At 40.0% G+C, this 72,089-nt stretch overlaps 3 protein-coding genes and 1 long non-coding RNA gene across 4 annotated transcripts; 3 read left to right on the top strand and 1 right to left on the bottom strand.

Moving 5' to 3' along the window:
- Positions 1-11,190: 11,190 nt before the first annotated feature.
- slc6a3 (solute carrier family 6 member 3) lies at positions 11,191-23,386 on the top strand. The gene is made up of 15 exons (XM_061081444.1): positions 11,191-11,271; positions 11,750-11,960; positions 13,003-13,134; positions 15,195-15,411; positions 16,535-16,673; positions 16,930-17,064; positions 17,807-17,910; positions 19,433-19,557; positions 20,075-20,187; positions 20,452-20,580; positions 20,787-20,886; positions 22,162-22,262; positions 22,811-22,978; positions 23,145-23,216; positions 23,363-23,386. The coding sequence occupies exons 1-15, from the start codon at positions 11,215-11,217 to the stop codon at positions 23,384-23,386; spliced, it is 1,827 nt and encodes a 608-aa protein (XP_060937427.1). The 5' UTR covers positions 11,191-11,214.
- Positions 23,387-30,106: 6,720 nt separating this feature from the next.
- On the top strand, positions 30,107-56,374 carry LOC133014571 (doublecortin domain-containing protein 2-like). The gene is made up of 10 exons (XM_061081835.1): positions 30,107-30,393; positions 31,383-31,437; positions 34,471-34,547; positions 35,218-35,352; positions 35,803-35,952; positions 37,361-37,415; positions 37,790-37,973; positions 51,198-51,268; positions 52,085-52,955; positions 56,340-56,374. Exons 1-10 carry the CDS (start codon positions 30,107-30,109, stop codon positions 56,372-56,374), a joined length of 1,920 nt encoding a protein of 639 aa, XP_060937818.1.
- Positions 56,375-59,160: 2,786 nt separating this feature from the next.
- On the bottom strand, positions 59,161-60,659 carry nrsn1 (neurensin 1). Its single transcript, XM_061082071.1, has 5 exons — positions 60,561-60,659; positions 60,212-60,304; positions 59,961-60,079; positions 59,416-59,603; positions 59,161-59,264 (listed from the first exon to the last, which is right to left on the bottom strand). Exons 1-5 carry the CDS (start codon positions 60,657-60,659, stop codon positions 59,161-59,163), a joined length of 603 nt encoding a protein of 200 aa, XP_060938054.1.
- Positions 60,660-67,813: 7,154 nt separating this feature from the next.
- Positions 67,814-69,035, top strand: LOC133014681 (uncharacterized). The gene is made up of 3 exons (XR_009681471.1): positions 67,814-68,046; positions 68,167-68,256; positions 68,781-69,035. It is a non-coding gene; the product is annotated as an uncharacterized LOC133014681 (long non-coding RNA).
- Positions 69,036-72,089: the final 3,054 nt, after the last annotated feature.

The raw sequence follows: 72,089 nt of genomic DNA, 5'->3' as shown, positions 1-72,089 counted from the left end.
ATGTTTATAAGGGGCAAAGGGTTGTTGGTTACATGTTATTAACTTGTTTGAACAGTAAGGGACTACATTTCAGTAACTATGACGACACAAATGAAGAAGGTTACCTTCCCCTTTTTTATTAATATTGTATCCATGAAGTTTTTCTGAGGTTATTTTCTTTGCCTGGCAACAGTTTATTTGTTACAAATTCCTTTTTTTTCATAGCAAGAATTGTCAAAATGCCAAACACTTGTTGTTTCAGATCAAATGATTGAATACTTGAAGGGCAATCACTTCCTGGGACAAATGTACATTTTTTTCTTCTCCCTCCAACATAGTACTGACTGTGCATGTTTTTAACAAGAGGGAGGCAAGAAAAAAAAATCGAGCCCCAGAGACTGAAGTGAACTGACTTTTCAGTGTTCGATTCTCATTTTATTTGTAACTTTTGATGGTTTCTTTTCTGTAATGGTAGCTGCCTTTTGGGGGGTGCAGAATGCATGGGCTCATGTTCTTTTGAGCAGTAATGAGGATTATTTATCTTACGGTGGGAGGCCCGAGGGTACCAGTGACCATTGTTTGACCACTACAAGCGTTCAGCTTTAGTTGTCACATTTGAGGTGAACTCAGGTCTCTAAGAGTTGATGGTCATAATTGCTATGAGCCTGATCTATATATGTATAAACATATATATACATATAATTATATATTTGATTTTAGCTCAGGGTTCAGTGACAAAAATGAAAATTTAAACTTGTATGATGTCATCATTTTTGATGCTCACTGAGTTACGTGCATGTTTTTTGTTCTCATGACATCAGTACTCTTCTGCCCAGTCATTCCTCATCCACATAAACATCCCTGATGTTTTCTGTCAGGGCGGCAGATTCAAGTGTCTTTTTATTTTTTTAAATAACACAATGTGGACCAAAAATGTATTGGGTGATTTGATGTCACCTGGAAATGTCCTTTTCTTTCAGTCAGTGGTGTCATGGCTTTAAAGGAAAAGATTCACAACGTGTGACCATTGAAAGCACATTCTGTTGGGCGGTTAGGTTTGGTTTTCCAAAGGCAAGGTCATAGCTTTTCCCTTTTCTGCATTACACTGCTATAACTTCAAGTAAGTCCTCCAATCTTCACAGCATATGATTCCTCAGTCTGTCTGAAATCTCCAATGTTCCAGCATAATGTCACTTAACATTGGCCCCTTTGTCACGTGTAAATTTACGATACTTCAGATGTGCATGTTCCTCACTAACTGACGCTTGTTTTGAAAGTGAAACAAGCACCTTCGCTGTTTAATCACATTGTAGGGACCAGTCTGGAAATATCCATCTGTGCTAATATTTATGCCTCATTCTTCAGATTTTTTTTTTTAAATGATGGTGTTATTGGCATGAAAACATTTGTCACAAATATAATTTAATGACTTTAATAACTTCTCACTAAACTGACATGCATACTCTGGCTGTAAAATGTATTTATAATTATATAACTGGTGGTCCTATAATTTCTGGTTGAAATAACATGAAGGAATATTTAAGATAACCAATTTATTTTTGAATTAGGCAAAAAGTAGAACTGTTCATTAGTAGCTAATAGTCTTTAAATTATTGATTTTAAATTAAAGTAACTGGGAACTCATACTGGGAAGAAGCAATTCTCCTGAGACATTTTTACATTGTCCAGTACTCGTCGTTTTTTTTTGTCTGCTTTTAATACAAGAAGCCTAATCTGAAATTACAATCAAGTGACAAAGTGTTTTACAGTAATGCTTATTCCAATCATCCAAGAGGTTAATAATCGTCTGTTTTTTTGGCTTATTGTCTCTGGAAACACAAAATAACCTAAAACTATAGGAAAACACACACAATGAAATGTAGATGACGCTGCAATTTATTTAGAAATGTACGTATCGTGCTTTATATCATGTTTTACAGGAAAATGGTTTGTTAAAGGGAATACTTCTCCTGAGCAAGTTAAAATAGGTTTGCAGCCAGTTTTAGTTGTGATCTATAAAATTTTGCTCACTGACAATGAATGAATTTTAGTTTTCCTTTTTTAAATCAATGACGTTGTCAGTGAGCATCACGTTCCCCTCACGTACACGTTCATGTGCTATGTTCACGTTTCCCTGTTATGGCTTTTAGTAAAGCAATATTTTACATCTCTTAAGCCTCCTCCAGACGTTTGATTTGAAGAGTTCTGATATGTATTTTGAATATTCCAAATGCAGGTCATTTTGTGAATTTTTGATATACGTATATGAATGATTTTTATTTTCACTGCCATGACAGAGATCTGTGATCTTCTCTCCTCTGCAGATTGTATTGATGGTGAAAATTGAGCCACATGTTATTTTTTTTCCCTTTGTATAATACTGCAATTGTTTTGTGCTGTATTCCTCCTACACAGTGTAAAGTGGTATCGTTGTTATATTATTACTATTATTGCTGAGTTGACTGCTTAAAAGCAAAATGCAGATTTCATATGGAAACCGATAGCCTTGAATCTATAGAATTTTTATGCTAAAAAAACAGAATGTATAGACAATCCTGTCACAATCAGAAGCTACTCGAAGCGCTGATCTCCAGTGGACATTTTCCTAACACGGTTTTCAATTGTACATTTTTTTTTTTATCCTGTCTCATTTCCCTTTGTTTGTTACTTTTAAGGCGTGCAGGTTGAACTAAACAAAGTGTGAGTGTGTTCAGCGTGTCAGGCCTTGAGGTAATGTCTGCCGCCACATGACGGGCCGCACAGCACAAACACTCCAGACTGTACGCACTCGAGAACTAACATTTGATATGTTCAATCACAATCCTTTAGTTCCACTTTGTCCTTTTAAACTCTCTGTATTTGTGCTTGCACTTTAGATATTTTTTTTGTTGTTTTTTTTAAAAGAAAACTCACATTGCTTAAAAGCATAGGTTAAAGCATCTAAGCTCACCCCTCTTATAGTTTTGGATTATTTTATTTGCAATGGGAGCATAGAGAAAATTAGGATTCCAAAAAAAACAGAAGCTGGCCTATATTCCACATTTTATTTTACTGTAAATAAGGGTTGAGTTACTTTAAAACACCGTCTGGACCGACTGCTTTGTTTCAGGATTGTGGAAAGTCTGCAGCTTGAAAACAACCTCTTATACGTACAGAACTCAATATCGTACAGATTTAAAGGACTACAAATAATTTGCACCGTGGAATGGATTAAGTATTTAATGTACTCCAGAGTGATGTGATTTTTACAACCGGATGTTAAATGTACAGTTCACCATGTATGGGGAAATCCCGCCGTATTTTGTACATAGGTAGGGGAATTCTGATTGTGAATTATGACACATGACACAATGATATGAATCGATATTTGAATCCTGAAACGTACTGAGCCACAGTAAACCCCCCTCATGCAGTTTTGTAATTTATTTTTATTTAAACAGAAAATTCCATTTAAAGGTTGATGTCACATTTCATGGGCAAGTCAAATATACATTAATATATTAAATATTTTCAAATAATTCTGCACTAGGGTGTATGGAAATACTGGGTCCATTTCATTTCACACTTGTTTTACTTCCCTTTATTTCAAATACCTCAATAGAGGAGAATCTCAGTTTTCTACTTGCTGAGGAAAATGTAAACCTGCGAGAGATAAACTTGTATTTATGCTACTGCTGCCTGCTCACCACAGTTTGTCCTGCAGTGAGCCTAAGACGAAAGACTTGTGTACTCTGACCGAGCGATGGTGTCTTTCTGATGGCTCTCTGTGTGCGGACCGAGAAACTGAACTCATCTTTTCTCTGTGGCTTTACTTCCTGTCTTTTTCTATACTCTACAGGTTTTATTTTATTAATGCATTTTGATGATGAAGAGTCATTACTGCAAGCTACTTTGAATGTGTCTGTTCAGGACTGCTATGATATAACTTGTAAATGTGACTCTTGGATTGAATTAAAAAAAGAAAAATTAACGCACAAGTTGTGTCACTGTCCTAATGGTGGTTTATAATGTGTGTGTAGTTGCATGATGTAGAGCTAGAGTGTGTAGATGAGCAAGTTTTGTATGAGGAGTCTCACCACAACAGTACAAGAAAATGAAGCACTAAAATAAACCTCACACTAAGTAGTAACTAAATTTCTTTCCTCATGTGCCAGCTTATTGCATAAATGGCGCCCTCGTGAGGGAGAAAGGTGCATGATCATTCAGTCCCTGAGGTAACTTATGATTTATACAAGACACTTTTCAGACAGCTGTAATGCAAATTCAAGAAAATTGTATTACCAAGAAATTCATGTCATCCATATAAGTGGAATTAACTATTAGGCAAAAGAAATGTATCTTTGACTTTTAATTGGTAAATTGACTAATTGCTATAATCAAAGTTTTCTTTAACTCGAGGTTTAGTTTTATTTCTTTCTGAAAGGGTGCTGTGATTTGGTTGCTTTTCTGATGAATGACTAGAAATACTCCCCCTGTCTCTTCTCTTGGCCTCGACAGTCCAGAGCCGAATATCTCAAAAACTGCTTGTTGTGATATTTGTATACAAACATTCCTGGGAGCCAGAGGACGGATCCTTACAAAGTCAGTGGTCCTTTGACTTGTCCTCAAGGGCCGTCAGCTGGTCACTGATCCAATTCCTCAGCAGGCGCTGGATGATTTTCACATTACTTAGCAGGAACATTCATGAATCCCAGACTTTGAGTCATCGCCTGATGTCTAGTGTAAGTATGCATGTTCATGATTGTGGTTTGTAGGATCGATGCAACTGTTTCAAGGCAGCCGTTTGGACCTGAAATCGGGTGTAAATGCAGTTCCATAGGACTGAAAGTAACTTTTCACTATGACACCTGATGGAGATTTTATAGATATTTTCTTTCTTGCATTGATTTGTTTTCTACTACGTCAAAGTCAAGAGAGAAATTTGAAAAGTTGATTTTGTACTTAATGACATTTGATCAGAATGACACTACAGGAAATCATTTCATTTTTAGTATTTATTAAAAAAGGTCCACACAGTGGACAGAAGGTATGAAAGTAACACATCTTAAGGTCTTCAGAGATTCAATCACGTCTATCACCAGCTCATTAGCTGATTCTCTGGTCGACCGTAGCAGCATCCGAGCCGTACTCCTCCCTCAGGAGCTTCAGCACATTGTCCGAGTACTCGTCTCATCTCATCATAGGACACCCTTCCTCCTTATCCTCTTCCTCTTTATGCCCTGTACACAAAGACAAACATGTTAGACACGTGTGATATCACCTGCAGTGACCGTATTGCATCATGAGTGTAAAATGATAACTTGTATGTGAGCATAGTGCACAGTACATACGTAATTGTCCCTGGCTGACCACTCGGGGAAGAGCTGAGAGTGGAGCTGCCTCTCCTTATCTGCATAGCCATAGTACTTAGCCTGCTCCTCTTTTGGCAGTGACTTCCACTGTGGACACACAACAACACAAGCATAAGTACACACAGATACACATGAACAGGTGTAGGCTCTGCAATGGAACCACCCACCGTTTGTTTGTGACATAAAATTATGGAAATGCTCTTTTCAAATTTAGATTTGCTCACTAGTCATGTGACCGTATATACAAAACTGTTCAGCATTTTAGACGTGTTGTCTTGGACAGTGCTCAATGGCAAAAAGCTTTTAAATCTTTTATCAAACTCTGGTGAGGTTTGTGTGACACCAAGAGTTTCAAACATACACAGCAAAGACACTTACCCTCTGTCCGATAACTTTATTTATAGCGGCACAATCCTTGATTTTCAGCTCCTCCACAACTGCTGGCCTCTGTTGCGTCCGAAAAATCATAAACGCATTTGGAGGCTTCTTGATGTAAGGCTTTCCTGGCTCACTTTCAACCTGGAGACACAAACACAAAGTTTTGGTTACTGCTTGAATGAGCTGCCGTGGTCTAAAAACACAGACTGTACATACTAACTTTACTTATACTTAACCCAGATTAATAATCCCTGTCCTGATGCTAATACTCTCATCCCAACAATGACAGCACAAAGACTGATAATCTGTTGGTTGCTCTGTGATATATCCCAGATCTCAGTCAGGATCACTGCTGTTAGGCCCAATCCCATTTCCCCCCCACCCCTAAAGTAACATTGTTGAAGTCTTCAGTCAACCAATTAAATTGCTTTCAATCACTAAAGTGAAAAACATATATTATCCTTATAACATATATGCCACTGCAGGTGAATCTATGACGTTTGAACTTGAAAAGCTTGGATGCTCCGCATTTTTTCAAATTTAAATTCAAAAAAAGCGCACAGTTTCAGGTTGCTAGGCAACCCTGTCAGAATGCATTGTTGTTTGAAAGGCTCAGCCGACTCGCTGCTAAACGCGGGTTAAAAGTCTATGGTTAAAACAAGTGCATCGTGGGTCGTCAAGGGGGGGGGGGGTCGACATGAAATTCAGTGAAAATACGGGATTATCAATGCAGAAAAAAGATCGCTAGGGTGCTAACTCCAGCGTGCTAACGCTAGCATGCTAGCGACTTTATTTTAAGGTTGTTATGAAATAAAAGTTACCATAATACATTGAAACAATATCAAACTAAGAGATTACAATTAGTTTCGTAATGTTTGAATCCTTTTTAATGAAGAAAACACCACATGTGTGGCTCTCTACTAGCTTGCCGGTGAACAACTAATCCCAGGGGAACAATTTAGCGGTGACACGGGATTGAGTTAAATATCCAGGGACTGATCGGGAATAAGTGAATATGAATAATCTTTTCCCGTAAGTGTTGACAAAGTTGTTATGAACCGATCTGTAACCAGTGAAGACCTTACCTGTCTGCGGCGGCACGGAGCTGCCGGCTGCATGTAGCTCGGCTCCAGGGCAGTTGCTGGCTGGTACCCGGGAGGATCCGGTCCGGGTGCTGGCAGGTCTGGCTGATGCAGGCCGAACGGCGCTGCTCCGTAAGGAATGGCACAGTCTGTGTGAGGCCGCTGGTGGTGGAACCCTTCGTCAGCCGCGACATAAAAGGCAGGAAGAGGAGGAAAGTCGATCGGAGCAACATTAAATCCAGGTGCAGACAGGACTAGCTCCTGCAGGCCGAACGGCGCTGCTCCGTGGGGCATGTCACCCTCTGTCGGTGGCTGCAGGGGGTCACATCCATAGATATGGTCAAACCCCTCAGCAGAATTCTCATTGGGTGGAAGAGAAGATTTGAAAAGGTATGCCTCCAAAATGTCCATCATACAGTCACAGTCCAAAGTGCTGTAGGTCATGTCCTCCGTCCTCTCTTGAATCTGGTAATCCACTGGTCTCAGCTCCTTCATCCTTGCAGATAATAGTTAAAATACTAGCGAAATGAAGTTCAAATGCTGAGTTCCTCTCTGCGCGTCTCTCTCTGAAGTGATCTGCCACGGCAATGAGAGAAAATCGCATTTGTGTGCTTATATACGTTTTTCAAATAACAAAAAAAAAACAAGATCAAAGGAGTGTGAGGTCACCGGACCGGAAGTCAGCCATGACACTCTATATTACATGCGTTTGAATATAGTCACGTGATTCATAAGATGCATCTGTATTCATACAGACAGAGAAAACATGTCAGCATGTTTGAGGGATTCAAACTCATAACTGTGTGGTTGACTGACTAGAAAAACACCAATACAAGGACTTTTAGCACCAATCAAATAATTTGAACATAAACAATATAGGGTCCTGCTCTGTCAGTGCTCGAGCCCTAATTAAAGGGCCAGTACGTCATTTATATAGCTATAGCTACTGATTCAGTTTGTAAAGTGTAAAGATTAAAAACATTTCCTAGTGTGTAACATGTGTAAATAACTTACTGTAAACTTTTTATTTAAGTGTTTGCTTTTAACCATGAACTGTCTCTTGCAGGTTTTATTATACATGACATTTTTTTAACTTGTTGATGACAGATTTCATGAAGATTCCCCACTGTGTTGCTCAGCAGGTAAGATGGTGCTTTCTGTTTTGGGGGCAAATTCTCAATTGTCTGGACTCATTGGTCATGGGCATTACTTAATATGCAAAGAATTTGTCCTCATTCCTCTATTGTGTCATTTTTCCCGTCCCTCCCCACGGAAGTAAAAGAACACTGCGCACGTGACGAAGCAAGACAAGTTTAAGTCAAGTGTGTGGTTCCACATTTATTCTCATATTCCACATTTATTTACATTTTATTGGTTATTTTTGGCCGTCGTTTCTTGCATTTCTCCCTTCAACCCCTTTCCCCTTCTGCACCCATCTCCCCTCCCTCCTCCTCCTCTTCCTCTCTCTGGGTCTCAGCTGTTGCGTTTATGACAACAAGACACTCGATAATGTTCACCTCATTGTTGCCCGTGCATCCAGCACGGCTTGCATTGACCCAACGATTTCTGTTGGGAGGCCTGAGGCTTGATGGATGATTGCACTTCATAGGTGTGTGCACTGCAGCAGCGGCAGTGTTAGTGTAGGGGATTAGTGGCCCGATTGATCACAATGATTGGCTTGCAAACCATAAGCCGTCGTTCTGGACGCGACAGTCATAAATCTGTCCGTGGGGAGCGGGCTGATTGGGTTATTTGATGCCCTGGCCCTGTTTTGGTTGAGCTTGAAATGGGAGAGGTCTGGGTGTCAGGGCTGATTGTGTTTAGGCCTGTTGGACATTTACAGCTAATGATATTTCTGACAATTGACAGGGTGGGTAGGTGGGTCATCGGGGTCTATTGAGGAGGAGGAGGAGGAGGAAGAGAGGAACAGAGAAAGGAAAACTGTTTTTAAATAATAATATCAGATGAAAATAGATTTTATATCCACACAAAGGTTGCTTAAAACTCTTTTTCACAACTTGTGTCTGTTTTTGAGGTCTTACTAAATTGATTTCCATGAGTTTATACTGATTCCCTCCCCCTTGTGCTTTTCCTAATAGTTTCAGGTGTTTTAGTTGGAAAACCGTAAACCAATCAGGATTCAGCATAATTTGAACCAGAATTTGATAGTCGCGTTCATTGTGTTGTCAGATCACATGCGACTGAGAATATCACACAATCCTGATGATACTTGTTTCTTTACTCTTACACAATAATACCTTATGTATTTTTTTAATGTCAATAACTTAACAAAGGTGCTGCTTATTTATTATTACATTTAAAATGTTATCCTACAATCTTTAACATGTCAAACCAAGTATCCAAGATCTTACAATGACTGTTCTTTTCTTGCACCATTTGCGGCTGAAGACATTATGTAACCTTCCTTTGTTTTTCAGACAAATCTTTATTGATCAATGTTGAAAGCCCTCATTGATTTGGGGATTATAATTTTAAGAGGGTGAGAAAAATGATTTGTGAAGGGCAACAAATTAGAATAATGTCTAAGAGACGAAGAGACACCAAGTATTTCTCCATAGTGACCATTTTTTAACTCTTCTATTTCCAAACATTTTAAATCTTGAGACACTTAATCTACAGGTATTATATAAAAGCATCATCCGGTGCATTTGCACATCATAAGTTGTCAGCAGCCTCCACTGAATTGAATTTTATGAATATGAATCCACAACCCAGTAATGATGATAGAGCTATAACATGTCAACTAACTTTAAGCAACCGTAGTCATATCCTCAGACCAAGAAAGAACCACTGTATGCTTAACATGTTATTCAGTTCATCTTATAATAACACATCTGGATCAGGTGGATGATGGAGAAGATGAAGGTGACCCTATAGGAAGAAAACAACTATTACAGGGGCATAAAGACCTCTGTGGAAATCAATGTATGTTTGATTTATTTTTTAAATTTCATTTATTTATTTTGTGTTTATTTTAATCACACAGAAAGACGAGTCATCCAGTAAAAATGCAACGATATAGGAGAGAGAGAGAGAGGAGCAGGAGCACAAGAAGCTCGGGTAAGGAGGGGAAAAGGGAGGGAGGAGAGTGATGGTGATGTGAGAGGGGGGGGGGTGTTGTTGATTGTTTCTCATATTTGAAGAGTGGTCCCGCAGACAGATCTCCACACCAGACCACAGGGTACTCCGGGCTCTGTGTGTCTGTCACTGGAGCCAAAGAGGGTGGGAGGGCTTTTCTACAACTCATCGTAGAATTACCAGTCCCTCTCTATCTTTTTTTTTCTGTCTTCTTCTCCTCATACTGCGATTCTGTCTCTCACTGCATTTGTCTTATCATTTGTTTTTCTTTAACCAACGTCTTTGCCTTAAATCTGAGTCTAACTTCTCCAAGGACGCTCTCCGTAAATATGGTCAGCATCGGTTTGCAGCACACGGACGAACGCCAGCACAACTGGAATTAAATCACTTCAAACACAGAGGAGTGTCTGTCATTTTTGAAAGGTGAGTGTTACATTTCTGGAAATACATTTATTTATATTTTTTTATTGTATATATGACTTATAATACTATGTCCAATAAAACAGAATTACGATGCAGACTGCAATGTTATTTGTTAAAATTTCAAAAATGTACAGAATTTGTAATTGAATTTTAAAACATTTAGTTAAAAAAGGTTTAAAACAAAATGTGATTGCATGAGAAATTAAGTTGTTGCCATGTTTAACGCTGAAATGTTCACATGTTCCCTAAAGCATTGAATTAGTTTTCAACATAAAAATTCACTGTGTGAATATATGAAAAACCATGACAACTATTGCAAATAATGCACAATATCTATTCCATTAATTATGATCTGCCAAAAATCACTTTCTTGTATTGGATGCATAAACCTGGATTGTTTAAATGTCCTTTTAAAGAATAACATTTTTAACTGAAAGCATGTTGTGGTTGGGTTTGCGGATTGCAGACACTGGGACAAATCTGTGAGCAAAATGGCGATCAACAAGTGTGAAATGAAATGAGCACGCTGTGGTGGCCTTGTAGAGACCCCCCACCCCCACCCCCCAGTTTACCCTTATCCCAGTTCCCATCACCCTGTCTTCTTTTTCCTCTTACAACTGAAAGCTGGAAACTTCAATGTACGAATTTGATTTTTCATATAATTCCATGATTAAAAGAGTGTTCTTATTTCAAAACATTATTGTTGAATTCTTGCTGCACTGTTGAGTTTTCCCATTTTTTTAACAGTCTCATTGACCAAAAAGGGAATGATAAAGTTCCCCTTTCTGTGTTTTCTCTTTCATTCCTCACATTCAGCTGCTTCCTCTCCCACAACCACCGGCATCGCTCTGCTGAAGGCTGTGCATCCCTCACTGCTGACGGAGAGAGTCGCTGTCGGCCTCATGGCCTCGGTTGTAGCCCCAGAAATAGCCCCCTCCAACACCATGGGCCCCAAAGAGGTCAGTGCAGATACGACACATTAATGTGGATTAATGGCATGCAAATCAGCCTGATTGTGAAAACCTCATTGAATCACTGCAGGAGGCAATTCTCCTAATTTAGTGCATTTTTCAGTTTGAGCTTGATTTAAAAAGTGTCGGGTGCGGAGAAGAATCATAAAGGTATTTAAATCCAAATTTTCTGAAAGTTAAAATTGATCTTTCCAGCTGATTTTCTGACATCAAAATGTACGTATAGCGTGGAGGACATCATTATAAAATCTTGTCACCTGCAAGAGGTGACGAGGGAAATAATGAAATGAGAGTGAGATTGAAATATCCTCCATGTATGTGCTTCTACATGTGAATGTTACCTGTCTGTAGTGCTGTCATTCCAGGCTTGTTCCAAAATGATGTACGATAAACATTAGTACAAGATTAGAATGACAGTATACAATACAAATCTCTGATCAATTCTACGTTGTGTCCGACCCTGCAGGTGGAGCTGATCCTTGTAAAGGAGCAGAACGGGGTCCAGGTCACCTCGACCACCTTAGTGGCGCCCACTCCGTCTCAGACCAACCCCAGTGGGGAGGAGGAGAGGGAGACCTGGGGGAAGAAAATCGATTTCCTCCTGTCGGTCATTGGATTTGCTGTGGACCTCGCCAACGTCTGGAGATTCCCCTACCTCTGCTACAAGAACGGAGGAGGTGAGATGAAGGAAAGGAGTTGAGGGGAGGAAGCTAGCCGAAGGGTCTAAATAGTCGATTAGTCTGTGACACAGAGAGAGTCCAGGAGAAAGGAAGCAGAGGAGGTGGTGGAGTTATGTGCAGGGTTATTTTGAAAATAAAAAAGACAGAGGAAATAAGATGGATTAATCGAGGATGACACACGTTTGCACTTGCATGTACAGGTGTGTAGGTTTGCATGAGGGCTTCAGGCCCTTGTGTTTGATATTCGCCATTTGTGATATGTCTAAACCCTTTACAGGGATCAAAATAGAGGAAAAACCACCACAGCTGCTCTGAATAGATTAGCTCTAACAGTCAGGGCCGCTAATTATGGCTGTTTAACATAGAGCTCTCATTGTGTTTAAGAGCTGGAAATGATACTGTGGCTGTGACCGATGGTGACAGCCTTCCACGGGGACACTGAGCGACCCCGAATCCAACATGATGTCTGTATACGGACAATATTCCTGGGTTTCATTTGAAACAATCGTCTCAATCTATAGTCACATTTTGCATAATTAGGACCAAAAACTAAATCAAAAGTCTGGCTGGAAATTTCAAATCATATTAAATCTTGATCGAATTTTTTATTACTTGGTGTAATTTAGCTATTTTGTTGCAAAACCATATTATTTTTCCATCTGATTATCTTTATGTTTTAATTAAAGTATGTTTGCATCATGGGTGGATAGAGGGGCGGGCCCAGAGGGGCACCGGCCCCATCTGATTGGCCCCTGAAGTGCCCCTGTCCTGTCATTGGTCTTCTTTATGATGATCCAGCTTTTTTGAACAATTTTCAAAATATACTCAATGATGTGTGTCTTTGCCCGACGTTAGAGATAACAGCCAATAAGGAACAACCTAAATGTTAACCTCTCTGAATCAGGAATTGTGCATGAATGTTGGACATATATTTGGCCCCTCTGTGTAAATTGTGGACCCTCTATGGGCCCTTGTAAAGAAAAATTTGCCACTGTAGTATTTGAATTTTATGTGTTTGTTTGTGTGTGTGTTTTTGTAGGTGCATTCCTGGTGCCGTACATGTTCTTCATGGTGATAGCAGGCATGCCCCTCTTCTACATGGAGCTGGCTCTGGGACAGTACAACAGAGAAGGGGCAGCAGGGGTGTGGAAGATCTGTCCTATATTTAAAGGTAGGAAGTGACAAGTCACATGAGACATAATCATACATACAAACAGTGCCCACACACTAAAGGATGAACACCTGCAACATTTTCTTAGAGGAGTCCCCTTACATGTATTTTGAATCCGTCCACCGCAGCACCACTTGCATTCTCTCCATCCGTCCATCAGCCTGCCTGCTCCTCTGTCCGTATGATAATATACTTCCTTTAATATCCATGTGTCGGGTCTGTCTGCTTGTCTGCCCACATGCCTGCCCGTCCACATGCCATTCTCTTTTGTCCGCTCGTCTCCGTGTTGAGTGGCGACAGGCATTGTTTATCCTCCCCGGAAAACATCAGGTTCTGTTGGCACTCAGATGGAAAGCAAATGAAAATTGGGCTTTTAGACTCGAGTCCTGTTCGTCCAAAGCCGTCTGTCAAAGACACTCTCTGCGGGTACTTTTCAACACATCGATAAGCAAAGCGGAGAATGTCATCCAGGCGCACGCAGGAGAATCGCACATAAAGACCAATCCACTCTTCTCAGCAAAGTCACTGGATGAAAATATAATGAAAAAAGTTTTCTTGGTGTTGCAAGATGTGACTTGTGTGCATTCACTTAAATCCATATTTAACACATTTCCATGAATTTAGAGATGCATCATAAAACCCTGTTATTAGGAGCAAACCATCTGTTGCTTCACAGTATGAATCCGTACAAATGCTTTTTGTTGATTATGTCCTTTCTGGTCTGAAGGTGGCCCACAGTGTGTACATGTGTGTCTCTGTGTGTGTGTGTGTGTGTCTCTCATCCTCCTGTGTGTGAACATGTGCCGTCTCTCAGGGACCACACTGAGTACGTTGACGTTCTAATCACACGCTTCACACTCTCCCTGTCTCTCAGCGGGGGGATAACAGTAATTATTCAAACACACACGTACACATGCCCATATCGACAGTAATTATTCTGATCAACAAGCTGGTTTCCTCTCAGGATCAATGCATCTGGAGAAAAGGGCTGAGGAGGGTTGACGGAGAGAGACGGAGAGATAGCCGGGCCACATGTGGTGCTAATAAGAGGCATCGTTGCCTGGACAAATACCACATCCAAATTACAAAGGAACCAATAAGACACAGTCGCGGTCAAGCCTCTTAGCAAAGGCTAACGATTAAATTCAGCCTTACAAGATTGGACATAGTTTCAGGTTTATAGAAAGGGTAGATGTGCTGATAATTAAAGCATGAAAAGGCAAACTTGCTGGTGTGTCATAGACTACTGTACTGTGTGTGCTCTGTCCAGGGATCTGTCAGCATGTAGTCACTGCTCAGCCCAGCCGTGATTAAGTTTGAACTGTACAAGACCACATGACGAATACAGAAGAATATCTAAGATTATGACTAATACTATCAAGGGTTTGGATACAATTTGGTTAACTTTATCTTGCATGATATGCTTAAAGGTGTTTGTTGCAGGAAAGTGTGGAAAGGGGACTGTGTAGTCAACGTTTGGACAATGAATGATTTCCTGGTCATTTGTAAAAATGTAGTGGGGTAGAAAAATACCAGAAAATGAATCTACTAAATTTAAGTACAGATACATGAAAAGTGTATATACGTATAATCAGTAACTAAGTACATGTACCTTTTACATCCCACCTCTGCAAAGGTATTCCTTCTACCCTTCTCTGCTGTAACATGTTATTATAGCAGATGAATAAATGCAGTGGTAGGAATGCTGTGATGAAGTATAAAGTCTCAAAGCAATTGACTTACTTAGGAGTATTCCCTCAAGTACAGTACTTGAGTAAATGCACTTTACTTAACAACACTTGAATTTGAGCAGCCATGGAAATCAACCATGGAAAGACAAATCAAATCAAATAGTATTTATATTACTCCTATTCACAAATAACAGTTTGCCTCAAAGGGTTTAAAGATCTGTACAAGGTGTGGTGTCCTTAACCTTCTCCTATAGGGTGACGAAAACCTCAAAAAGGATAAAGGCAGAAAACTATTTGTTTCACGATTTGTTGAGATTCCTTTGAAATGCCCCTGTCTAATATCTGATTCATTTGTGTGGCCCCTGACAGGCGTCGGCTTCACAGTGATCCTCATTTCCCTCTACGTTGGCTTCTACTATAACGTCATCATCTCCTGGGCGCTGTTTTACCTCTTCTCCTCGTTCACTGGCGACCTACCCTGGGTCCACTGCAACAACAGCTGGAACAGTCCCAACTGCTCGGACTGGGCCGACAACAGTTCAATCAACGACATTTACAAGGCCACTCCTGCTCAGGAGTACTTCGAGTGAGTTGGTCCAAAACTTCAGAAGCTTGAAACTGTAACTTCCCAGTCTACTTCTTTTAGTCTACATGCAAATATGGAAACTGCAATAAGAAGCACTTTTTACGATGACTTAGCTGAACCCTGTCTTAACTGTACTGTAAAGTCCACAGGGAAAAGTACAATCTCTAAATCTACACAATAGCTGAGGTTACTGTAATTACTGTCCTCAAACATCATATTAAATGTACAATAAAATATTTGTAAATTATGTACTTTGCTCAAAATGGAACTGGCGTTTGGCTGGATTTAGCTTCTCGCCGCTTTCCTCCCTGTGACCAGGTGTCTCTTTTTCCAACAAGTGAGGGGCTGGTCTGTTGTGACAGTTTAGGCATCTCATCCCTGCTCGTTGAAACGGCAGTGTGCTATTTGCACAGAACCACCTGCAGACGTCTCTATCATCGGCTGATCTTATCCAGATCACCTCTGAAATTATCTGAGTCAAGGCGTCAAAAATGTTCACTGACTTTACAGTCTTTCAGGTGACAAATTGGATACATTTATAGATGTGCACTTTCAAATCTGTTGCCTTTTATTGCTCGGGCAATTTTCCTTGTCACTGAAGAACTCTCAAGATATTGATTTTGATTCCAGTTTTATGCCTGATCCAGATGACTTAAATATATCATCTGCTGGGTTCACTATAAAGACATTGGCTTTTGCTGGAACCTAGACATATGAATTCTTTATTTATCTAGAATCCCTTAATTCAATGCAAGTTCTAATGCCTCTGAGGCGGGACTCAAAGTGCACCTGGGTTAGACAGCACTTTAGTTCCAGTGTTGAGGGTGGCTACCGTTTAAATTTATGTAAATCTCAAGCTGTGGCCAGAACACATGAATCTTGTTCCAAGACGATTCCTTTGCAATTAGATTAGTGACTGTTGCTCTGACACTTTCCTACTGGAGGCGCTTGTCTTACAGCAGGTAACTTCAGGTTGTGAGGCTAGATGTTGGCATGGGGTACAGTGTGTAGTTCTTCTCAGTCGTATTTATTCTTTATTTATGCTAAACATAAGACCTCCAGACTGTGTGTCCAAATGTTGGACTATGTAGTAGTTATTAACCAGAATATTCCTTTTTCATAGTCGAGGCGTGCTCCACATCCAGGACAGTAGAGGCATCGATGACCTGGGTCGTCCACGCTGGCAGTTGACTTGCTGTCTTGCTGTTGTGATTGTTCTGCTCTATTTCAGTCTTTGGAAGGGAGTCAAGACATCTGGCAAGGTAGGATGTGACATAGTAGCCCATAGAAGAACTATAAAATCATTAAGTGACTTTAAGCTATGGACTTACTTTGAGGTAATATGTGATAAGGAAATGCTGTCACTAACACCACTGTATAGTATATGTGTATACAGAATAAAAGCATTCTTAAAGAAGAACTTGCTTCTGAATATGTGTGTGCGTGTGAACGGCCTTATTTCCTTTTGTGCTGGAGTCATATGTATGTGTGTGTGTGTAACGTGTGCAACCCTCTCAGGTTGTGTGGATCACAGCTACCATGCCCTATGTGGTCCTGACTGTGCTGCTGCTCCGCGGAGTCACCCTGCCTGGAGCCATCGATGGCATTAAGGCCTACCTCTCCGTGGACTTCCTGAAGCTCTGCGACGCCAAGGTGAGAGGGGGGGCGGGGGAACAGGTGAGGTGAGAGTGGTGGTGGGGCAGAGGAAGAAGAAGAAGAAGAAGTGCTATGAGGGGAGGCGGAAACTGAGGCTGAGAGGCACATTTTTATATATATATATATTCATTATCTAATATTATCACTTGTATCATGATCTGTGCCCACGCACTAGTAACAACAGCTATTTTATTAAGAAAATTGGTAGTAGTGACAAATCCTAATTTGCAATAGTGGAAATCAGTTCAATCAACTGTGGGTTTAATTCATGACATCTGAGTGATGATACTGAAATGAATATAAACACTGGTTTACAATGACAAGTACCATTTAGAGAGGGATTCCCTCAAGAGGACAAACCAACGTGAGGAAACTGTTGCCATAACTGGTTTCTAATATTTTCCTTATCTGTGACACCCACTATAACATCACAATATCTTATTTACCTTAATAGCAGGCATTAAGGAGCTCAACAAGTAAGCATGCAGGACTCCGTTATGGACAAAGAGAGACAAGAAAGAAGGAGATGGATGGAGAGATGCACCGCAGCAATTGGAGAATTAGATTAGATAGATGCATGGAGCAGTAATTTGCAAAATTACCCCCTGTATTCACAAGCGTCTTTCATCTACTGCCGTTGAATGAGTTTCCTGCAATTATCCCTAATAATGGCTTTTTTCCTCTCCTGTGCCTTTTGTTTGCCGCTTCACACAAGTGTGCTTGTTCTGTCGCTCCCCAGGTCTGGATCGAGGCAGCGACACAGATCTGTTTCTCGCTGGGAGTGGGGTTTGGTGTGCTAATTGCCTTTTCCAGCTACAACAAATTCAGCAACAACTGTTACAGGTAAAGACGCATGGGGGGGTGGTGCAGTGGCAGGGTGGAGGACGGGCACTGGCCTCTACACACACACACACGCACACACACACGGCATAAGCAGGTGAATTACAATAACCTTTGAAGCTCCTTGAAGCCACGCTATGTCTTTGACAGCATGCTGCCGTAACACCGTTCAAAACTGTCGCACCCTTTGAAAATCATCCGCATCCCACAGGAGGCTTTTATCTCCTTTTTTGCCTTTTTAAAAAATGTTTCTGATATGTGACACATGACAGCTTCCACCTCGAGGATTTCTCCTTAAGCTCATTTTATCATGGGACACTTTTTTGTACATTTTTCAATTTTCTATATTTACTTGAGCTGCATTCAGACATTCACTGGACTCCAAAGTTCCTCCGTATTTCCTCCAGAGGAGGTGCAGGTAGGAATGCAAATGTCAGAGTGAGACGCTTCGCAGTTTCCACAGACTTTATCTGCCTGACCACCTCCTTGTATAATGTCAGTAGAAATCCAGGAGAAGTCGATGTGTGAACACAGCAGGGGATCTTCCTCTGGATTCACCTCAAGCCAGTGGAGGGGTTGATGGCAGCTTTTAACGTTAACTTGAACTCTCCGTGCACTTTAACGATCATACTGTACATATATCATATTGTAAATATCTATCATTCATATTTAACATTTCTTTTTTTCTATTCTCCATAAAGTTTCCTATATTTATATTTTTATATTTTTGCTTGCACAAACACGCCTCAGCAAATTTCTTGTATGTGTAAACCTACCTGGTAATAAACACAGATCCTGGTCAATTCTACAATTGCAGGAGACTAGACAGGGGTGTTGCAGTATAGGGGAGGAAAAGCAGACAATTGTTTGCGGCATAGAGATGAGAAGAAGCCCCCAAGAACAGCTGGTTACATCTGTCTAAAGCAACCGCAGTTGTATAGGAAACCCCTTCAACTCCAAGTTTGACCATGTACAGGAAACTGCAACGACACCATGGTCGTAAACATCCTAATGAGACTCCATGCCACTAACTTTCTGCCTAACGCTTTGGTTTGTGAACATCTAAATGTTCGCCTGTGATGTGTCTGCGATGATGGTGGGTGTTCCGAGCTTAAACTTTACGACCTTACTGTTATTAATGTGTGTGAAGAGCATGGACTTTGGTTTGGTTCAATGAAGGGACCCCCCAGGACCCTTTTATCTAGGGACCCAAAGTGAAACATTCATGAAGCAACACTCTATTTTAAAAGGCAGGATGACAGGTTGCTGGTATTACACAGGATAAGACACTGACTTACTGACTGTCATAATAATCCATAAAATCCTTCCAGGTTCTCCAGATTGTTCTGCCACCCAGACTGATTAAACCTATCAGCGTAAATCTCATGTGGAAGCCAAGAGATCGGCCTTGACCCACCCCCGAGATTCTCTTGTGTATGTGTTGGTATTGACTGTGTGCTGACTAATGACTGACCAATGAATGTTTTCTTTTTTTCCCCCATTTTATTTGATGTTATTGATCCAGAGACGCCATCATCACCACCTCCATCAACTCTTTAACCAGCTTCTTCTCCGGCTTTGTGGTCTTCTCCTTCCTCGGCTACATGTCCTTTAAACACAACGTGGCCCTGGACAAAGTTGCCAGAGATGGTGTGGTGTTATACGTCTGTGTCTCTATTGTGGTGCTTGTATTTGTGTTGTAGAAAATGTAAATACATGCTGAGAAAAAGATCTTTTGAAAAGATGAAACCATGCCAGCTTGCTTATATTTATTTGGGGATGTACGGGGCCAAGTCAAGTGATGAGAGCTTCAATTCATTTATCATGGCTCGCTCATTTTGTAGCTTTTGGACACATATCAGTTTTATGCTGTGGGAAAGAAGAGAGTAGAAGTTAGACAAGCATCTCACAGAGGAATAGTCGATATCAGTAGAATACATTTTACGTGTACAGTATTATGTGCATTTGTTAATTATGAGTGTCAGCAATATTTACCATGGGCTGCTTTTAGATTCCAGCTCTGTAATCAATGAAGGAAACCCACACGGAACTTAATTACTGGATTTGAATGCCACCAAAAATATTCCTTATTTCACTGAATTGTGTTTATGTTCTCTATTACTATAACTCTTAACTTTCTTTTCATGTTGAATTTCTTGTTCTTTAGGTGCTGGGTTGGTGTTTGTCATTTACCCAGAAGCCATTGCTACATTACCTGGGTCATCAGTGTGGGCGGTTATCTTCTTCATCATGTTGCTGACGCTGGGTATTGACAGTGCTGTGAGTGTTTGCCCTGCCCACAGACACACACACACACACACACACACACACACACACACACACACACACACACACACACACACACACACACACACACACACACACACACACACACACACACACACACACACACACACACACACACATAACAAGTTGATGTTTCTTGTAGCTCCAACTACGCAATAAATAGGGATATCTAATGTGACTAAGCAGCTTATTTCTCCCTGACTTTGTGTTTTCCTCTGACTGTGTGTCTTGTTGTAGATGGGTGGGATGGAGTCGGTGATCACTGGGCTGATTGATGAATTCAAATGCCTCCATAAGCACAGAGAGCTTTTCACCCTCTTCATCGTCTCCTCCACCTTCCTCATATCCCTCTTCTGTGTAACAAATGTAAGTATCCAACCCAGGAGTCTGCTATCGTCTTGTTTGTTCAGTCGTTGTTCATTATTTGTTCACTTCATGCATTTTATTATTTCTACCGACTCTGGTTGTAACACCGTCCCAATAATTAAAAGTGGCCGGGTGTGTTTAAATGCTGTGACCTGAATAATGAGTATTTGTTTTACTGTAATCTTCCCTCTGTGTCCCTCTTGCAGGGTGGGATGTATGTGTTCACTCTGCTGGACCACTTTGCAGCCGGAACATCAATTCTCTTTGGAGTGCTTATTGAAGCCATCGGCATCGCGTGGTTCTACGGTGAGAGAGATGGACATGTGAAAAGAGGAGGGAAACAGATGGTTCATGTTTTCATGGCCGGAAAAGCTGATGCTGTATTAGGAGCTTGATGAGAAATCAGTTGGTCTATAGATGTTCTGTGCCTCTGTGCCTCAGTGCCACATACTTCTATTAGACAAAAGGATACCTCAGCTACAAGGCCTGATTCCCACTAATGACTTTGGCCTCTTCAGTCTCCGGCCAGGTTTCTGTGCATGTCTTGTTTGGGTACACGTCATGCACTGTGGCCGTGATGGTGGTAAGAGGTCAGTAACGTTAAGTGGCCCAAGCTGCAAGGGGCCACACAAAGAAGCTGCAGCCAAGGGAATGGCCTTTTCCCAGTTATCATGGACAGGAGTTGACTGTCTATTACTTGGATTTTAGACTGTTGTGGGTGGCAACTGGGGGGGCGACTCCAAATTAAATTTCTCTGCAGATGTTCAGATTCTGCTGATGCTGAATTTAACATCCATTTGTCATTACGTCAACCATGCTTTCCTATAGTCTCCTAGGTTTTGAAAGCTAATGACTGAAGACTCACATCTTTTCTAATAAGTATTTATCTCTGCATGTATTTCCCTGTTTTTCACCTCCAGCAGAGAAACTGATGAAAACATTTGAAAATGTGCATAAAGTACAATAAAAATAATCTTAAAGGTTGGGGAAAACATTCAACCTGAACTTCTGTATCAGATTCCTTGTCTCATGCCTCCTGAACCTGCCTGTGGTCAGATCCATAAAGGGCTAAAAACTAACCAGGCTCCAGGCAGTGGAGGTCAGCGTACCGGACCGCTGTGGTGGGTCGCGACCTTGGCAAGCCAAATAAATCACGCCTGAGGCTTCACAGGGCCATTTTCCCCACTTCCCCTTAACTGCTGACAGGGAACCTAACCCCTGGCCACTGTGGTATTTCCCTCCTACTTAAGCTGTCCACTACATGAGAAGGTTTAGCTGCGCTGAGTACCTGGTCGTCAGTCTGGATCTGTTCCCCTGCAGTGAGAGATGCCTTGTGGGCAGGAAGAGGAAATGTAGTGCTAGTTTCCTGAGAGAAGGAAAATGGTGATGTTGTAAAACAATATATATGTGCAGAAGCTTAATACAGTTGGCTCTGCAGAGTGACTTTAATTTCTCCAAATGTTAGTTTATGAATTGTTAGTTTATGAATTGTATTTTAATAAGTATCTGTGTCCACTGTGGCATACAATGGCCACGTGTAATATAATATATATATATTAACCTGCTGTGAATGTGTTTCAGGAGTGGATCGTTTCAGCGACGACATCGAGGAGATGATTGGCCAGCGACCAGGCCTGTACTGGAGGCTGTGCTGGAAGTTTGTCAGTCCCTGCTTCCTCCTGGTGAGTCAAACATTGTGAAACCTTACAAGGGGGAAATGAAATAGAAAGAAACAATGGGTTGAATCAATACGTATCCTCACAAATCTGCTCATACGCTACGTTTTCCATGCAGATTTTATCACTTTTACACTGTGTCTGACAGTCCAGCTTCTCATTCAGGTCAAGTACACCTGCTTTAGGTTTTTCCCTCAAAACCTCCTCCTTTTCCTTAGCACTGCTCAAATGCTTCCACCCCTCTGGAGAGATTCTCCACCAGCAGGTTGTGCCTGGTACATTAACTTCCATGGCCTATACCTATACTTCTCTCACCTGTAGCTCCCAAGATACATAAAGAACAACACTCCTCATCCACAATAAACAGTCCTAAATTCGGCAAAAAGGTGGTTTGAATGAATACAGGGCTCAGTATCCGGCCCATGCTCCACCGCACCCTGCACGTATCAATTTAACCGCTTGACCACAGGAATATTAACACATCTTTCATCCTCGTGTGACATCTGATAGATGGATTTTCAAGTCTTTTACATTGATACCATCTTCTCCCATAGTTTATGGTGGTGGTGAGCTTCGCCACGTTCAACCCTCCAAACTACGGCAGCTACGAATTCCCTCAGTGGGCCAACACGGTGGGCTGGTGTCTGGCCATGTCGTCAATGACCATGGTGCCGCTCTACGCCATCTACAAACTCTGCACGCTGCCTGGAAAGTTTTGCAATGTAAGTCTGAGTCTTGCCCCAAAAATGAGTTGAGATAAGTCATATAAATGTTTATCTTTCATCTTCAGTTTGCTTTGTTATGATGGAGCCCTCTCAGTAAAGATAAATTGCAGTGTTCTGCTACGGCAGATGCTCTAAATGTCCTTCTCTCCCGCTGTTGGAACAGAGACTGGCTTATGCCATCACCCCAGAGACGGAGCACCATTTGGTCGCCAACGGGGAGGTTCGGCAGTTCACTGTAAGTGTTGACTTTACTGTGATCATGCACATAAATGTCACATCAATGCATGCATTCATAAATGTGCATATTAATATTCCTTATCAATCAAATTCAACCATACCGACTTGTTTTAACTAATAGACATATCTCAATTTCTCCCACAGCTGAAACACTGGTTGGTGGTCTAAGTGCTACAGAGAGAGAGAGAGAGAGAGATAGCGATGGAGAAAGTGAAAGAGTGAGAGAGACAGAAAATGAGGGTATGGACATTGGGTGGATGAATGCCTGCACAGCAAAGGCCTGGGGAGCAAAGAATAAGAGAGAAATAGCCATTTAAATCTACCATGATTGTGGCTATAGGGGTGGGAGATGTTTAAAAGTGCCGAAAAAAAACAAACCCATAGAAAATAGTGTTCTTTATCCATAAATACAAAAAATCCTATAGTCAAAAAATCATACTGTGTAACTTTTCTTCACTTTGCACGTAGATAACAATATAATGAACGTAACAGGGATAAGGAGTTTGAGATGCTAGACACAACAATATGATGATTAGTTTTTTCTAAATGCATAGAAATTCATGGAAATAATAATTTTTTTAAATATATGTTAATTATTATTATTATTATTTATTTATTTTAGTTGCTAATGACATTAGCAGTACACAGTTTTTTTTATTATTAGTGTAATACAAGAACGTAGCAGTCGGTTATGTGATAAATGTCACAGGTTTCACTGAATTCATGTAATAAGTTATTGACTTTTAAAAGACTGTTATGATGTTTACATTGTTTACATACGAACAACTTACAGGACAGAACGGCTGCTATATCAACGGACCAAAAGATTTGCATAAGATAAAACCTGAGCTGTCTCACTTTTATTATATCAGCACAACAGACTTCGATCAATCAGTAGTAACGTAAATATCTGAAAAACAATCTGACACGATCCATTGTTGATTTGTTTTGTAATATTCCTTTTAAATTAGAATTTTGTAAATTACATACAATTCTAGATTTTAAACTGTTTATCATTCAGAAATTTCAACATTTCTAAAATGGAAATACTGAGATTTAAATAATTTTTAACAGCTGTCCGGTGGTGATAGCAGAACGAAAACTCCAAATATTTATCACTAACTCACTGAGAGAAGAAAAAAAGAAAATCTATAATTTGCCACGTTGTTATTCGTCACAATTTCTCCTCAGTTTCAGGTGATTTCTTCTGCCAGAAGCTTTAATTTACACTGTTTACAGAATCTCACTCCGAATCTCAAGACTGTTTAAAACGCTGCTTTTTATTAAACTGCAAATAAATAGTGTGTCATGTACCATATGAAGTAATTTAAGTTATACAGTAAATCTGTGTAAGTAAATGTAATGTAGAGGGCCTTGTATTGTATTGTATTGAATGATATTCTGTAACAAGACCAACAAGATCACATATATTATATAGAATATATGATCTGAGATTATATATATCTGAGACCACTTTCCTGTTCACTTCAATAGGAAAGTTGTTTCAGACCATTGTATATAATATATATTATTACTGCTTTGTTTACTGTGAAGTTGATATTAGCCTTAAGGGCCTTGGTGAGGATACATGGAGAATCCATAGGAGCTCTTTCTGTTGGAACCCTTTTCAAACGGGTCAGCAGTGACTCGGTCTCACCTCGTGCTACATGTAACAAACCGAAAGGGTTAATTATGTCCAAAATTGTATGCCTTTGCTGCTGTACTGTGGTGTTCCTGACTGTATGACCTTGTTTTGTACTGTCAAATAAAGTATAATTAATTCAGTTATTACATTTAAAATCACACCCTGTTTTTTTGTCATCTTCTGTTGTCTCTGTCATAGTCATTTGGCCCAAAGAAGGCAAAGTAACTTGTTCCTGTGTATTTGATCTATGTGTTTGAACTTTAAATGTTCCTTTTTAAATTTATTTCATAATTCACGTTGCTGAGTCACTATGCACTACTCATTGATAGTCCTACTTAATCCACCAGGCTTCTATTGTGAGATTAAGTGACTCGCCTCATTCTACCAGTACACTTGATTGAAAATCAGATGTAAAACACAGGCTTCAACACTTTCAGTGTATACATGTCAGTGCTCCTCTTTAACACTTGCACTGAAAAACATGAATAATTACGACCCACAGCCAATGTTGTGTTCAATATTCTACTGACGGATCTACAGATCTATATGTAAGTCTTCAATCTGAGCAGAGATAAGGGGGAAATAAGCTCAGTCCTAACAAAATGAAGAGCAGCTACAACTGTTGTGGGTCGCCTTTGAGATTAGTCAGCACGACCCTGAATCAACAGAGTTCCTCACAGTAACCAGAGAGTGAAAACACACTCTCTCAGGGACAATGTGCAAACACAGAGAAACCAATATCTACAGCAGACGCCATGAGGATGATTAGCGTCTGAAAAGGTTTGGGACATATTGACATGTTTTCTATTCTGTGTGTCATCAGCCCTGGTCATTTCACTTGAATTATTTTGAAAATGTTTATACAATATTGACCAAGCCTAGCCTGCCATTGTGCATGTAGGTGTATTTTTCAGAAACAGAAAATACTTTTTTACAAAATGTGTGTGTCAACATTTCCCTCCATTTCAAAAATGACTGAAATACTTCCAGTACAGATATGACCCTGGAGGGAGATAAGCTGAGAGAGCAACTTTGGCATTCAGCTACATACATAGAAGACACATTTTTTAAATAGAGACCTGATTGAATGTCTTCAAATACAGTTTAATCTAAGACCATTGTCCATAGCTGGAAGTGAACATGTTGATGTCCCTCATACCATCATCTGTTACACATGTGTGTTGTCCAGGTATTACTCACATTGTGGGGACCTAAATTTGCTTTCACAGTCATTATGGGGACTTGTCTTCCTTATGGGGACAAAAAAAGTCCCCATAGTATAGATTACATTTAAGGTGAAGACATATTTTCACTTACAAGACTATGACACATGTCTGCTAAGAGGTTTTCCAAACTTTGTCAAGCTCGGACAACTGCAAAGCAATTTTGTCCTTACAAGAATAAAGTATAAAATGTGCCATCACGTCCTATTAACAACTGTAATCATATATGATCCTTTGTCATCAGGGGCGGCTCCTGGTACAGGCGACATAGGTGGTTGCCTAGGGCGAAAAATGCCGAGAGGGCGGCACAAGAGACGGAATTATCATGATGTGACACATGCAATGTAAAACAATATATTAGCGTCACACCATCACCATCATCAAAATTGCACAATATATAATAATATGTAAATTTAAAAACAAAAATGAATCATAACCAATTCAAATTAAATATATAAAAAAAAAAAATTAAATTAAAAAAACTGCGTGCGCACATCCTGCGCAGAAGCCCATTGCGCAGGAATTGCGCGCGCAGGTTCTTTTAAAATGTATTATTATTATTTTTTTATTCATTTAATTTAATTTAATTTTTCTTTCCTTCTTTTTTTTTTCATGAAACTGGTGTTGAGACTGTAAGGAAACAGAATTGACTTTCTTGTATCTATGCAATACAAGCTTTTTCATCCAACTAATCTTAAGAGGATGCACATGATCAGCATCCAATCAGTGGATCTGCCTTAAATATCACTGACTCTCCAGATGTGAAAATGATAGAGCGAATGATTGATATTGTGATCACTGCTGGTCACTGAAGACTTTGACAAAAGGCAGGAGAGCGATGTTCCAACACTGTGACTCCACATCTGATCAGTACCTTTGTGTAATTCATTTTAATCTAATGCAACACACACAGAGACAGTTACAGAGCAGGATTCACTAAATTCTGTCCAAGATTTCAACAAACATTGTGTTCAGAGTTTTACTTATTTCTCAGATGTGTGTTTGTGTGTGATGTTGATGTGTGGCTATGACTCGTTATGTTGTGACACTGCCCTCTACTGGAAGAACACAGGCACAGCATATCACTCCATGAACAGCATCATTGAGCTTTACATTACATTTCATATCATTAAGCTGTCGCCTCAATAAGTGCATTCAACATCAGTCACCATCACCACAGAACACGTGTTCATACAGCTCCACAGATTAGTCCAAAGAGAGAACATGTCTGCGTCATAGTGAGAGCTCCAAATCCCAGAAGTGACTCAAGTCTTCTTCTACTTTGTTCAAAGCCCCTAAACAATTATAATACATTTCCATATAAAGATACATTAACTGCGTAGACAGTGACACACAACCAACGAGCAATCATGTGAACAAAAGATTTTTAATTGTGTAATCTGAAATCCCCTGAAAACACATTAGGACCCCATTTAACCTGTATGTCTCTGGAGTGTGGGAGAAAATCCACCTGGACACAGGGAGCAGATCATAGAATAAAATCACATCCATATGATTTGAGTTTCTTCAGCCGTATCTGCTGGAATAACATTTTTAATGTAGCACCTTCTAAAACAACAACCACTTTGCTCAATATGCCTGCCCACATACTATTACTGACAAACCTTCCACTACCGGCATCATTCCAATTGTCATTTTATTTTTATATAAACACTTAATTTATTTACTTTAAAAGCATACACAACATTGATACCCTTGTTAATGTATGTTAGACATTGTCTTTTCTCATGTTGTACATATTGTGATTATGTTGTGTGTGCTCTGCTACACGTGTCATCTACTACACTTCACTCTCAGAGTTTTCTGCATTCATTTCTTAGATTGATTGACTGAATCATGACTGCAATTTGTGCATTTGGTCAATATTTACAAATTCAATCAATATCTCCTGTAAATTTTAATCTGTGGCTATAATTGTAATCCACACCACATTCTATGGCACCATCAGGTGACTTCAAGAGGGAACTGCATCCAAAGTACTGCATATAGTTGGACTGTGCATGTGCAGTGATGCATCTTTGCAGTTCATAGGCAAAACTGTTTTAAGATATAATAATGAAGGTACTTTTGATGTTTAGCCATGTTTTCATAAAACCTTTTAAAAAATCACAGAAGCTTAACTGTATCAAACCATATTCTGGGGTATAGGGATAAGTCAGTGACATTTGAACATTCATTATTTTTTTTTCCTTGAACACCACCCGATGGTTACCATCGGGTGGTGTTAAGAGCGAATTACTTCCAAAGGAGTTTGTAGTTGGATTGAACAGGTGCAGTGGTGCATCTTTGTAGCACAGGCAATAATGATATATGATATCCTTCAGATTTTATTCATGATTAATAATGTTTTTATACATTTACTGAGAAATTACTGGATATAAAACTATATCAAACTGTAACCTGTCGTATCAGGAATCTATCGGTAAGATTTGAGGATTCATCTTTTTTTTTCTTTATATTATCTCTGGCTGTAATTGTAATTCATACCGTTTACTTTAGCACCATCGGGTGGCTTAAAGAGGGAATTGCATCCAAGTGAACAGGTGCTTGGACTGTTCAGGTGCAGTGGTGCATCTTAGCAGTATAGAAAACACAGTTATATAATAGTCAAGATAGGTAAATGAATAACCATGTTTTCATACATAAAACTTACAGAAATATATAACTGTATCCAACGTGATGTTGTGACATAATAAGTACATTTAGTACCATTTAAGCATTCATTATTTTTATTCCTATGTATAATTAATATCTGTGGCTATAATTGTAATCCAGAACATATACACCAAACCACCAGGTGTCTTCAAGAGGGAAGTGCATTCAAATTAATATGTAGTTGGACTGAACAGATGCAGTGATAAATCTTTGGGCAACATTGTTACATGATATGATAATGAAGGTTTTGTTGATAAGCATCTTTTTATAAACAAAACTGTGGGCTGGGCTGTGGTATAAGGAATATGTATATATATATAATATGTCATGGCAAGTGGAAAACATACTGTATATGCGTTTACGCTCAATACTTTGGATTAAACATAACTATAAATTCTGCTAATATACTTATGTTTATGCCCATCACGTTTTAAATCCTATTTCAGGTGCTTCTATTTGGGTAAGCAGGACTACCTGACAATCAAATGTACAAAAAGCAGAGTACATGTGTCCCTGTGGTGGAGCAGCACCTCCACAACACAAACATGTTATTTGTCCCACTTTCTGCGTGTCGCCGGGAGCCTGTGGTTTGCAATTGGTCTCTTGATGCCCAATTAACTTTGTACAGTGGCTGCTGCAGAGTTTCCCTACAGTTCAAAGAGCTGCAGCTTGATTTTACTTTTAATTTTCTCCACTCGCGGAGCTCGTCGTGCATGTTTACAGTTGTGTTTCCTGCACGCTCGCAATGTGCTTCGAATTGAACAGATATTTGCTTCTGCTCTTGAGATTATGATTGACTGCCTGCTGATTACGACGGGGGTAATCGGGGAGAGAGCAGCGATGTGTTCCCATAGATACATCCCAACACATGAGCTGTCTCCTGACGCTCAGGCTGCATCGTGGGGAAACGGCACGAACCCGCCTGGCTCTCCCTGTCACCTGCTGCGCGTACTTGGCGCCGATAGGAGCACGCTCGGCTGGACAACCCCGCACAGTTACCTCTGCAGCGCACTGACACTCAGTGCAGCTAGTGGATAGTTGACTTGTACAACGCCGGATCCCGTGCATGTGGTTCTGTTTTGATTACTCTGCCTCATTTAACCTGTGGGCAGCATTTGGCTCCGGAAGCTGTTGTGCGAAAACAACTCCTTGAACATTTGCGTGCCGCCTTCAGCTCCACTTAACCCTGTACGTGTGGCCGGCATGGAGCAGCTCTAATGTAATTACAATGGCCTGTAAGCCTTTGTCTTGCAGCCCGTATCATCCGGTCCCAAGTTTGTTTTAACAAAGATCCCCCACTCGCTCTCTGCGCCGCGCGTCAGAACCGCTTTTTACGCACGAACGATGGGCTCGGAGAAGCCCAACTTTTTGTCGCAGCCGGTGGTGAAGAACGTGTTCATGTTCCGCAACGGTGACCCGTACTACGATGCTCGCCGGATAGTGATTAACCAAAAGAGGGTGTCCAACTTCGAGACGCTGCTGAGAGAGGTGTCCGGCGGGATCCAGGCCCCGTTCGGAGCGGTGAGGAACATCTACACGCCCAGAGGAGGCCACAAGGTGGACTGTCTGGAGAGCCTGCGGAGCGGGGAGCAGTACGTCGCTGCCGGCAGGGAGAGGTTCAAAAAGCTGGAGTAAGACTACATTGCAAATGTGACAAATTATATACAACTTGATACTTTTCTCAAAGTCTTGAGGATATTACAACTATGCGTAAAAACGGATCCATTTGGCTCCTTGCCGGCATATTAATATTGAATACAAAATGTGGGGGGATGTAGGGTCTTACCTGCCTGCTCAGCTACGATTACAAGTAGTTCCAAGTAATTCTAACTTCAAGCTATAAATGCATATTGCTGTATCCCACACTGGGTTCCACGGTCAATGTTGTCAACCATGGTCTTAAAGTGACACAACAGTTTTACACCAGTGGATAAGAATCAGATCGCTGAGATAAGCATGATGAGATCAGCCCTGTAGAGAGGTGTGCTGCCTCTGGCCTGGCTTAAATAAGGTGGACGTGGACTTATGCAGCAGGTAATGAGATTTGGGCAGCCGTGTTATTCATAGAAAGCAGTGGTGAAGCAGCTGAGTTGGAAGGATTTCTGGGGACATGACATGTGTATACTTTCACAAAATATCCAGGGAAAGATACTGGGTATATATACATATCCTCACTTTTATAGAGCTTAATATATATAGCACTGTATCATCCTCCTGTCCCACTCAATGCATATATGCCACATTATATCTTTAGACTTAAAAGTGTTGGATCTTACAAGTAATCAGTTTCAATGTAGAAGATAATACATTAAATGCAATTATTAATTCCCAAGCTAAGCATGTACTTGCACTAAATATGTTTATTTTTGTGTTAATATTTTTTAAAAGAGCAATGCACAGTAGTTAACCTGCATACTTAAATCTAACTTGTAAATTAGCCATGCAGGGTCATTTACATCTGCAGTCCCTGGCACGTTGATGGCAAAGAAAAGATAAATATAATATAAACATGAATAAAAACACACTCCTTATATGTTAAATGTAACTTTGCTATTTGAGTGCCGTCGATGATTTCTTCATGTTTACACTTCACCTCATGTTTTTGTTTTCTTTCTTGCAGTTACATCCACATTGGATCTAGAAAGAGGAGGTTGCTGCAGACTCTACCAATGCATGTAAGTCAGCAATTCTTCTGTCTGTTTCTCAAAAACTTATTTCTGGCATAAAGTTACTCAGAAAAGGTAAATTCACGATGGGTGCAATCAGATGCCAGAGCTCACCATGCTCTATTTGTTCGCTGTGCATCAGTAGGGACTTCCTTGTGCAGCATGGTGACTGTGCCACTGTGCCCATCACTATGATCTGTGGCCCCATATAAACATCAGCTGAGATGGAAGGTGTTTACATAATTAAAATTGTCTTGTCAGTCACTCAGACAGTCTCGATGTTTGGTGGATCCTCAGCCAAAGAAGACATGTTCCTAAAAAAATCACAAACTGGAACTTATTTAAGGATTCGTTTTTTGCTTGATTTCCAGTTGTATTAGAGAGTATTAGAGAGTCATGACGATGACAACGAAAACCCTAATCACAGAAGTGTTGTGTGAACTTTATCGTCAGTGAGATTTGCAGATTAATGAAACCCTTCTGCAGCGGCTATGGTTTCAAGGACGGGTTTCAGTTACAATATCCTAACTCAATCCAACCCTTCAACATTTGAAACTGCCCCTAAATGCAAGATACATGAGGATTTGGCATCATCACCTTCACACTAGTCCCTGCCGCTCACAGTGTGAAGGGCTTAGAAAGCAAGGTGTTATGTTGAGCTTTTCTCCCCTTTTGTTCCCTGCAAAGAATCACTATGTTGCTGTCTCAGTGGCCATGAATTATTGATTTATGGATCATAATCATCCCTCCTTTGAATGCATCTTTTATCACCAGCTGTGAAGTCACAGCCAAGACAAGGGCGGCTTAAAGCCGGGCTCGTCCATGTCCTGTTTCCAGATGAGACGGAATGTTTTTGTCTTTCTTTTTAAATACAAAGTTTATTCTGTGGAAGGAAACAAAGCGTCTACTTCACCTAATACACCAAACGTTATTTTACTACCCCGGGTCACACAAAGTCTCCGTCAGGACCCTCAGTACTAAATATAAGACAGAAACTTCAGTCCCTGGTGTTGAGGTCAGAGCCTCAGAGGTGTTTCCTGTGTGTGAGCCCTGCCTCTCTCCACTGCCTGATTCTGTCTTATCACCTGCTGGCAAAAAGCTTTTTTGTCATCACCGGAAACCTGAAGGGGCTGTGGTTGCTTCTGTGATTGGCGAGCATTAAAAGAACCAATTCAGTTCTCAAGGGCCTCCTCACTACTGCACTTGATCTGGCTGATTGTGTCGATTAATGATGAGAACTCTTAGCGGGCTGGACGCTAGGCAAGTTAGTTTTTTTGTCCATTGATTTTTGGAGCAATTGTAGGTTGGATTAATGAAGTCTTCGATGACTCATTTCCTCAGCATCTTTTTTTTTGCACATAGTAGATCTAAATTTGTTGTTTATTTCTCCTTTAACCTTGTCTTTTGCATTTATTTTTATATGATGTTGATTACTTTCACCAAGGAGGTTATGTTTTGTGTTTGTTTATTAGTTTGCAGGATTACACAACAACTACTGGAAGAAAAGGATGTGTTGTGGGTCAGAGCAGATCCCAATCATTTTGGGTTTGGACTGTTTCCTTGATTCCTCCCAAAAAAAATTATTGATGAATATAATCAAGCATTTTTAGGGAACTGAAATTTAGTGTTTTGCACAGATCCAAATTGTTCTCAGGATCTACTTTATTTAAAAATGGTTTCACAAGGACACTGGTCAGCCTTGGCAGAGGTATACATACTACTGAGTGTCACTGTGGTGTTTTCATTGCCATTTGTTTGTTAGTAAGCAGTATTACTCAAAAACTACTTAACCAATGTATATGAAATCTCGTGGAAGGGTGGAGAACTACTCAAAGAAGTTCAATTTTGGAATCGATCTGAATAAAAGAGTTAGAATTTTTTTTTATTTCACTTCTTGAACTTGGCGAGATAGGTTGTATAGCCTCGGCAGGCGTATGTGCTGTTTTGCTGAATCTTGCATCTACACTCAACACTTTTATCAACTGTACAAGATGTATAAGATGTAAAGGTGCAATAGTCCGTTGACTTATTAAGCCATGTAAGATCCCTGTTAACAGCTTTAAGTGATGGATGGACACAAAAAAAGGGCTGAGTGGGCTTTTTCTTCGCCGTTAAAAGGCCACATGATGTAAAACAAATCATTGCCGGTGGAAAAACATCAAATCTTGTATTTATATTTGCTACCTAGAGACTGATTGGACTTGTTACCAGCTGCTCTCTGTAGCAGACGTGAAAGGGAAATTGTCAAAATGGAAGTGCAATTGCTTTTTTAATGAGCAGCAAATTAGGGAGTTTTGACGATTTCAGTTTTATGATGCATGTTATTTTGTAGTTTTTAGCCTGAAATGTGGTGAGAGCCTTTCCCTTTACAGCACTTTTTTTTTTTTTCACTTGTGGCCTAAACCTCTGTTGCCAGGGTGCACTCACTGATCCCAGAGGACTTTTAATACGCCTGCTCTCTTATCTCTTTCTCTCACAGGATTCAAATCTCAGTCATAGAGTCACAGTGTGTTACCAGGTGTTATGGGACAAGACCTGCGAAGCTCGCTCTCTGCGACCTCAACACCTCAAAGGGTTTTAGAGGGATCGTGCTTTTTGTCGACACAGCGATTAAAGACAGATTATTCCAGAGTCTACAAAAGCTCTTTCTCTTCGGCTTTTCGGATAAAAGGGTTTGATGTCAAACAAGAATGTTTTTTTGTAACTTAGCAAAAAATTCCACAGAAGAAAAGCCGAGAACTAATTTAAAATGTGGATGGATTTAAAGAAAAAATTAATTAGAAGATACTTGACATTGCCTAATAAACACATATTGCTCCATCAGACTCCCACCCCCCATGTTGGCTCTGGTTCTCCAAGCACCGCTGCCCCTAGAGGACGCACACGTGGTGCTTTATTTGCACAGGTCTGTTCTCCTGGGCCTCCGCTGGGAAACTGAGGCTGTCCCTAAATCCCAACTGGAACTCACTGATGTGCCAACAAACTTGCAAATCATTCCTAGGTTCACAACACGTTTCATTCTTTCTCATCCCTCTGTTCCAGGCCAAACCGCTGCCACCGACTCGAATCATTGTGTCGGCTCGATTCCTGAAACCCATCAAGGAGCCATGTACAATATTGTGAGTTAAAGTTCCCCAATTTAACACCATTTTACCCCATTATATTAGATTTACTTCTTAATACTGTATGTACACAGTGGTAGGATGTCACAAAGTACTTCATTACTGTACTTAAGTACATTTTCATGTATCTATTCTTTGCTCAAGTAGATTTATTTTTGGATACTTCTTTTTTTTGCTTTGGACTCATCAGAATTTTTACAATGCATCAACCTGGAATTAATTTAGAAGAGGTCACTGCCGAGACTCGGCCATTATTTAAAATGACAATATGTTTTAGTTAGCATCATCTGCAGCATTTTGAATTAATATGACAACATCTGTATTATTTTTGTGCTAAAGAGAACTAACAGTAACCCCAGTTACTAATATAGTTGACCGTTGCATTAGGGAATTGGCTGCAATCTTTTATTACTTTTACTTTTAATACTTGAAGTGCATTTCAAAGCTAGTATTTACTTACTTTCACTCAAGTAGAAAAGTTTGTGTGGTACTTTTAATTGAGAACATTTTGAATACTTCCTCCACCACTGTATTATACACAATAATGGAGCTGCCATTGTCTTTGAATGAAGTGGAAGATAATGTCATAGACTGCTGATTTCTGACACATGAGCTCAGAGGGATACCGTCACCATGGAAATCCCTCACTGTCACTTTCTTCTCCTAGCGTGGTAGCCAATGGCGACGTGCTGAACCCTGCAGTGAGGCTGCTCATCCACCAGAGGATGCTGGGCCAGTTTGAACGGATATTAGAGATGATCACAGAGAAGATGGGTTTGAAAGTCCTGGGGGGTGTTCGAAGGTAGCATCCACCAGACATCTCTCTACATGAGGATGTAATGTCTTCTTCTTAACATAATAAATCAAGAACACTACACGACACAAGCTTCAGACCTACACCACATGTTCGTCCCTTATAGCGGATGATCTCATTAGATTTTCCATCACTATGCTGCATAAATTTACATATAAATGAAAAATACACTCTTTTTTTTTAACTGCTTCCAGTCATTTATGCTAACATAGACTTTAAAAAATAACCTTACACACATATACAGTATATACTGGTACTGGTACAAACATACATGAGGGAGCTTTTGACTCTCTGACTCACCTGGCACTAAAATGTGTTTCATTTCCACTTTGTATCTATACATGATTTTAACCTGATTCCATTTACACCTGTACTTTCTTATGGTCAAGATCACCAAGAACTGGGTGTAAATCTGGTGTTTGTGTGTGTGTGTTCTAGCCTCTTCACTTACGAAGGCCACCAGGTGACTGAAGGGAGTCAGCTGGAGAGCGGTCAGCTGTATGTGGCTGTAGGAAGAGACAGGTTTAAGAAGCTGCCGTACAGTGACCTACTCTTCAGCAAGCCGAGAGGGACCAGGAGGGTGAATGGGTGAGCACTGCACTACATGAGATTTAGGTGCACGTGTATGCAGCTGGACATCCTGATCAAAAAATTGCAAACAAGTTGTGATGTCATCAAACGTCTGCATTGTGTTATTTGCCTTTACAAAAAATATTGTTGATAAAAGGCGTCATTTTACAGGAGATTGTTGGTTGTTTCATATTTGTTTTTCTCATACATTGACAAATAACAACATAATATTGTTTTCTTTTATAGGAGTAGAATTTATAATTTCTTTTCCATGCTTACACTTACTGCACTCACACCTATCCTGCAATACAGAAATTAAAAATGTTCTTACTTCACAAACTGATGTAGAAGCTTGACATTTGTGACAGTTAGTAGATTCAACAGGACACTAGCGAAGTGTGTGATTATGTGGTCCGAAATTATAGCTTAAACTGATACTGTTACTTATCAAAAGTATTAGATTAGATTAGATTAGATTTCTTTATTTATCCACACAACGGGGAAATTCACTTGTTACAGCAAATAAGAGAAAAGAAGCACAATAAAAAAAGATCACAATATGTACACTACTAAACTACACGTAATGAAAGTACAGAAACAACCTGCAAAACAACCTGAAAAACAGACACTGTGCAAAAGCAGGTACTGGGGAGAAAGTGGAATGATGTAAGTGTTATTGTAATGAAAACAAAAATATTATAAGTAATATTGCAACAATAGTGACCATGATACAGAAAATAATTAAAAAGTAAGTGACCATAATATAAGTAATACTACAAGATAGCATGATGGAAATATAAATATTGCAATGTAACCATTATAAGTGACCATGATATAAATATAGATGTAAAGTGTTAAATATTATTGTGCATGGTAGTGATCTGAGTAAAAAATAAAAAATAAATAAGGAAAATAAGAGGAAGAATGAATGGTTTTGAGAGGTGGTTCGTGGAGACCCTTCAGTTTGTTCCAGTGCGGCAGCTAATTACTCCTCCTGGGTTAATGTCCTCTTTCAAATCTCCTGCAAGCTAAAGTCCCTCAGCTCCAAATATAATTTTCAACATGAATAATTGGCATGTGAGCAGAAAACCCAAGTGCCTATAAAAGATTTTTTTTAAATGGACAAATTAAAACATTTTCTGTTTTCAGGCACGTGTTGAACACAAAGCAAGTCAAAAACACACATTATTTAACAGGTTGTTTCCATATTTCAAGTGTTTGGAAAATCAGAGCATCATTGATCAATCACATATTATACATTACTTAATGCTCAAACCTTACAATAATCATTCAACCCTCAATTTTAATTTTCAATTATATTTGTTCAGGTATTTATGGAGCTGACTGAAGGTGCATGTGTTCATGATTCTTTGTTGTAGAGAGGAATTTGACTAAGTCACATATGTTTTGTCTGTTTTGTCCACAGAGTGAAAGCTTACTCTCTCCCACCTATCTACAGATTCTCCAAGCAAAATGGAAACGTAAGAACTGCTTTCATTTTGCAGAGATTATTTAGATCATTAACAGAGCCTTTTAAATTGAGCGATTTCCACTCAGCATTTTTTTCAGGGGGAGGTGCTGTTGTTCACAAACAAGGCCAGAGTTTACTGTTTTCAGTTAATGAGGGGTTGAAATGAAAGATAGAAACATACTTCTCCAGCTCTGGCCAGTTCAGATTTGTAAACGCCAAACTCAAGAGTTTTACATAAACAGATTTTGAAACATTAACCAGAAAACCTTTTAACCTCAATGGGAGGTGGTTCCTGACATATTGTGCAGCCGCTTTTTAACTTCCATAAGATATACAACTCTTTATTGGTCATTCATCAACTGACTAGACTTCCGCTTTTCCCAGAGCAAGTCCATAGTCCGGTGCAGTGATACTGGAGATGGAGACTTGAAGGCGTCCCCTCCAGGCCACAATGGAAGCAACAAGGAACACCTGTCATCCATCGTCAGAGAAATCTCTCAAGCCAGACTCCTCTCTCTCAGGAAGAAGAGGAGCGGACAGAGCATGACCCTCACCGTCTCTGACAACGGTAATTTTTGATCGTATAAAAGAATGTGAAGAGGAATGACACAAGATGTGTTTAGACTCATTCAGATTCAGATATCAGGAGAAATGACTGTGTTTTTTTTGGTTCAGTATATGCAGAGTCGTTGAAAAACAAAACACTTGGATAGATAAACATAAATGGAAATGCGTCTGTTTGGAAGAATATGTGGAGAAGAAATTCCATAAGCTGCTCTTTGTCGTAGGGGTGTAACATTGTAACGCGAAAGAAAGGAAACCAAGGCATCCTTGCTGTGAATTTTTTCTTAAACCATTTTTAATGTGGATAAAAAAAAGACCTTTGTGTTGCAGCACGCTGATGTCATCATGGTGACTGACAAGAAATTAATAATGAACGAGCCGTATTGGCATGGGAGATATCAGGAAATGACATCATAGCTCATAATAGACAGAAATTAGAGGAAAATAACAAATAGACAAAACAGAATAGAACTGCACTGGTGCATTTCTGTAAAGATCTCTGGTCTAATTAGCTGACAAATATGTATATTCACAATACATTATATTCCATATCAATACAGAAATCATTCCTAACGATTACTTGTACTTTCTGCAGCTCTCTACAGTCACCACACAAAAGGATGAAGTAGGCTTGGATGTGATGTGCTGACATTTAAAAAATCAAGTGTCCTCACAACTATAGGACAATGAGTGTGTGTGTGTGCATGTGTGTGTGTTTGTGTGTGTCTGTGCATGTGTGTGCGTGTGTGAAAGTGTGTGTGTGTGTGCGTGTGCGTGTGCGTGTGCGTGTGTGTGTGTATGTGTGTGTGTTTGTGTGTGTGCGTGGGGTGGTGTGGGGGTGCATGGCTGTTTATGAATCCATGATGAATTGAATATCCAGGTGGGCGTGTGCATACAAGTGTGATTGCATGTGCTCATGCAATTTCAGAAGATGAGTGTACGGCTTAAAAACAAGCATTTCCCCTCCAACACAACAACAACAACATGACACTGACATACACTGTAGTAATTTGCTCCCCGGTTATAATGTCTGTATGTCTGAATTGTCTTTTGTCATAAATAATTACTTAAGCATGTGGCCCAAACAGGGCTGTAGAACCTACAGGATTAGAAACTATAGAGACATGATGTAATGCACGCTGTTTGAAATCTTATGTAACCTTCTGCCTTCTTAAATGCCCACACAGTGGCGCTGTTGCTCTGCACAAACTCCAGTTGGAAATATTGAAAGTAGGTCTTGTATGATGACATTACCCACTATTACAAGAAACACATTACGTCACCTTCTGGGCTTGTGATCAATGTGTTTTTACATCCAGCAGAAAACTCTTTACTTTTGTGCTTATTTGCTACTTGTACTCCTCCTGCCATCGTGAACCATTGTGAATCTTATCCCTCAATGTGTCTTCCGAGGCTTAAATAAATATTCAATCAATCAGCTGCTAATGGGAGCAAAACATACATTCGCCCTGAATGGCGTTTGTATTGTAAACCATTATAATAACAAGGGGAGAGGTAATTGTTTGATGCAAACTCTATAGGAGAAGGGAGTTAGATTTTCTGCAGATTGCCGCTGACCTTATTGAAACTCCTGCTGCTGTGTGGACCGCATTACATCATCGCGCGGCTCGTGATAGATGTGGCCTCCTTTCTCCTCTGGCAGGAGAGTTGACGGCAGAAGCCTGGAGGAGCACGGGGGACTGTGTCTGTGGTTCAGGGGAGCTGGCAGTTTGCATCAAAAACAAGAGGTTCAAGGAATCTTTGTCTGTGTGTGTCTGTGAGTGTGCGTCTAAAATACATCATGTCACCCTCAATTATCCTCTGTACATAAGACTTTGTGGCATGTCATGTTACACGCACAGAAAACGACGTCGCGTTATTGGTCCCCTTGGGCGACATTGACCAGAGATTGAATTAACAGACAGACAGCTCGGAAAACAAGATCAGGCATCAGACAAGATCGTTTGAACGACTTAGAGAGAGCATATCACATTCTCATGCACTCTCCACTGTTTGACCTATAAAGTATTTTTGTGTAAAAGCTGCCATGTTCACAAGGAGCCCATATTTGACTTTTTCTCCTTTTTTCGTCTCTTGGCTTTAAGTCTCTGTTTGGCCGTCAGTCTGTCTCTGTCCATGGTGCTGAACAGACTTCATTTACGGTACAGTAGGTTTCATTGCTCTGTTTTTGTTCGTTGTTTTTTCTATAGAAAATATATACATATGCTTACTTGTTATTTGTCCATTTATCTTTCTTAAAGTAAACATGAGCTAATATCACAGCTGCTTGGTTCTAAATTGGTTTTATTCCCCTCAGCATTCCAAGGGCAGGTAGTGTGTTTTGGTCTTGTTTGTATACTTCAGCTTCAAAGTAGGATCGTGGCGTTCTGATCAACTCTATTTAGTGATTCACAGCAGAGCCGCCATGTTTTCAGTGTTATTCTCCCCTCGGGGAAATCCTGCCCTGTTTGGGTATGAGGTAAACACATCCCCGATCTGCTGCCAGGAAAGATCCCAGCCAAAACAAAGTTGGCTGACTTGCAGATAGTGTGGAAAGAACACAGTATGTAACCCACACTTCTGATCCCTGGCGCAATGGAACATTGGACCAAAAACAAAAAGATTATTATAAAAGTGTCATGTCATTATGAATGCAATTGTGAGAGAGGGGAGATAGGGATTGATAGATGTAAAGAGAGGTACGAGAGAGAAAGAGAGAAGAAGACAAAAAGACAAATGAGACAGAGTGACCCAGTAACTTGAGATTCGCCCGCTGTTCTGCGCTACCTCTGTTGTGACAGCGGGGTTAGTTTTGTTGTGTGTGTGTGTGCGTGGGTGTGTGTGTGTGTGTGTGTGCCGGTACACCAGTCCCCATTATTCACTGTCTATCAGCTTCTGGGAGCCAGTCGGAGGATGACTACAGCGGTTTCTGTCTGGTGTATTGTAAAGCCTCCGACTTTTCTGCTTCATTAGAGTGAACACAGCGGTTAGCGACAGCAGAGACAAGGTGGAGGCAGTGTGGCAAGTCATGCAGCAAAGGTCATGGAATGAATTTGAACTTACAATAACAAAGACATTTGGCTTAAAAGACTTAACCAACAAGACATATTGCCTGTTGTTCGCTTCACACAACAGAGTCATACTCTTATATCAGCTCATTTTTAAATTAGTTTAGTGCTGTGCCAGTTCTAAACCTGCCTTATTAGAATGGTCCTGTGTTAATGATCTGATGCTACTTGACAATTATCCCTTGTCATTAGTGAGTCTACCTCAAACTGTCAAATTTGCATTGTTTATGCACTGGATGTTGTGTGCAGAGCTTTTTAAAGTATAAGATGCAGAGTGAAGCTAGACAACTTTGTGTTCATCTTACCTGGTTTATCTGCAGTGAAGATTTGATTGTCAAAGTCTTTCCTAAAACGAGTTTACTTTATTTCTGTTCGAGTGTGTAGTGACAATCTGTGACAATCCTAACTTCACAACTTTTTTAAATAAATGCTCTGTAATTCCACTTAATGTAAAGCATTGCAGCAACAAAATGAACATGGTGCTCTTACTTTGAAGACAAATTGACAAACAGCATGTGAATCTATGAATGTTGTTGCCACGACAGAGATCTGCATCTGTATGTTTCTCAGTACAATAAGATGATGTAGAAAAAAATCAAATAAGGCCTATCAGTTTTATCTGTCGTAATTTTGACACATGGTTTGACCCAATTGGTCAAACATGCTGTAGTTTATCTGAGGACGTAGAAGAAGACATGTTCAACTCACACACACTGACTGCTACAGGGTGCTGGTGGCTTGTATATTCAATATGTATTATATTTTATTAATACTGACCCTGCTCTGTGTCCAAATTGCACCAAACCTGGTTGCTTCACCTTCTCTGACAATTTACGATTCACATGTCAAATGTGAAGCCGAGAGGATGAAGGGTTCAAGAGACATCTGTTCCACATAGAGACAGACACAGATGTCGGGTTGTTAGTCAGTGGATTACTGGTCCAGTCGGGCCAATGTTAGATTCTCTTCCAAAAAACACCTTCAGTTGTTTTGCTTATGTTCAGTTTGTAACCAATTAGCATCTGTTGCTAACCTCAAAATAGAATGTTTATCAACGTTCCTTTTTCCTAAAGGGCCTTTGTGATCAGTTCAGTTTAATGGGGCCCTTGAGAAGAGAGGGGAGAGGAAGTGAGAGGAGAGACCGGCAGGAATGGGAAGAAAGGGAGCAGAATAAAAGGTGGAAGAAAAGAGGTCTGGACAGATGAGGTTGAGACAGGAGCCAAAGAGAAGGGATGATTAAAGAGAAGGTTAAAGAAGAGGGAATGAAAGGTTGAGACACTGAAGGGAGGAGAACATTACGAGGAAGCAGAGGAGAAGGGAAAAAAAGGAGCACAGGTGGAAACAAAAGGTGAATATAATGAATAGTCTGAAATGGTAAAGCACAATTGCAGGGAGTAAAGAATGGCACAGGGATATACAGGAAGAGGTATGGATGGGGTTTGGATAATTGCCTTTCACTTGGATAATCTCTCCATTTAGAGTAATCAAAGCAGAATTTTACTTGTCTCTGCCCTTTGCTGCAGCCAAATTGCTGCTCGGAAATCAACAAAAGTGCCTTGTACATCAAGAAGGGAAGGACAGGCAGAAAGGTATAGACAAGAGGGGGGGGGGGTCTGTTCACTGATTTCTGTGAACTCGTATATGACTTAGGCATGCACACGGGGGGCACACTACCATAGTTATATGATTGCTTCAGAAAAAAAATGGGAATAAAACAACACAGAACAAAACAAGAGAATTCAAAAATATAGAAGATGACGTAAAATAAAGAACCAAAGGCAAATAAGATCCTTTTAAAGCCAGATTAAATGTAGCATTCTTGTAAAAAAGCTTTTCTATAAAGATGTTTTTAGCGAAGATTTAAAAACTGGTAAAGTGATGGCATTTCTAATTTCCTCAGGCACTGAGTTCCTGGAGTCTGGTCACCCTTAGGTACCGGCCTCCACCTAAAACCTACAACAGCGTCAGTATAACCGGTGATCCCCCCGTGCTGAGCTCTCAAAGTTATTAAAAGATTCTTCAAATAATTCCAAAATTTAACTGGCAGCCAGTAAAGGGGAGATATGGGCCCTGTAGCAGCCGATTGTCAAACAGATAAAAGTATCAAATCAAACTTCAAATTATACTAATCAAAGGGCCACTGTTGCACCATGGGTTGTGGTGTACGCGGATGGGAAAAACATAATGTCCAAACAGATGTCCAGTTTCAACAAAAAGCGTGGTTTATTTAACCACACAGCGAGCAAACAAAGAACAAAGAAAATTCCTGTGCCTCTCCCGCTCCGGTAAAAAACCATTTGCCCACCCAGGTGCATGCTGGTCCCTTACCGACAGCCTACCTATATAACTTCAGGTGCCCCCCTACCGTGCCCAAATGAAACAAAACACAAATAATAAACAAGAAACACCTAAAGTAAACAAATAATAAACTAGAATACTAATAGAAATCTAATCATAATGAAATCAAGCAAATTGACTGAGAATAACCAAAAACTAAATACTCACTAAACAAAATAATAAACTAAACAGCACTAAGTACTACAACTAAATAAATAGCTCCAACAGGCCCTAAGCTTGGTGTTAAAATGTGAACGGCAGCGTTTTTCCAATAGCTGAGGCCATGAACTGCCTAGTGCATGTAAATAGTGCATTGCAGTCGTCCAGACATGAGAAGACAATGGGATGAATAAGAAAATGACCAGTATGAAAACTGTAATTCCAATGGAGTGAATTCAACAGAATCAATACCGTGTACAACAACAGGTGCTGCTTTTAAAAATACAAGTTTTTCCACTGGATTAATATTCAAGCGATCTCGGAAACCGTGTTGCACAGTACAAAATCGGCATCCATTATTAGTTAAGTTTAGCAATGAATCCTCAAGGGCGTCCACCTCACTCAAAATCTCAAAACCTTGTGTTCTGAATAGCCTGTTGTTTGAATACTGCAGCAGTCGGTTTCCATTATTTTCATTGAAGGGGCTTTGATTCAAAGTCAATTAAGTTGAAATATTTTCAAAAAGACAGACAAAAAAAACATATTTCCAAACGTAAAAAGGAAAGATTCTTGCTTTTATTTGGAAGTTGATTGCGAAAGGAATGAAGGTTGTTGCATATTTGAGTGTGTGCACTGTGTCATCCCTTCATGTGTGTGTGTGTGTGTATGTGTCTGCATATATACAAGACATCCAGCCAGATCAACCTCCTGCCTCGGGTGTCATAACATTTGATGCTGCCGTGGGGAATTAGCCCTGTTAGCATATGTTTCTATAATGCCTGTCAGCGTGAAATAGGGTTCAAAACAGCCTTGGGAGACAGGAGACATGTACACAAAGAGGCTGTGTGTCTTAAATCGTGTGCCTGTGTCAAAAAGAGGCTAAGCGGCGGAGGATGAGAGATGGCAACATTTAAAGGAAGTTTTTTTATTCCCTCCCTTGCCAAGTTCTTAGAAAGTGTGATAAGTGTTTTCAAAGTAGTCATGTGTGTGTGAGTGTTGATTTTTTTCTTATATTATTTGTGCACAAGCTCATGTGCCACATTCCAGACAACACGACCATCTTTCCCTCTTTCATTCACCGTCTACTTTCATCTCTCCCCCTTTTTTTCCACTATACGACAGAAACAGGTTCTTCATGACCCTTTGATGCAGGATTAGCGGATTAAAGAGCAGGGGAGCTGTGCTAATCTGCCACGTTAATCTGTTAACAAGTGTTTCGGCTGCGACATACAACTGTGCCGCCGATGACATACGAAGTCTAACGTCGGGGTAACGTGTGCCACTTTCACCGACACACATTTCTCCTAACGTCTGTCACTTCTCATGGAGCCTGCTTTGCATGTTTCAGGAGGGTTTTTCAGAGGTTGAGCAACGGTGACTGAAACAACTTTGAGTAAATGCTGTTCATTTTTACATAATTTGCCAGTTCTAGTACAAACATGTGGGTCAAAGGATGTGAAATTTCACGAATTTCAATCAATGAGAACTATTTCACCGAGGCCTTTACAGAACCTGAATTATCACTCTAACTTGGTTTAATGATTGATTATACAACCATAACAAATGCTACTGGGTTAATTGATCATTAATTGAATAGCTTCAGGTACTTAGCTACATTTAAGAGCAGCCGTCACGTTTTTTGTTGGTGTGTTTTTTTTTAGAAGAGAGAAGAGTCAAATTCAAAATCTGTTCATATTCCACTGAATAGACAGAAGCCATTTGGATTCAAGCATTCATGTAATGGAGATAATGGTTGGCAATGTTTCAGGAACCTGTGAGACAAGTGATAGAAACCAACGCCTTGAATTATTAAAATATTGAACTAAATCCATAAACTGTAGAAATATGACTGGGCCTGTCCGACTGCAACATTGGGAAGCACAGCTTTGCTCTGATTTAATGTCAAAGCCCTTTAAGCAGAGACCTTTTCTAAACTGCTGGAAATAATGTATGGTATTTTTTTATGCCTTGATGTAAAAGATGTGGTACACTGGAAATACTTTATATAATCAATTTGATAGATTACAGGGCCCCACACTGTACAGTACCTGTGTATCTGGTTTAGTGCATACACGATATTTAAAGAAATGTATATTTGTATATATATACAGTATTTTATATACTTTATGATATTTTAGTCCCATTTTGCTAATTCATTTTAAAGGTACACTTTAGGAAATGAGTTGCCTGGAAACCAAACAAATCAGCTTGGGTTTATTTGCTCTTGAAGATGGGTCTGCCCATATATTTCAAAGTATAGATAATGGAGGGAGGAGCAGTTTGTCCATCGGGACCATTGATAACCTTAAACATGGAAAATCAACTGAGAGTTTTTAAAAACCATTTTCAATAAAGGATGTAAGGTGATGCCAGGCTGTGAAAACAAGAGGAAGGTGAAAAAAAGGTGAAACAAGTAGAAGCAGTAGCTGTATTTTTAATTCACAGTTGTTTGCACTTTAAATGCCATGTTCCGGACCCCATGAAGACCAGAGGCACACCCATGTGCTTCTAATGTGGATCCAATAAAATAAGTAAAATCAAATATCATGACTTTTAATCAGCAGTCTAGGTCAAGCTCCAGGGAACATCACTTCGACCCTGAGGCTTATGATTCTCCTGACACCGTGTGTATGCATGAGAGAGAGACGTAGACAGAAACAGATGAAGAAGCAAACAGTCCAGTCATCAGATTTGAAGCAGCTGCAGTGGCTTCTCTGTGCAGCATCACTATAAACCGAGCCTCTGTGACGGGAGCCGGCCACACAGTCATTAAACCTTTTAACAGGACCCTGGTCAGTGACTGGAGGACGCTTGCTGAGTGGCAACATTTCCTAATTACCATCCGGAGTTAGTACCCATGTTGTTTTACACTCCGCCATAACTCAGGCATGTGCTGACTGGGGTAAATCCGACTGTATATACAGTACGTAAGCAATATGCTGTGCTTTATGGTGATAGTTGTGTGGAGTGATTTAGGTACATTAAGTAGTGAGTGTGTATTTAACACTACGGAGGCTTGTGGTGGACGTGTCAGTTTTTCCAGGCTTTGGTTTATAGGCATAAGCATAAACATTTTAGCGCGGCAACCTCTGGCATTGAGTTGTTTTGAAAGAATTTATATTCTGCCCGTGTGCGCACAAACACACACACATGCACACACACACACACACACACACGCACACACACACACACACACACACACACACACACACACACACACTATTGACCATGACATCCACAGCATTTCCAGGAACATGTCTTCCCAGTGCTTGTTAGGCCTGTCAGAGGTGATAATGCCTGAGTGTCTCATCGTGCCTGTTGACTACAAAAGGGATGGAGTAACAACAGTGTTTCCCATCAGGCTGTGGTGACATACTGTACACTTGATTTCATTTAGCCTTCCTCTCCTCTCAAGGACTACACTGGCAAAACAGCCAACCGTGATTAACCTACACAGTGGATGATGGGTGATCAGTAGACTTTGCACATTAAATGTCGAATAAAGTTGTTGTTTTTCAGGTGGTTTTCTCATAAACAGTGCAGTAAGTTAAATATATATACCAATATTTCTCTATGGCTTGATTTTTTGATTTTAACATTTCAGTGAACCCAAATCTCGATTATATATGATCAGTAGGGCTGGGCAAGTTAACTCGTTTTAATCGAGTTAACTCATCACTTATTTAACTCAGTCAATTATTTTATCTCGCATTAACTCAGGTTTGATTATTTATTGTTTTATTGTGAAAGTCAGGCTTTTATTTTGTGAAAGTCTGTTGCTGACTGCTGTGGAATCGGAAAAAAGAAAATAATTGGCGGATAAACAACCATGGATAAGGGTACGGAGCTTTTCCATGGCCATTTTCATTTTAAAGTTCTTCCAGACGGCGGAGTCGACAGAACCAAAGTAATTTGTAGCCACTGCCAAGGTGAATTTTCTTATCACCAGAGTACTTCCAGTCTAAAATATCACCTAAATGCAAAACACACAATTGATATCTGCAAATCACTCAACAAAACAGCGAGTGGAGCGAGGCTTCGGCAGACTACGTTAGACGCAGGGAGGAGTATAGATTTTTCATAACGAAGAGGATAACATTAATGCCCTGGCAGTCGCATTGAGCTTTAATTTTGTATTTGCTTTGATAACATTGTTAAGTTGAGATTTACACTGAATATTGTATTTAACTGCTACTGTATTAAATGCTGATGTTAAAAGTGTTTGCACAACAAATGTTATGGCACTTTCGTTCATATGGCAGAACATTGAAAATAAAATTGCGCTATACACTACTTTTTAATTCATTATTGGATTTTGCGTATACAATTGCGATTAATCGTGATTAATCAGGGAAATCATGCGATTAATCGCGATTAAAACTTTTAATCGTTGCCCAGCCCTAATGATTAGTAATGTCTCAACACTTTATGGAAAGATTTATTCGGTTCATGTTCATGTGTCACTGCTCTAAGGACGTTCAACCCCCTGAAAAGTTACGTGACAGATTAACAACTAACTCGGATGAATGATTAGTTTATAGGTTTTTAGGCTGGTTCCTCTCCAGTGCAGCGACTTCACAGCCATTTAAAAAGCATCACACACCCTCAGTGAATCTTTTCACTGCTCAATTTTGAGATGAAGAAAAAAAACATTCTTGAACTTGTCTGCCACAGATTTCCTGTGGAGTCAAGGACTTGAATGCACTGTGTGGTTTGTGCACGTTAATGCTTCCTGGAGGAGTGGAGAAGCTTTTAAACAGGATATTGGACCTCACAGCTCTCAGCTCGGCACTGCTGCTCACTGCAATTCAACGTTGGACGACAACAAAAACCTTGCACTGTCTTATTCGCCGTTAGAATTGCGTATTCATAAACAATATCGTGACGGAATATACAACGTGGTTCTTTTATTTCATCTATCGTCTGACCCCCTGTTGAGTTTAAACTCTTCACTTCGACTTCAGTACACAGGAGATGATTGGTAACATCTCTCACATCCTGCAGAATGAAAGGGGAGCATGTGCCTGTTTGCTAACAGCTGTGCCAGGAAATAGTCTGTGGCAGTTGTTGACATTCAGAGCTCTCAGGGAACGGCAGAGGGTTGTGCAGTGTGTTTTATTAATTAAGTCTATTAATGTAATCCTTACATATTTCATGGAATAGTATCTACATCATATTACCTGGTGTCAATTGCTCTCAGGTTTCCCCCCAGTGTGTCAGTGTCTTTATGAGAATTGAATGTGCACAACAAGTGGAACCAGAGATCAGTGAAATGTCCCATTGTGTTATTGTAAAGTGTTTCTTTCTCGGTTTTATGCACAAGGAAGTACCCTAAAACTTAAATCCTCTGTGTGTGTGTGTGTGTGTTGTGTGTGTGTAAATAGAGACATACAGTAGTTGGCTAGTTGAGGTGCGGGAGGTTGTTGTTATTTACTTGCTGCTATCACTTCATCTCCAGTTGTGTTTTATTGCCCTGCTTCGCAACAACCACTCATTTATAACTCTACCTTTCATAAGAATGGCAGCAAGAGCCATTTATGTGAGTAATTATACCCGCTTACAGTTGCATCCTTGTTTTACCTCTCGCTGATGGATGAGATGTTGCATTACCTCTGAAATGGGTGTGTGCTACGTCGCTGTTTGTGCGCCAATGTAGGAATGTGTGTGTGTGTGTGTGTGTGTGTGTGTGTGTGTGTGTGTGTAATTTCTGTCTGATTATGACAGAAAAAAAAACACTTGGGCACCCACACAAATACACAAAACTGTCCGGGCAACTCCAAAGTCACAACCCAAATGTACTGGATTTAATGAGGAGCGAGGAGGGGATGTTCTAAATGTTGTATTTAATTTGATTTAGCATTTTCATGAGCCCGTGCCTCATCCTCAAATCACGTTAAGATGTTTAGAGTCGCGGCGGCTCATCCACTGCTTACGCTCAGTCGTTCAGCCATCGCCGTTAATGAATGCAGCCGATTTCCATAAAATATTCTTAAAGAAGTCCGTTATTATTACCATAACGTTTCATCTCCCGCCATAGCTAAACTTCAATCAGTTTTGCATTTGAAATGCATTAAATGTCTCCATAAACTCCTCTAATCTCTACCTGAGTCATTTTTCTTCTTTAACTGGTATGTGTGGAAGGGGAAACTAATATTAAGGACATTAATTACACTGTTTTTTTTTCTCCACCACTCTTTTGCCGCTTATTGCTGATTGGAAATTTCAGTCTCATCCTGTGTTTCAAAAACAAGTGTGTAATTATGTTGTTTATCAGAGCGTATAGTTGTATTCCTCTTATGATGTTTAGGGTTAATTATTCCAAAGGCCTCCGACGCACATGCTCACATGAAAACTGAAAATCCCCCTTATTAATTTTGCACTCCAACAAACCTGGCTCGCTGGGCTGAGCGCTCCAATAGAAACGAGTGTGTGCGGCTGCTGTTGGGTTTGTGTGATGTCTTCATTTAAACAGCAGGAGTCTCACTATCACTTTGTAATTGTTTAGACTGCAACTGGTGACAGGTGTTTCCTCAGGGGGCCACCGGAGGATATTTTCCATAGCTGAAACTAATCTGGCGGTTGTTATAAAGGCTCGTTGTGCGTCTTTGTTTTTCTTGTCTTTTTGTGCTGCTGTACGCAACCAGCTTCAAGCACTTTATACAGTCTGTGGCTTGCACTGTCGGTGAAAAGAAAAATCTAAGCTTCAGCGAAGGAAACCAAGCATTTCTTCAAACTAAACAAGAAAATGCAGGTTCCATCCTCCCTTCGTGTTAAATCTAAGATCCTGAAGATAAACATCTGCCCTGGAATCTCTTTAATACATATTGTGTGTGTGTTTGTGTGTGTGTGTGTGAGAGAGGTAATAAGAGCAGTAGGTTCTCTAAGGTACAACAACCTCCACCTTATAAAAACAACACCAGACACTTCCTTTGTCTGGGCAAGTTGTTTACTTGCCTGGAAAAATTGATTGGTTGCTTCCCCCTTTGACCACCAGGTGTCACTCTTGTGCTGTATTTGTTCAAATCTGGGGGAAAAAAACAGCTGCTGAATAGAAGCTGTATAATTCCAACAAGTCACTTACTGCGTGGTGAATAAAAGCTCCCTTATTTATAGGAGGAGGGCTTTATGGATTCCTGAAATGATGTAATGGGCTGTGATTGAGGAATTCAAGGTTTAGGGTCCTGGAAAGTCATCAGCACATAAATCCAACTGATGAAGGTTTTCACATAACAAGGCTGGCATTGAATTAATCACAACTCACCAGCATCTAGCCGGTTTTTCGTTTTTTTAATTCCGCTTAATTTAATTCTGTGGATTTCTCTAAAATATTAAATGACTATTCATATCTTTGCGGAGCTGTGCATCCACTTATGACCATTCTGCCTCTGTTTTGTCTGATTTGGCCTCGACAAGTCTACCTATGCCCGTGTGAGATGAATAAATAGTCTCATATTTACACTGCGATGACACTTATCACTCATCTTCAACTTATATTCCACCTAACAAGCCCGTACAAAACTCAACATCACACATTAGGATGATGAAACACATGGTTTTTCCACATGTTCGATACTTGTTCTTAACCTGCTTTGATTTTCTTTTTTTAAAATCAGCCTCAGTTGTTTGCGATGCTGAGTGAGTCTGTGTTCTCCTCCTATTCCCAGATGACCAGGGATCAAAGGCTGATGATGGAAACACTGATGACAAAGCCCCTCAAGAGCAGCCGGCTGAAGAGGTAAAAGCAAAGAGCAGTGCATGTGATAGACTATTACACGAATCAGTAATGACGTCTTTATAGAGATAGACTGGAGGCAGGTGTACATTTGCCTTGATGGGACCGCATGTTGTTTATATCTTGTTATGACTGTGCATTAATACTAGAAGTAATTAGCTGAGTCTGATGCAATGTTTAAAAGAAACTTATAATCAAGGAGGTTATGTTTTAATCTGGATTTGTCTATTTCCAAAAACGCTACTGGACAGAAACTTTGCTGATGGATGCGTTGAAGGTCAGGGAAGGATCCATTAAATTTTGGTGCACATCTGGATCAGGGGGCAGATCCAGGTGTTTTATTTAGAGATGGGATACAGAGGGCACTTTTCCACATTGTCACATCCTTCTGTGAGAATGAGTAATGGGTCTTGATAAAAACATATTTACAGACACATTTAGGGGACTAATATTCATAAGTTTGAAATTTGGAAGAAAATAATACCACCATCACCCATTAATGTTTAACCGGAAAATTATATAATTATATAATTGTTATTTGATGACATCAATTAATACTCATTGGTTAAAAGACCATTGGACACATGCCTTTCTTATTCCTCCATCACTTGTTGTGCATTGATTGACATTCCATTAGAAGGCTCTCAGGGAGAAACACTTGATTTGTAAGAGCTCATGACTCTAGTGCTGTCACTCCTCCAGGAGAGTGTGGGTCACAGGAATAATTATCTTCAAGCAATGTAATTATACCATTTGCATACCTATTAAAATACAGTATTGAGAGCGATAAATTGTTTCCATGGTATTATTTCATTACAGAAACCTGCAGATGATGATTCAAAAGCTGCGGAGGAAAGCAGCGAAAAGTCAGAAGAGCCGAAATCTCCAGACGAAGACGCAAAAGCTGCAGAGGAGACCAGCGAAAAGTCAGAAGAGCAGGAGGAAGCTGCTGCTGAAAACACCAAAGAAGAAGAAGAAGAAGAAGAGGATGCTTCTGCCAGCAAAGCAGATCAGGCGGAAAACCAGGAGACAAACGATGAAAAACAGGGGGATGAAGAGAAGAAGGGAGATGTAGAGCCAAGTGAAAAAGAGGATGAAGCAACAGCAGAACCTGAGGAGAAAGAGGACGAAGTAAAAGAAGAAGCAGCAGAGGAGGTCACAGACGAAAGCAAGGAGGAGGTTGAGAGCAAGGAGGAGGTTGAGTCTGAGGAGCAGAGGTCCAGCGGTAGCAACAGTGATAAGAGCCAGGAAAGTGCAGAGAAAGAGGATGGAAGTCATGCATCTTCTGAGGGTGAAAAGGACGAGCAGGGCAAAAACGCAGAACAGGAGAAGCAAGATAAAGTCAGCGAAGAGGGGGAGAAAAACAGCGAGGACGAGAATAATGATGTAGACACAGAGGAGGAACAGAAGGCGACGGAAAACGACAGCGACCCAGGGAAGACTCAGTCCGATAACGAGACAAAAGACGGCGATAGCGACAAAAGCAGCAGTGGCAACAGTAACCAGGAGGAAGATGTGAGCGAGACAAAAGAGGGGGCTACCGAAGGGTCAGGGGAAGAGGAGAGGAAGGAGAACGGAGAGGTCGAGGGAGGAGAAGATGATGAGGTGGAGAGCGAATTGGAGCTGGACACAGAGGACACAAATTCAGCCGGAGCCAAGGATACGGCAGCAAACGGAGAGACAGGAGAGGGTGATGAAGAGAAGGAAGAGGAGGAAAGAGAAGGAGGAGGATTAGAAAAGAAGGAGAAAATGTGAGACCTGATTGGGTTGAGTGGTGCTGAAGATGCGAAGCAATAATTTACAGTGTGTAAAATGGCAAATGCATGGAAGGCAAAGCACGACATGACAGCAGACATATTTATTAGATGGCCTTGTAGAAGTCGCCCTGAAAAGAAAATGATTTGACATCGCAGAGCAATATAATCTTTAAAAAGCTGACAGCTAAATATAGTTTAAGAAAATCCAGGTAAACTGTTTTATTCATAACTAACTCTTCATTAAAACATAATCCATGTCTGAAAGAGATGAACAACAAATACAAGCTCTAATAATATACTTTTATTCTCCATTTACAAGTGCTGTGAACTTCTGAGCTGCTTTACACTGTGAGCACGGTAGTGAGGGATGCAGGGAAATTTAAATATACATATTATCATGACATTTTTAAATCCAATAATATAAGTTTGCTCACAGGTATGATTTTGTTAGCTGCTTGTTTCAATATGTTTTTTTTTGTATGTATGGTGTTTTTGTCCCAGAGCACTTGAGCTTTTTAAGTGAGTACAACGAGCTGTATGTGATTCTGCATGTGTCTGAATGTAAAGCTATATAGGTTTTGTGATAAGGAATGTAGCTGGGAAGTCTTCTTTATAAAGCTGTTCCATTTTGTTCCACTTTATTTGTATTTATTTTTCTTCTACCAAATAAATAAATAATTTAAACCACGCTTTATTTATTTGTGCCTCTCAATCCTCTCAGGTTTGCTTGATGATTCATCATAAAAACAACGCTTATGTATTAAAAAATGAAAAGAAAACTCAAGAGTAGTGGTCAAATTGTATTTTATTTTAGTATAAAGGTATTTTTGTTCACTACGGTGGAGGCGGGATGTTCTTTACTTGTTATTTTTAGGTACACAACTTCACTCACTGTAACCTTTTGCTCTTACTTTTGAATTTAAAGTAGAGTCAGAAGAGTCATTACCCTGTATATCGATTCTAGAGGAAGTATCTGCATCTGTTGCTCTGAATGAAAAGGAAATAGCAGCAGAGGAGTATATCACTAGGGAAATATAATTCCTTTAATTCACCCAAACACCGTAAACCTAACACAACCTAAAAAAAAGGACGGCACTTGGCTGCTTCCAACACTGAACACAAGGAATCTCTTCAATTTCTGCAGTTTCTCCACAAACTTAGATGTTTTTTTTGTTTTGTTTTTATCAGACACATCAGTGCCTCCACTCTTAAACCCTTGGATTCATGTCATAAAACTTAAAGTGTCATAAGAGTTTTTACATCATTTAATGAAAAGTGGTTAGTCTCTTTAAGCACCTGATCGGCCTTGGCTTCATTAATTCACTATTTAAAGCCCTAAATGGCTACTCGACATATCTGGTCTTCGCTACTAAAGCTAATTGTCTTGTGTGCAGACAAGAACCCACAACGTACCTTTCCTTTAGCCTCGTGCTGATCCACCTCTGGTATGTACACATATGTATTATATCATGTGGCTCTCGATATGACATGATATTACAGAGCTGAGTAACCCTGGTGCAATACGGAGACTTTCATTAAGGAACGTTGACAGTGTTCACCCACTGTGGTCGCAGGAGTTTGCAGTATTCAATAACGTGATTCATTGTGTGTCCAACTGATCCTGACGGCTAAAGGTTAGCACCGGTTAGACATAAAAACTGTTTCGTTAAGTTGAGTGCACATCATACATGTTCAGTGAAAAAACCTTTATGTTTTTTGTATTATCATACTTTACAGCGAATTATACTGCCAACATCATTTTTTAAAACCATATGAATATAAAAGATATTTCTCTTTTTTTATTTTTGTTTTATTCTTATAATTCCTTATGCTTTTAGCCTTGTTTTCTATGTAACACACACACACACAGATAGTGAGGGGCTGGCAGCGGAGGATGTAAGACAGAATTAATGGCAACTCCAGAAATAGCACCTTAAGGATCACCACCCCGACCAGTCAGGCTTTATGACTCACTCACACACACACAAACACACACACACCAGCCCCCACCTCCCCTGTGTCGCTTGCTTGTTGCTCTCTCCTCCTTCCTCACCCTCTCTCATCCATGCTCTCCCTCTCCCCTTGGATGGTGACTCACACACACACGGCCTGCATGAATCCCAATCTGAGCAGCTGCAGGGATGAGAGGGCGGCGAGGCCATCACGCTCACTAAAATAGATCAGAGATCACACTACAGCTTCCGTTCTGTGCGAGGCTGCTTGTGGCTAATTTACACAACCGACTGTTTCATGGAAAAACACAGACACGGAAAGACTGAATGAGAAAGTGCATCAAGGTTCTTCAGGTCTGAATTCTCTTTTAAATTATCAGTGACTGAAAAAACAGGTTGCATCAATTCATTATTGTGAAAGTACCTGCAAATCTACCCAGTGTATTAACATTAGACAAAAATTCCTTTGAAAATATGTCTCAAAATATCATTAAAACTTATGTTTGAGGCTTTTGTTCAGATTAACCAATTGTTTGTATGAATGGAAAGACTGAGAGAAATAACACAATAAAGCTGTCACCCTCACTATAATGCAGTTCTGGTGATAATGCTCATTAAGTGAACATGGAAACTTCCCTTTGATAGTTTGGTGCTAATGTTTTGATACGAGCATACAGAGAATCTTCACACGTTTTAAACTACAGATATTTCAGGTTTATTGTGTTCTTTAAAAATAGACATACTCTCTGCAGACACCGATATACAGACGGGTGACTGTGGGGACTGTGTAGGAAGGAGCTGAATAAAGTGGAGTGGAGAAAGATAATGGATGCAAATATATAAGTGTAAGTATATATAAGTAGTATGAGTCTATACTTCACATGTGGCCTGTTTCAAAATGCTGAGCAGGACCAGTTAATTCCGTTTTCTATCAAGATGTCAGGAGGATAAGATCTTTACTTTGACAGAGGGTTTATTGTCTGGGCACAGATGGCAGGAGCTTCAGTTCAAAGGCTCAACTGGCCAGTGCTTCGATATGACAGTGACTAAGTGACATCTGTGTTTGGATCCACGGGAAAGACGTTAGTAACGAGGGTCCGAAAATGTGATCGACGGCTCAAATCTGATGCTTGTGAGTTGCTGTGATGCTTGAGAAAATAATTTTGTCTTACAGTGTCAATGCAGGACCGTGGTCAGGGAGAACCGTTCCGTCGGCGATCACATAGAGAGCGGTGAAGAGATGAAAGCCCCTTTGTGAGTGTAGAGGTGCAGAGAAACCATACTGATCTACAGAGATGTGTGTGTGTGTGTGTGGGGGGGGGGGTAATGGTCAGATGAATCACCCTTCACCATGTTCTCGACAAGTGGGCGAGATCGGCAGCGAAGCGGTGCAGGCATGAACGCTTCACTCCTGTGTCGAGGGGATCTGGTGGCTCTGTTATACTGCCAGTATGAAAATGTCTCCAATCCAAAGGGTGCAAGGGGATCACTGAATGTTTAGATGAAAACTTTTGAAACACACAACTATGGAGATTTTGCACTGATATGTTTGTCAGCACTCATTGAACCACAGTGATAATCCCACCATTAGAGTTCAGAGACTCGTAGGATCAATGCCGAGGCCAATTGAATATGCTCCGGTGGCTCAACACCTCATAAAGATACATTATGTCGGTATTTGCTTTGTCACCCGTCTGTATATTTGTTCTTTATCCAATCCAACCTTCAGTAAGTACAGTCAACTTGTTTTATTGACTGGGAGAATCCACTGTTACAGCAGGAGACAGTAGGAGATAGAATCAGATGAAATAAGATCAAAAGCAATTTTTTTTTCACATGACACAACAGAAAAATAATCTTCCAGATTCTGGGCTGGAATAAAAAATGTAACTACTGTCAGTTAAAACAACACCATGTAACTTTTACTGAGCATCAGCGCCCCCTGCAGCCACACGTGGTGATCATTCTGTTCGGTTGCGTGTCTGAATGATTACGTGGTTTTAATGTAAAACCAAAGACAACAAAAACCAAACTGATTACATCAAAGTTTATCAACAATCCATGTTGTTTTTTTAAATTATTTTTAAGTATTTTTAATTGATCTACAGTTAGGTATTACTCTTGAACTTGCTGGGCCTGATTTTATAATTATATGCACCAACTTAAAGTAACAAAGAGCAAGAACAGATGTTCAGGGTGAGGAGTTGGAATGAAACTGGCAACATTTCCCTTGTTCCAAGTCAGTGAACCATCGTTTAAAGTTTCATAGTGTTGCTTTAAAGAATACAAAATCAAATTCACAGCATGTAGCAATACATCAGCACATTTATTATCCATTTACTAAACACTGTCCCAACTCGAGTGTTGGTTACAGCAGCTTTGTTTTTCTTCTTGTATTGTACTACTTGACAGTTGGTTTCTTTGTTACATCTCCTTTGTTAGTATGTTGTTCTTCAAAGCTATAGCTACAATTGTTTGTTTTGAATGTGCCGAATATGTTTAAGCATTGAAATGAAAATACAGAATTTCTTAAAGTAAAAGAGGAAAGGCAGTTAAGACGGGAGCTGAGGCTGTGAGAAGTCAAGTTACATGAACAGCACAGTATATCATACGATGAGTATCCACCATTCTTGCCGCATAAATTTGAAGGAGCTGCTGTATTGAGGCATGTAGCCTGATGGCACTTGGACAGTAACTACCACTGTAAGAAATGGTTTTGAATCCAAGTCAAGTGTGTTGTAATTCATGTCAAAATAAAAACAAAAACAAGTAATAATAATCATTTAAAGTGGCATGGTCCCAAAAATTCAAAACACATATTTATGAAACGAAAAGAGAGAAAGTTTTAAAAAGCACAGTTTACAGCTTGTTGTGCTCGTGAGTGACGGTTACAGTATGTGAGCTCAAGCTCGTGCCAAGCTTGTCTGAAATAAAATAAAAACCTCATTGATATATTTGCTGTCTCAGATGTGGTTTGCGAGTGACATAATGACCGTACATTGTCCGTGAATTATCACTTTACACAATGTAAACAGTGAGCGCTGTCAGACACAATCTCACAGGACAGCTGAGCGCGCTCTCCTCATCCCCCCCCCCCCTTTACATAACAAATCTGTCATGTTGTCTCTCCTCACGCACCCTTGCACCATCCTCTTTGACCATCTCAGGAGGAGAGGGACAGAGAATGAACGGGTTTGCCGTATACGACATGATGAACTCCTTGTTTATCCCACCCGGAAAGTATAAGCTGTTTGATTTAGTGGCAGCCTGTGCCGCTCTGCATGTTCTGTCCGGTTCAATGTGGCTTCCACCGGTCTGTCTGGTCCGGTCTCATCGATCCTGTCTGAGGATTTACTGGAGAAGACAAAATCAGAGGCCTAACAAGACAGATGAAAATGTCAGTGTGGGATCCACCCGCAAGGTTTGTTCTCATCAGCTTGTGCCTAATTTGTTCTGACTACTTGCAGAAGTATCTGTTCTGTTCTGTACTCATCAGTTGTAGTACATGTATTCATGTTGTGTGGTCGCGATGGACAGTTCTGTCTCACAGTTCAGGGATAAATACACAGAGTATCCACACAAGAGTATAGAGCTTCCACAATAACACTCTGCTGTTTCTGCTTTTAGTCACCAGGCGGAAATAATGGTTGTTGAGCCTGGTGCGTCTTTTGATCATTTCAGTGAACACGGCCCAATCAGCAATGACTTCAAACAACACTGCATCTGCTGCTCTGCCCCCTCCAGCACTAACGCCATCCTTTTCCTTTTTTTTTTCATAATGTGAATCCTCTCGGCAGGAAAATGCTCCGTGGAAGCTGCGATTACGTTGTTCAGCAGCCGTGTTCTATTGATTGGTGTCTGAGGTTTGTTTTCTGGGCAGGGCTCGAGAGCTGCATGTGCTTTGTTAGAAAACTATGAATTCTACGCAACTGATATTCATTCTGATCGTCTCTATATTAACTATGCAGCTACTGTATATAACCGTAAAATCAAACTTCAATGTCACACACGGCAAATGAAGGCAAGGAACCAATATAATAAGTAACATGTAAGTTGACCTTTCCAAGGAGAAAATATACATCTAGATCAACACACACACAGGTGTGTATTCGCACTCGCACACACTCTGCTCTCCAATCACTCCTCATACACTCTTCTCCACCCTCTGCCTTCCTGTCGACGACTGTCAGGTGTCCGACTTTGAGTTTGCTGGCTGGATGTTCTGGACTTTGGAAAGCGTGACTGGCACTTTTCCCTCCCCGGGGGTGGGTGCTCTCATTATGGGGGTACCTGCGACAAGAGCAGATCGGCATTCAGTTGTGTCCACACACGACCAGTACAATTAAACAGCTAAAAAGGATCTTTAATTTATTCTACTGACAGTTTGGCAAATTTAAATCCATTTTGTGTTCTAATGAGACAGAACAGGACTAAATCTTACCAACTGTTGCGTGCAGATCTGCCAACCTCTCCTTGAACTTTTGCTGCAGATACAATTCTTCTTTGGAATAGCTTTTGGCAAAGGCTGACAACAGGAGGCCCACAGCCATGGAGGTGCCGCCCACACAGAACAACACGGCACCCGTCAGCTTGCAGACGTCTAGGGCGCGGTTGAAACTGACAGCATGGCTGTTCAAGAAAAACACGAGTAGTTTAGGGCTTTAATTGGAAATGTAACGTTGTGTTTCTGTACAACTAATATCCGCAAACATGACACATGGAAAAACTCTACAATAATGAGACCAAACGTTACCTTTCACCTTTTTTGAAATGTGGTTAATCAATGTGTTTACTAGTTCAGCAAAATCAGAGCCTTTGTTCAGTGTCTAATCAAAGACTTTTACACTGTCTATTCTTATATAGAACTCATTTTCCACTAGGCAGGCAATAAATACAAATACAGCCATTATTACAGCTGTTAGATCTACAGTAAAGCCATATAAGAACATTATTTTTTACTTTTATTTGACTGTATTGTTTCTATACCTGTCAACAAAAAGTAGATCATCCTCTCCAAATGCCTCAATCCTGGTTGGAGTGGTGTACCCCACCAAAACAATGATGAAGCCTGACACCAAGATTAGGGAGCCGAACACGAGACAGACCTGGACAGAGGGGAAAAAAATATGTTGCAGGCTGTAAGAGAGACTCTAATAAAAGCAAAGACTTGATAACAGAAAAATTATAATAAAAGCAGCTGAGGTGTGGTTTTGTTGTTGTTTTAAAGTTAACCTTACCTTCCAGAGTAAAGAGCTCCACCTGCTAGGTGATCTCTGAATCTGAAAATCTTCATCGCGTTCCCAAATAGAAGCTGTGCACTCCTCATAAAACTGCGATCATAGAGAAAGAGATGCTCCACTCACATTTCAAATAAACAAATTATAACCCACAAGAAATCAATATCTGAAACCCCAAGTTTCACAAAGAAGCAGTAAAGTGAATACGAAATGAGACCGTGATGACACAAGTTTGTAACAAAGAATGGTTCATATGTGCTGAGGGATGCCCTATACTGTATTTCCTTTAATATGAGTATACAACATGTGCGTGTGTGTGTATGTGTGTGTGTGTGTGTGTGAGTTGTACCTGGTGTAGGTAGGAGCGGACTCCATACTGCTGGCAGTTCCCATTGGCTTGAACTTGCTCTCCGTACTCCGACCCACAGATCTCTGGGCAAGAAGTCATCCTTCACCTCTGTGTACCTGCTTGAGGGAACATACACACAAACACACACACATACACACACATGCATGAATGCACAGCTGCACGCTTGCTCGGAGGAACCACCCATGCGGTTTGTGGACAAACGCAGCAGAAACATGTACACACATGCAAATATTGTACATTTAAACATTCACATCAACAAACACACACACAAGCGCTCATCATCCCTAACACGCAGCGCCAGATAGTTATGTAACATCGAATGGAAGGCAAGGCTGGCTCGGTACATTGAGATTAATGATGCATTCTCCTTGTCTGCCATTATGAAATAAGCCCATGAAATATTACATCGCTCCTCCTCTTGAGATTCAATATTGTGTCTGCTGGATGCAGAGAGTGCTGACATGCACAGAATTAACCCGTTCCATGCAAAGATCATAATATCACCACCCACAGTTTTTGCCGTGGATCAGAATCTAGACAAAGTATTTTGTATATAGCAGGTTGAATGCTTTCATAGAAGATGCAAACTAAGGACATGCTGTATAAGTTGTAGCATGCTTTTTGTTTGACAAGACAAGTATCAGCCTTTTAATAAATATAACAAACACAAACTATTCTGTCCTGCAGAAGAAACTAATTTCCTACAAACTTATAAGTTTTTACTAGAAAAGCTTTAAAGTCATGATATTCTGTTAATATAGCTGCATAAACACTGTAATACCTGTTAATATATTCTCCGTTTGGTTTAATTCAAAGTAACCCATGCATCCCTAAACTAAAACGAGAGGACAAGAAAACATTTGCTCTAGGAAATGTTAGCTAACACACAGTTGTTATTCCCTCAGTATTAAACATCTCCGAGGCATTACACAGCTCGGTGCCTCTACACAAACACACATAACTCGGTTTCAAGTTTATGGCAGACGACACTAAATCTCAACTGCTGTTTCTGTAGCACCGCAGCAGGAATAGACTGGGGACTCGAGAAGTGGGAATAAAACATTGATCCTAGTGTTGGCAATATTTCTTCACGCTATTATGTGGGTCTGGCCAGAACCAGACAGGGCATGCATCCCAGTGAAATATATTACGGTCTCTAGAGCAGCGGTGCTCTCCTGACACATGTGACAAATGGAAAAGAAACAACTTGTCCCTGAAACAAAACCAGTGGCTTAATTGGCTTTCTGGTTCATCAGGGTTGGTCTATAAATCAAGAAGAATTACTGTAGTGGTTGTTTAATGTTAAATAAAGTAGTGGTGGATACACACCTCTTGTATCAGGTGTGTAACTGGGAGAGCTTTCAGGTAAACTAATTAGGGAACCAGTTACAGAAGTGTAGGTACATCAGTAGGAGAGTAAACAGTATAAGTGCTTTGTGTGTAAAGGTGTGCAGTGATAATTTGACATGAAATTGCCATATGGGATGGATATTAAGGGGCTTTAAGCTGGCAGATTGTATTGCCATTAATATCATTACACAACTTCTGTGTGGCCAATCTGTGAAAGAAACACAGAACTAGGCCCTGGTATCAAATAAAATATGGAGGACATTTCCGGTGTCTTGCTTATTTTTGCTCAACATTACAAAGTCAAGTCAGGTTTGTTTATTGCCCAAAACCACAAATTGGCCCTGAAAGTAATTCGACATTTGACATAAGATTGACTTACTTCATTGGACTGATCAAATGTCAACCAGCACAAGATATAATTCGTTTTTTCTGAGCTAAATAAATAAATGGGGAAGGTCATGTTAATGTCAGCAGGACACAGCCTCTGTGGACACAGCACCCTCTATCTTAGCTTTCTGAATTCCCCGTATAGATGTCCAGGTTATAAAGATGACGAGAAGAAGATCTGGACAGTGTCTCACTTCATTAAATGACTAAACATGAATTCACACGGCGCACTAACGAAAAGGACATATTACATGAGTGCGATGAGCGAGAGGCTGCATTAAGATGAGACACGTTGTTTCCTGGTACGTAATGTTAATCATATTATCGTTTAATTTGTCCATGCGGAGGACTGTCATGAACATCTGGCTGGGCCCAGATGTTGTCAAATCTCTCTGTAGCCATATCTGCATATGTCCGAGAAGGTTTGAATATTTCGAATCAGAAACTGAAATTACTTTCAAAGTCCCTGAGACTCCAGCGAGGCCGCATCCCTTTTCTGTTGTCATATTTCCATTTATAATTTTAATTCTTTAAACAAGGTTAAATTGGCTTCTGTTTTAACTTTAACATATGACCTTGACTTAAGGAGGGCCAGGACACAAAGATACAATACATTTAAAAAGTTAGACCTGATGTGCACATGAGCATAAACGAATACTGAATAAGTAAAATGTTAAAATAAAAGAGTGAGTACAAGGTGACTAATTTAAAACAACATTAAACCAAAACGACCTGTGACATTTGTCAAACACTGATTATAATACTCTTATCCACAAAACAAGACGTAGCTGAAATAACATTGAACCTGCCAAACCAAACAAACTACGTAGGTATCGACCTTGTCTTGACCTAGACAAAACTGGATAAATAAAACCGTTCTACATGAACACCATAATGCAAATAGACGGGTAAAATGGGATAACACTGCCTAGGATACAGAGTGTTCTATCGACCATAGGACTGGGAACTGTCCGTGGTGCTGAACGCCATTATTACCATCCAAAGCAGGAAAACACACAGACGTAACATGTGACGCCAGACTGAGCACAGATCTCGTCTGTTCGCCATCCCTGCCCCCCCCCCCCCCCCCTAATCCCATTCGGATTATCAGTAAGTTTTCATTTAATGAGGACATCGACGACCAGAACACGTACATATTGATGTCCTGTATAATAATCAAATTAGGTCAAGGTGGAAACACAAAGTTGACATTTTATTCCACATTATTCTCCACATGGAAGCTACTTTCAGATGTGCGGGCTGATACCGTGCGCACTGATGACGCACGGCTGAAAGAATCTTTGCAGGAAATATGAATCCGCAGATGTGTTATTTAGCGAAGCAACAGTCAGATGTAGCTGCCGCGGCGTCAGAAATATGATCAAAAGTCATTAAAATCGTCATTTACCTGACATCAGCAGCGCGGAGAGTGATCACTCGCTCCTGTTCCCTCAGCCGGCTCCCATCACTCTACTCTCTCTCTCTCTCTCTCTCTCTCTCTCTCTCTCTCTCTCTCTCTCTCTCTCTCTCTCTCTCTCTCTCTCTCTCTCTCTCTCTCTCTTTCTCTCTCGATGATTCAAGATTTTCACGACGTCTACTGCGCAAGCGTCACTTCCTTGACAATATATCATGATTGAATAGCGAATATAAATAACCGGGGAGGAAGGACGAGCTGAACAGGAGGACATTCATTCAACATTCAGAGATAGAATAATACATGAATGGATTTATGGACGGATTCAATATAAAGTGCAGCTTAGATAGATAGATATATAGATAGATAGATAGATAGATAGATAGATAGATAGATAGATAGATAGATAGATAGATAGATAGATAGATAGATAGATAGATAGATAGATAGATAGATAGATAGATAGATAGATAGATAGATAGATAGATAGATAGATAGATAGATAGATAGATAGATAGATAGATAGATAGATAGATAGATAGATAGATAGATAGATAGATAGATAGATAGATAGATAGATAGATAGATAGATAGATAGATAGATAGATAGATAGATAGATTGATAGATAGATAGATAAATATACAGAATACACTAGGCTATGTATTCATAAAGCCATGGTTGAGGGTTATCTTCCATATCCTTTCATAGTTAGAGTCCGGCTTCCACTACAGGTACAAGATAGTGCAAAACACACACACACTCTCTCACACCATTATCCAGGATTCCAGTCGCATTCCCTGAGTCTATTTTTAGTGCGCTCTATGACGTACATTGCTGTAGAAAGAGGTAGTCACCATCTCAGTCATCCTCTTGAGAACATTTCAAATTGAGAAATTTAGATTTCAGATTTGAATTTGTTTAGCTGTTATTTGTTTAAAACTACCAAATTATTTCAGATTTTTAAAGATAAAAATCCTTTGGTTTTCACTCAGACAATAATTATTATTTTTTAATTACCACTCTAATTATCATTCACTCTTTGTGGTTTTTCCACAGTTTAGGTGTGTGTGTGTGTGTTAGTGTGTGTTTGTGTGTGTCTGACAGCTAAAATGAGTGATTCCCATTTACAGACTGGCAACATCAATCAACATTTATTAATTGTCAATGGCTGTTAAGAGAAATGGACTATTCCTGGATGACGGATGGGCTCCCCCCAAAATAGATTCAGGAGGCAGAACAGTCTGGTAAAGCCAATTTTTACATGGTCTGTGTCACACCAGGCTAACATGACCAAGGGAGTTTGGCATAAGCTCACTGGCTTCTTTAGTAATAGAGGCTAGAGAATGAGGGCATGTGACTCAGGACTCAGTCACATGAAGCTCTGTGGCAAGTAACTGGAAAGGGCCAGCTCGTGGGCAGGTGTGAAACGGCAGGTCTGTGTTGGCAGGTTAGTTAGTGGCAAACATCCGACGGAAACAGAGGGAGGAAAAAGCGAGGGAGCAGCTGTCGCCATGACGATGTCTGAGGCTAGACGGTGGTACAGAATGTCTCAAAGGACAGGACGTGTTGTGCTGTGCTTAAACAAGCACTTCATGTTGTGTTGCTCTGGAAAGACAAGATATTATTTGTGTTAATTGAACAAATTAATATTTTACTGTTTCATATATGACAGACGTTTCATTTCCATGACTTTATGATAAGCCAAGACCTTTGGTAGAGTTAGACTGGTGACGGTGCATATTTATTGTGCAGCCTATGAAACCACATACATATAATGAAATGTAAAGGACTGTGGAGTCTAAGTGTGTCCCTGCCTTTTTGCCTGATGCATGTTGTCACATTTCTTAATCAACATGTATTGAATAAGAAAAGGGAAAAGGAAAAAATTCTCAATAGCAATAAACAAATGAACAGTACTTTTGTGATAACAGGACATGCTTTTTTAAAATGCATTCAATCTCTTTCAAATTTGTATTGGTGTAAAATAAAAATAAGACTATTTGTGACAAGAGCCTGTAAAGCTCTCATGTGTTGTTGTTATTTCTCGAGTGGTGTTTTTGAATAACTTTAGACAGCCAAGAACATTTCTCACAGCATTAAGTTGTGTAGACACTGCATAAACACATTCCTGTGTGGACTGACACAAAATAGTTCATGAACATATCACAACGAGGCAGAGAATGTGTTTCACTGAGGCTTTGACAGGTTGCTTTCAATTTGTGTGTTTTTTTTAGCTACATTCAAATTTAAAGAAAAAAAACAATGCAAAAAATGAACCAAACTGAATGTTCTACACATGTTTATTTAGTTTTTTTAAAAAAAAGAAATTATATTGCACCAATAGCTATCTTTTTAAATATAATTTCAAAGCATAATTCTTCATACAGATAAAGGGAATGAGTTACCTCAGACAACCCAGTCTCATCAGCAAACGTTCAGAGGGAACGTTGGTCCACTTGGAGAAACGTTTCCATCTCACAATCTGGCCTATCAGATTGTGAGATGGGAACGTTCTGTCCGCCCATTGCTTTGCATTGGAGTGTTCTCACGTCACGTGACTCCCAAGTTCCCGTCTGCGGAAAGGAAAGATGGCGGACATTTTTCAGATTTAAATGTAATTTTGTAACTTAGTCTGGGCATAAAAATACATTCTGACACCATTTCTAGCGAGAAATGTGCTCTTTGCTTCCACAGTCTTCAGCCAGTTCATGCTTATGATCTATATTTTAATAGTTATCATGAATGTTTTTACCGTTGCTATGGTGGTTGCTAGGAACGCTGCCATGCCGAGAACCACGTCGTAGCGTGCTGTTTAATTCATCGTCCCTGCGTTGTGTCGTTCAGTGATCGTGAATATTATTCACGTTATATAAAATGAATATTTGATGGTAGATTACACCTCTAAGTCGAAGGATCTAAGAGGTCCCTTTGACTCCGTTCATATCGAGGCGGGCCCTAGTGCGGATGCACAAGCGGAACTGACGTAAACAAAGTGTATGTCAACATCCGGTCCCTTTAACACACGACGCTCCGTCATGAACATGGAGGGCTTGGAGGACGACGATGTTATCTTCTTTCCGTCAGGTCAGTAGTTTACTGTTTTTAAAGATTGTTACGATCTAGGTTCACAGTCCGAGTGCTGAGACAGCAAAGGCGGAGTCCGTCGATACACGCAACATACGTTATTCATCAGCTAATATTCCATTGTTTTGCCACAGGCTGCGGCCCGCGATGGCCTGTGTTACCTGGGATGTGAATAAATGGATGGTGGAACTAGTTCAAGATGCTTAGCTCATCATTGATTCTATTTAATTTGATTTCGTTTTCTCAAATTAAGGATGGTTTATGATTTAACTTTGATTTATGAATGCTTTAGATTAACAAGGAGTGTCTCCACAATATCAGATAAATTTGGTTTAATTTATAGTATGCTATATAACAGGGCGTTGCAATTCATTTTATAAAACAATTGCTATGTTCTGTATTTTAATCAAGGAGGATCCAGGAGAACTGGAGAGAAAGAGAAGCCGATTGAGGCCACTACCACCATCCACATACATCGAGGAATATGAGATAGAGAAATTATCCTACCATTAAAGAGGTAATTTTAAGTTACATACCAGAAACACCATTTTATATAAGATACCATATAGACATTTTTATTAAATCTCCAAAGTACGCTTGGTGAAATACAAGTTAATATCACACTGAAATAATCTTGATCAATCATGCTTCCCTGCTGTGATTGTTCAACAGGGAAAACAACTTTTTCCACAGTAAGGCAGGTAAATTTGATTGGAAGGAATCTAAATGTTTTTTTTAGAAAAACATCTATGCAGTATTATCATTTAAGATTGCTTGTGCATTGAAATAATTGCTTTTTGTCTTTGAATTTCAGGGTGATGCAGTCATATACTTTTTCAGTGGACATTGCTGATCTAGCGGCTCTGGGAATGTCACAACAAGCTTTTGTTAGCATGCCTGAACATTGCACAAAAGTCTTTTTTGACGGTGAGTATAAAATGGAAGTAATTACCCACTGTTTGCCATATGTTTCCCATATATTTACTGTAATATAGTGTTTGATTTTGATGTATTTTTCTAGCAGATTGTTAAGATATGCGGTGATACCATGCTAAATGCATTACTGGAATAGACCCATGCCAAATTTGAAGTTGAGGGGCTGTTTCAGGTGCAGAATTCAGTGCCCTGCGTGCACACCCTCCATGTTGGCTTTTGCAGTGGATGGGATCCGTAAACTATACGGCTTTAGGTCCAGTAATGGGTGTCAGATGTTCAGCAGTGGATGACAGGTACTGTGGAAAAAAATTGTTGCACAATGTCCTTTGACTCTGTTTACACAAGGTCATTACAAAAAGGTTTGATTGTAAACTGATATTGGTACGAATATATTTTATTCTCCTCTTCACAAGGACCAACCAATCAAAATGACTTGCAGGACGCCATTGATGGACTCTTTTTGAGCATTAAGCAGCAAACCCTTCAGCTGTATCGTCAGACTGGTGAGACAACTTTAATGCCAATTTCTTCGTGTAAAATACTGTGACCAAATGTTTTGATTTCTTTTGTAGATTGTAAAAATAGATAACCCATTTATAAAAAAAACAAAACTAGAATTACCGCACTGCGTTGTATGACTCCGCTTACCTGTCCAGTTCCTGTCATATTTCTACATACTTTCTCTCATATAAATGTCACTGTAACCTCTTGACAACTGAAACCATAAGATGAGGTCATTGTGGCCTTGACGTTTTGACTTTAAGGCACTTTATAGTCAGTTTGACAATCCGAAAAAAACATACAGTAATGCCTCCGGCGACTTGCTATTGCAGATGCATTAAAATGTTAGTGTAGTAGACTGGATGTTATTGGACATCTTGTATGGGTACACAAATAAATATATTTGGTTTGACATTCTAGATCAACTCAGGTTTTCTGTAGAAAAGAAAGCCCTTTCTGTGTGTATATATATACATACACACAAATGCACTATGAAAACGTTTTGTTTTTTATCATATATTCTCAGGCAGTGCTGAGGCATTTACGGAGACGGGAAGTGAGGGTCTTCCCTGCGTGCTCAAGAGAAGATTGCACAAAGTTCAAGCTTAGCAGGCTGCAGCTGGTCTGACATATTCTGGAACGGCAACAATGTCTTTGGATGACTCCTCCTCTGAAGAGGAAAACATCAATCAATCAATCATTGTTTATTGTCATTACCAGAGTACAGGTACAAGGCAACGAAATGGAAAGAACAGTTTGGTTTCAAAGATTACAGCATAACATGAGGGGAGGGAGGAGAGAAAAAACACGACCCCCAGACTATGCTCCTAGAGGAGAACAGTGTGGGAACAGGAAAAAAAAACACCTCAGCACATAAGCACATACATTTTAAACATGACTTGCAACGGGGAGGGGGAAACAACATGGTGAGTTACTTCTCCACTGATGATGAACTGTGAGTGCTGTGGCATTAGCTTGGTATTAGCTTGGTGTTGGGTAGCTGTTAGCTTAAGCATTTTTAGTTTTTTGCTGCCTGTCTGATATTTATCTTTAAAAAAAAAAAATCAGAGTGAACCATCTTCATAATTCAACACTATGGTTTGTTTGTGTCCTTCAGGTTTTCTCAAGAGAAGCTGCCTCAGCTCCACGGTCCCTCCTGATGCTCACCCCCGTCTCCATCACACCATCCGGGCAAACCTGGAGTCACAGAACTTTGTCCAGAGCTGCCGTCTGAGAATTGTTGATCATATAATTTTCAGCAGATGCCTTAATGTAATGTTTGTGCACAATAAATGACATTGATCATAACATATTGGTATTTCCTTGCAGTCATACACCATGATATTGGCAGATAAGATGTTGATTACATTAAAGCAGTGAATGCTCTGCTTTAAGCAACATAAACACACAATGATCCAATGGATTTGAAGTAGAATGGGCACGTTACATTCTGTAGAGAGTACCTCAGTAACGGAAGTCAGAAAATAACTTTATCTGAGGTTCAGTCAGTTATAGTCACAGCAAAGCACACAGGTCTTGTTGTCTAAGTGGCAACCATATCATATTGTTTAAGATGTGTAACATCAAGCTTGTTTAGCAGTTTAACACACAGTTTAACACACTGTTTATCTTGTTAACACTAAAAGTAGGTGACCCAGATGTTTTACAATGCAATCTGATAAGGTCGTATGAGAAACATTCTTAACATTAAAGAAATTAACACAGAGGATACCAATAGATGTTTCACTTTAAATCAGTAGCTGGTAATCGGCAGACTGACTTATTCAAACACATTAATACTACAATGAATGAGGCAGGGGTTTGCTGCTTAATGCTCAAAAAGAGTCCATCAATGGCGTCCTGCAAGTCATTTTGATTGGTTGGTCCTTGTGAAGAGGAGAATAAAATATATTCGTACCAATATCAGTTTACAATCAAACCTTTTTGTAATGACCTTGTGTAAACAGAGTCAAAGGACATTGTGCAACAATTTTTTTCCACAGTACCTGTCATCCACTGCTGAACATCTGACACCCATTACTGGACCTAATGCCGTATAGTTTACGGATCCCATCCACTGCAAAAGCCAACATGGAGGGTGTGCACGCAGGGCACTGAATTCTGCACCTGAAACAGCCCCTCAACTTCAAATTTGGCATGGGTCTATTCCAGTAATGCATTTAGCATGGTATCACCGCATATCTTAACAATCTGCTAGAAAAATACATCAAAATCAAACACTATATTACAGTAAATATATGGGAAACATATGGCAAACAGTGGGTAATTACTTCCATTTTATACTCACCGTCAAAAAAGACTTTTGTGCAATGTTCAGGCATGCTAACAAAAGCTTGTTGTGACATTCCCAGAGTCGCTAGATCAGCAATGTCCACTGAAAAAGTATATGACTGCATCACCCTGAAATTCAAAGACAAAAAGCAATTATTTCAATGCACAAGCAATCTTAAATGATAATACTGCATAGATGTTTTTCTAAAAAAAACATTTAGATTCCTTCCAATCAAATTTACCTGCCTTACTGTGGAAAAAGTTGTTTTCCCTGTTGAACAATCACAGCAGGGAAGCATGATTGATCAAGATTATTTCAGTGTGATATTAACTTGTATTTCACCAAGCGTACTTTGGAGATTTAATAAAAATGTCTATATGGTATCTTATATAAAATGGTGTTTCTGGTATGTAACTTAAAATTACCTCTTTAATGGTAGGATAATTTCTCTATCTCATATTCCTCGATGTATGTGGATGGTGGTAGTGGCCTCAATCGGCTTCTCTTTCTCTCCAGTTCTCCTGGATCCTCCTTGATTAAAATACAGAACATAGCAATTGTTTTATAAAATGAATTGCAACGCCCTAACATCTTGTTTTGAAAACATTATTGTTATATAGCATACTAAAAAATTAAACCAAATTTATCTGATATTGTGGAGACACTCCTTGTTAATCTAAAGCATTCATAAATCAAAGTTAAATCATAAACCATCCTTAATTTGAGAAAACGAAATCAAATTAAATAGAATCAATGATGAGCTAAGCATCTTGAACTAGTTCCACCATACATTTATTCACATCCCAGGTAACACAGGCCATCGCGGGCCGCAGCCTTTGGCAAAACAATGGAATATTAGCTGATGAATAACGTCCGTTGCATGTATCGACGGACTCCGCCTTTGCTGTCTCAGCACTCGGACTGTGAACCTAGATCGTAACAATCTTTAAAAACAGTAAACTACTGACCTGACGGAAGGAAGATAACATCGTCGTCCTCCAAGCCCTCCATGTTCATGACGGAGCGTCGTGTGTTAAAGGGACCGGATGTTGACATACACTTTGTTTACGTCAGTTCCGCTTGTGCATCCGCACTAGGGCCCGCCTCGATATGAACGGAGTCAAAGGGACCTCTTAGATCCTTCGACTTAGAGGTGTAATCTACCATCAAATATTCATTTTATATAACGTGAATAATATTCACGATCACTGAACGACACAACGCAGGGACGATGAATTAAACAGCACGCTACGACGTGGTTCTCGGCATGGCAGCGTTCCTAGCAACCACCATAGCAACGGTAAAAACATTCATGATAACTATTAAAATATAGATCATAAGCATGAACTGGCTGAAGACTGTGGAAGCAAAGAGCACATTTCTCGCTAGAAATGGTGTCAGAATGTATTTTTATGCCCAGACTAAGTTACAAAATTACATTTAAATCTGAAAAATGTCCGCCATCTTTCCTTTCCGCAGACGGGAACTTGGGAGTCACGTGACGTGAGAACACTCCAATGCAAAGCAATGGGCGGACCGAAC

Source organism: Limanda limanda, chromosome 11 (assembly GCF_963576545.1).
Source record: "Limanda limanda chromosome 11, fLimLim1.1, whole genome shotgun sequence".
NCBI classification, from domain to species: Eukaryota; Metazoa; Chordata; class Actinopteri; order Pleuronectiformes; family Pleuronectidae; genus Limanda; species Limanda limanda.
This window is presented reverse-complemented; position numbering and strand designations above follow the sequence as displayed.

What these genes read in the sequence shown, in the direction of transcription:
- slc6a3 (XM_061081444.1), top strand. Translation starts at nt 11,215, where the DNA reads ATGGCCTCGGTTGTAGCCCCAGAAATAGCCCCCTCCAACACCATGGGC. An exon ending in CTGCTACAAGAACGGAGGAG is followed by an intron (nt 11,961 to 13,002) that starts GTGAGATGAAGG and finishes GTGTTTTTGTAG; the next exon opens with GTGCATTCCTGGTGCCGTAC. An exon ending in TTCAGCAACAACTGTTACAG is followed by an intron (nt 17,911 to 19,432) that starts GTAAAGACGCAT and finishes TTATTGATCCAG; the next exon opens with AGACGCCATCATCACCACCT.
- LOC133014571 (XM_061081835.1), top strand. Translation starts at nt 30,107, where the DNA reads ATGGGCTCGGAGAAGCCCAACTTTTTGTCGCAGCCGGTGGTGAAGAAC. An exon ending in AAGGAGCCATGTACAATATT is followed by an intron (nt 34,548 to 35,217) that starts GTGAGTTAAAGT and finishes TTCTTCTCCTAG; the next exon opens with CGTGGTAGCCAATGGCGACG. An exon ending in CCTCACCGTCTCTGACAACG is followed by an intron (nt 37,974 to 51,197) that starts GTAATTTTTGAT and finishes TCCTATTCCCAG; the next exon opens with ATGACCAGGGATCAAAGGCT.
- nrsn1 (XM_061082071.1), bottom strand. Translation starts at nt 60,659, where the DNA reads ATGACTTCTTGCCCAGAGATCTGTGGGTCGGAGTACGGAGAGCAAGTT. An exon ending in TCCGCTCCTACCTACACCAG is followed by an intron (nt 60,305 to 60,560) that starts GTACAACTCACA and finishes CTATGATCGCAG; the next exon opens with TTTTATGAGGAGTGCACAGC. An exon ending in GGAGCTCTTTACTCTGGAAG is followed by an intron (nt 60,080 to 60,211) that starts GTAAGGTTAACT and finishes CCCTCTGTCCAG; the next exon opens with GTCTGTCTCGTGTTCGGCTC.